The 71,669-nt window shown below is 43.7% G+C and overlaps 2 protein-coding genes and 1 pseudogene across 6 annotated transcripts in view; 2 read left to right on the forward strand and 1 right to left on the reverse strand.

Annotated features, from left to right (window-relative positions):
* Positions 1-11,804: 11,804 nt before the first annotated feature.
* On the reverse strand, positions 11,805-19,343 carry LOC105725901 (keratin, type I cytoskeletal 18-like; annotated as a pseudogene).
* Positions 12,797-54,634, forward strand: SLC25A30 (solute carrier family 25 member 30). Of its 4 annotated transcripts, none has more exons than XM_064373548.1 (10): positions 14,443-14,461; positions 36,807-36,925; positions 39,065-39,212; positions 42,264-42,358; positions 43,828-43,913; positions 45,903-45,998; positions 47,047-47,171; positions 49,225-49,363; positions 50,666-50,746; positions 51,986-54,634. In XM_064373548.1, exons 2-10 carry the CDS (start codon positions 36,862-36,864, stop codon positions 52,025-52,027), a joined length of 876 nt encoding a protein of 291 aa, XP_064229618.1. In that variant the 5' UTR covers positions 14,443-14,461; positions 36,807-36,861; the 3' UTR covers positions 52,028-54,634. The 4 variants fall into 4 exon arrangements, with proteins under 4 accessions (XP_064229619.1, XP_064229618.1, XP_012320605.2 ...); XM_012465182.2 differs by lacking the exon at positions 14,443-14,461 and adding an exon at positions 27,556-27,636; XM_012465183.2 differs by lacking the exon at positions 14,443-14,461 and adding an exon at positions 28,285-28,418.
* A 15,432-nt stretch (positions 54,635-70,066) lies between these two features.
* Positions 70,067-71,669, forward strand: part of COG3 (component of oligomeric golgi complex 3) — a 64,616-nt gene continuing 63,013 nt past the window's right edge. For both annotated transcript variants that reach the window (XM_012465180.2, XM_064373550.1), the window contains exon 1: positions 70,067-70,240. In XM_012465180.2, coding sequence (XP_012320603.2) covers positions 70,067-70,240 — 174 coding nt within the window. The remainder of the gene's footprint in view (positions 70,241-71,669) is intronic.

The following is a 71,669-nucleotide window of genomic DNA, read 5'->3' on the forward strand; positions in this document are numbered from 1 at the left end:
TGATGAAACTAGCTCCAGAAACTTTCTCAGACCAGTCTTACAAGAATCTGTTATATAAAAATTCAGAATACTACTTTCTTTATATTTAATGAATAATATAAAATAGATGGGAAACTTGTATTCGCTGCTTAGAGCATTCTTTCTCAATAAGCAAAGCTACACAGATCATTGAATCATCATCAGGGTGCTTGTTAAATCTATATCCTGAGCCTCAGTTTCCATGTCTGGATAGGGATAACGATTCCTACCTCCCGTGGTTTGTTACAAGGATAAAACAAAACAAAGTATTGTGAAAGGAAAGTAAACACTTGGTACCCCAATTCACTATGCCAAAAGAAAAAAATTAAGTGAAAAGCTGAGTCATGCAAGAAGCTACCTTTCAGGCCAGGCTAGATGGCTCATGCTTTAATCCAGCACTTTAGAAGGTTGAGGTGGGCAGATCACTAGAGCCAAGGAGTTCAAGACCAGCCTGGGCAACATGAGGAAAACTCATCTCTACTAAAAAAAATTACAAAACTTAGATGGACGTGGTGGTGCACACCTGTGAGCTGAAATCACGCCACTTTTTTTTTTTTTTTTTGAGACGGAGTTTTGCTCTTGTTACCCAGGCTGGAGTGCAATGGCGCGATCTCGGCTCACCGCAACCTCCGCCTCCTGGGTTCAGGCAATTCTCCTGCCTCAGCCTCCTGAGTAGCTGGGATTACAGGCACACGCCACCATGCCCAGCTAATTTTTTTGTATTTTTAGTAGAGACAGGGTTTCACCATGTTGACCAGGATGGTCTCGATCTCTTGACCTTGTGATCCACCCGCCTCAGCCTCCCAAAGTGCTGGGATTACAGGCATGAGCCACCGCGCCCAGCACTGCACTGTTGTATGTAAATTTTTGGTGCCGCAAAAGAAGTAGCACTTGAATATAAATTTTCTTGGCAAGGCAATTTACTTCTATAGAAGGGTGCATCTCATGGGCGGAGCAATGGCAAACACATACCTGGACAAGGGAGAGGAAGGAGTTCTTATTCCTGATGGAGGTTGCCAGTACTGCTGTGTCATTCCCCTGTTGGCTAGGGCTAGACCACAGTCTAAGCTAATTCCGATTAGCTATTTTAAAGAGAGCAGGGGTACAAGCTGGAGTGGTGGGGTGGGTAGTTTAGCAGGAAGGATGGTTATGGAACAGGTCAGGACAGGTGACCAGGGGTGACTCAGGTCAAAGCAGGTGACCAGGGGAACAGATGTGAACTACTGATTAGAACAGGTGGGAAAGTTGTTTACTGAAACTAGAGGCAAGGGGATGCAGAGAACCAAGAGGTTAAACTTTAAAATGAAGAATTAAAGAATAAGAGAGCTGAACGTACTGACATACTGATTCTTTGATGAGAAATGGAGTTTACTATATCTAACAGCACTCTAGCCTGGGCAACACAGTGAGACCCTGTCTCAAAAAAAAAAAAAAAGGTGGGGGATCCGGGCATGGTGGCTCACACCTGTAATCCCAGCACTTTGAGAGGCTGAGGCAGGTGGATCACCTGAGGTGGCGAGTTTGAGACAAGCCTGATCAACATGGTGAAACCCCATTTCTACTAAAAATACAAAATTAGCTGGGTGTGGTAGTGCATGCCTGCAATCCTAGCTACTTGGGAGGCTGAGGCAAGAGAATCACTTGAACCTGGGAGGTGGAGGTTGCAGTGAGCTGAGATTGTGCCATTGTACTCCAGCCTGGGCAGCAAGAGTGAAACTCCATCACTCCATCACCAGCCTGGGTGACAGAGTGAGACTTTGTCTCAAAAAAAAAAAAGGTTTAATTTTTAACAGAGTAGCTCTGAGCTCTCCAAAATAAGGTCATTTACTTTTATTGTCTGGTCAGAAAAGGTCTCTGTTATGCTGAAATCTGGCATGACATGTAGGATCAAGGTCAGGAACAAGCTTGGGGCATGTAATGAACAGCTGGGAGCTGAGTGGGAATGCTGCTGCTCTGAACCCAGCCCCTCTGCAGTATTGAGATCAATAACTATGGGACCTGCATCAGCGACACCACCTCCCAGACACCCTGGGTTTCAACAGAGGGAGTCAGTGGCTCTGCTGAGCTGGGATGGCTCTTCCTGTTACGACCAGGACACCAGGAGCTGCAGGGTGCTGTAGGGGTGGGAGACTCAGCCTAACCTACAAGCCTTGGAGGAGATTGATTTGAATGATAATCCATCTCCCACGTGGTGTGGTCCTCTAGGGGTGGGAGACCTGGTCCCACTGAACTGCCTTTGCAAAAACTGTAACTGAGGAAATCATGACAGTGAAAGAGATCTGACCAAACAGATTCCATCTTGCTTCTAACCTCCATGCTGTCCTTGTTCATTACTGGTCAAACTAACTTTGGGAGGAACTTAGTTTACACTTTAACTTTGAAGCAAAGATGATAATAGCCCTTTCTCAAAACAGACTCCCTTCTAGCCTAGGGACCAGTCAACTTTTGTAGGACTAACAAATTAGCTACAAGATTAGAAATTATGGTTTAGCTGGGCATGGTGGCTCATGCCTGTAATTCCAGCACTTTGGGAGGCTGAGGCGGGCGGATCACCTGAGGTTGGGAGTTCAAGACCAATCTGATCAACATGGAGAAACCCCGTCTCTACTAAAAAACACAACATTAGCTGGGCATGGTGGCGCATGCCTGTAATCCCAGTTATTCGAGAGTCTGAGGCAGGAGTGTCGCTGGAACCTGGGAGGCGGAGGTTGCAGTGAGCCGAGATCATGCCATTACACTCCAGCCTGGGCAGTAAGAGTGAAACTCCATCTCAAAAAGAAAAAAAAAAAAGAAATTGTGGTTTAGAGGCCAGGTATGATAGCTCACATCTATAATCCCAGCACTTTGGAAGGCCAAGGTGGGTAGATCATGAGGTCAGGAGTTTGAGACCAGCCCGACCAATATAGTGAAACCTCGTCTCTACTAAAAATACAAAAATTAGTTGGGTGTGGTCGTGGGCACCTGTAATCCCAGCTACTCTGGAGGCTTAGGCAGGAGAATTGCTTGAACCCAAAAGGTGGAGGTTTCAGTGAGCAGAGATCACGCCACTGAACTTTAGCCTGGGTGACAAGCAAGACTGTCTCAAAAAAAAAAAAAGAAAAGAAATTATGGTTTAGGAGTCATGCATCCTGATTCTGAACCTCCCCAAATTGCTTCTAGGAATAACATCAGTGTTGTAAAACCTAAGATCAGTGCTTGAGATATTTCGCAGACCCTTCATTCCGATCTACCAGCTGACACCACCCATATGTGTAATGGGGCTCATCTGGTCTTGTGGCCCCCACCCAGGAACTGACTCAGCATAAGAGGACAGCTTTGACTCCCTTCCTGTGAGTTCATCTCCCACCCGACCAATCAGGACTCCCCACTCCCTCTTCCCTTACCTGCCAAGTTATCCTTAAAAATCCCAACCCCAGAGTTTTCAGGGAGACTGAGTTGAATAATAATAAAACTCAGGTCTCCCATACACCCGGCTCTGAGTGAATTAAACTCTTTCTCCAGTGTAATTCCTCTGTCGTAATAAACCAGATCTGTCTAGGCAGTGGGTAAGGAGAACCTACTGGGCAGTTACAGCACGCACCCCTGCACCTGATAGGGTTCAGTTCTCTGGCGCTCAGTAGGGCTCCCCTTGGCTTTGAGAAGGCTGATGGAGAGAGGGTCAGTGAAACCACCTTTGCAAAAATTGTATCGGTGAGATTATTTATTTATTCTTTTTTTGTGACAGAGTTTCACTCTTGTTGCCCAGGCTGGAGTGCAATGGTGCTATCTTGGCTCACTGCAACCTCCACCTCCTGGGTTCAAGCAATTCTCCTGCCTTAGTCTCCTGAGTATCTGGGATTACAGGTGCCTGCCACCACACCCGGCTAATTTTTTGTATTTTTAGTAGAGACGAGGTTTCACCATATTGGCCAGGCTGGTCTCAAACTCCTGATCTCATGATCCACCTGCCTCAGCCTCCCAAAGTGCTGGGATTACAGGTGTGAGCCACCATGCCTGGCCCTGTCTCTTCCTATAAGGACACTAATCTCATCATAAGGACCCCATCCCCAGGATCTAATTACCTCCTATCTTTGTCCCTGCTGCTATAACAGAATACCACAAACTGGGTAATATATAAATGACAGAAATTTATTTCTCACAGCTTTGGAGACTGGGGAGTCTAAGATCAAGGCACTGGCAAGTTTTGTGTCTGGTGAGGGCTGCTCTCTGCTTCCAAGATGGCGCCTTTTTGCCTCATACTCCAGAGGGAACAAACACTGTGTCCTCACTTAGTAGAAAAGATGGAAGGGCAAAAGAATTAGGATACTCCTTTTAACTTCTTTTATAAGAGCACTAATCCCATTCATGAGGACAGAACACTGATGACTTAATAACGTTCCCAAAGACCCCACCTCATAATACTACTACATTGGATATTGGGTGCCTACCTAAGAATTTCAGAAGAATGCATACATTCAAACCATAGCACCTCCCAAAGGTCCTGCCTCCTATTGCCATTACATTAGGGATTAGGAATTCGACATATAAGTTTGGGGAGCTGAGGACACAAACATTCAGTCCATAGCAGTCCTTTCGGCTTGTGATATGTTGACCACTCTCTCCTGGGCTTTGGAGAACCTGCTCTCCCAGCTGTCTGGCTCATGCCCCCCATGTTGGCACCTCCTAATGCGGCTCCCTACCTAACGTTCATCTCACTGCGCCTGGGAGGCCTCAACCAGAGCCACAGACTTAGCTACTGCTGGTATAGCTTAGACGACTCTACATTTCTCTCTAGCTCATATGTATTTCCAGAGCTCAGATCCAGCACATAGCAAATTCACTCCTATACTCTTACACTAAAAGACTCTTGGACATCTTAGACCATCATATCTCAAACAAAACCATCACCTTGACTTCTAAATAGCCGCTCTTCCATTGGTCTCTGTTCTGTGAGATGTACCACCAGACACCTTTTGCCACAAGCCGGGAACCCAGATGTTTGCCTCAATACTTCTCCTCCACCTTCATAGCAGATCAGTCAAGTTCTGTGGATTTTACCTCCTTAATCTCTCTTAAATCTGTTCTCCCCATTCTCACCATTATAATTTAGCTTTTCCCACTGGGAAACCTACGTTAACGCTTCAAGACTTGGTCAACTCGAGTGTCAACTTGACCAAGCATGGTGGCTTACACCTGTAATGCCAGCACTTCGGGAAGCCGAGGTGGGAGGATTGCTTGGGTCCAGGAGTTTAAGACCACCCTGGCAAATATAGTGAGGCCCTGTCTCTATTTTCTTCTTTTTTTTTTTCTGAGACAGAGTCTCACTGTCACCCAGGCTGGAGTGCAGTGGTATGATATCGGTTCACTGCAACCTCTGCCTCCCAGGTTCAAGCAATTCTCATGCCTCAGCCTCCCGAGTAGCTGGGACTACAGGTGCCCACCACCACACCCAGCTATTTTTGTATTTTTAGTAGAGATGGGGTTTCCCTGTGTTTGCCAGGCTGGTCTCAAACACCTGACCTCAGGTGGTCTGTCTGCCTTGGCCTCCCAAAGTGCTGGGATTACGGGCGCGAGCCACCTCGCCCAGCCTTCTTTTCTTTTTAGTATAAATGGAAAGGGGACAATGAGCACCACATACAAACCGCTTTGTTAAATCGTACTTAGTTTTTGTTTTCCAGTGGACTTTGATGAAAGGAAACATATTTGGGGAAAGAGTCATTCTGTTTTTTTATGTGGACATTGCATTACATCTGGGAAATAGACCAACGTCAAAGTACAGAGGGCACTCTCTCGCCTAGATCTATAAGCCCCAGCCAAGGTCTAGTTATCCCTTTTTAGATAAGTAGGTGAAAGGGCGATGGTGGTAAGTTCTGTGGATTAAATTATATGATGGCCTGGACAGGTTCTTAGAAGTCTTCCTGGGAGAGATGACACTTTAGGGCTGGGCATGGTGACTCATACCTGTGAGTACTTGCATCTCTGGCTGTAGAATTTTTCCTAGGCTGTTGGAAAGTCTAAATTAAGGCTAAGAGTTCCTGATCATATAGAGACCTCTAGCCTTTGAAAACCCTTCTGGTTTTCATAGAGCAAGTTTGGCATTTGTCCACTCTAAGAGGAATGCATATCCTTGTAACTGGAGCCATCAACTGAGAACTGGCCTTGACCTGTGGGGAAGGACACAATGAGAGAAACCCAGCAGGACATTGTTATCAGCTCCAGCGTAAGCACGAGGTCGAAATGCACCTGCTTCTTGAGCTGCCCTTCTGCAGAGGAATTTGCTAGTTAACCCGCACTGGTTGAGTGTCTGTTCTATTTAGAGTTCCTGTTAAGCTAAGTATCAGCTCTTTAGGTCATAAATACATTGAGCATTTTGGGAAGACATTTAATATGTGTGTGTCCATGTATTTCTCTAACAACCATCCCCTAATTTTTTTTACATGATGCATGATGTCCATATTAGATTCTGAATAAGGTCCTTTTCTTTCTTTCTTTTTCTTTTTTTTTCGAGACCAGGGAGTACAGTGGTGTGATCTCAGCTCACTGTAACCTCAACCTCCTGGGCTCAAGGGCTCCTCCTACTTCAGTTTCCAGAGTAGCTGAGACCACAGGTGTGTGCCACCATGCTCAGCAAATTTTTGTTTTTGTTTTTGTTTTCTTTTTTGCAGAGACAGGGTTTCACCATGTTGCCCAGGCTGGTCTCGAACTTCTGGGCTCAAGTGATCCACCAGCCTTGGCCCCCCAAGGTGCTAGGATTACAGGTTTACACATATGAGCCACTGTGCCCAGCCTTTCTTTTCTTTTCATTTCTTTCTTTTCTTTAACTTACAATGCTTTAATTTTTTTTGACAGTTTTATTGAGGTATAACTGATATACAAAAAACTGCACATATTTAAATGTATACAAATTGATGACTTTGGTAATAATGCACATATACCTGTGATACCATTGCCACAATCAAGCATCATCTCCAAAAGTTTCATTGTGCCCCATTGTCTGCCTTTTTGTGTGTGCATATGGGAGGAAGAACACTTAACATGAAATCTACCCTTTTTTTTTGAGCTGGAGTCTCATTCTTGTTGCCCAGGCTGGAGTGCAATGGTGTGATCTCAGCTCACCGCAACCTCCGCCTCCCGAGTTCAAGCAATTCTCCTGCCTCAGCTTCCTGAGTAGCTGGGATTACAGGCAATGCATGAGCCACAAGGCCTAGCTAATTTTGTATTTTTAGCAGAGATGGAGTTTCTCCATGTTGATCAGGCTGGTCTGGAACCCCTGACCTCAGGTGATCCACCCACCCTAGCCTCCCAAAGTGCTGGGATTACAGGTGTGAGCCACCATGCCCAGTGTCCTCTTAACAATTTTTTAAGTGCACAGCATGGTATATTGTTACAATAGGCACTATGTTATACAGCGGATATCAAGATCTTAATCATCTTGTATAACTGTAGCTTCATACCCATCAAAAAGCTCCCCATTTCCTCCATCCTCTGGCAGCCTCCATTGTATTTTCTGCTTCTCTAAGTTTGATTATTTTAAAGGCCTGATGTAAGCGACATCATGCAGTATTTGTCCCTCTGTGACTTGACTCATTTCACCTAGCATAATGTCCTTTAGGTCCATCTGTATTGTCACAAATCATCCCCTAATGATTTTATGCAGGGATGCCTTGGTTCTACGGTAGCTCCCTTCCACATAAGCAATGATACAGTGTGCTTAAATGTGTGGGAATCGGGTTTTTAAAAATTTTTTTATTTTTTTCCAACTAAATCTCTTTGAAGGAATCAGATTTTTATACTCGTACTGCATGAAGCCATCCACAACAACCCACACGAATAGTGTCTGTGTAAGAGGAGGCACAGTCAAACAGAAAGCATTCTCTTTTCAGCATGTCTGCAGAGCTTGGGCACTGGCATATGCAGAGAGGCCCTCACAGGACTCTCCTTAAAACCTAAAGTGATTTTAAAACTTGTGGCCAGGTGTGGTGGCTCATGCCTGTAATCCCAGTACTTTGGGAGACTGAGTCAGGTGGATCACTGAGGTCAGGAGCTCGAGACCAGCCTGACCAACACGGCGAAACCCTGTCTCTACTAAAAATACAAAAATTAGCCAGATGTAATGTCGCATGCCTGTAATTCCAGCTACTTGGGAGTCTGAGGCAGGAGAATCATTTGAACCCGGGGGGCAGAGGTTGCAGTGAGCCAGATCACACCACTGCACTTCAGCCTGGGCAACAGAGACTCTGTCTCAAAAAAAATTAAATTTAATTTAAAAACCACCAAAATGCTCCCCTTGAGGTTGTACAATAAATAATCATAGTGACTGAATTCTGCTGTAAAATCAATAACATGTGACTTGCTTATAAGTTTGCTTAAATAAGTTATAAATCTATGATACATTTTTTTTCATGTTGCCCAGGCTGGAGTGCATTGGCGTGATCTTGGCTCACTGCAACCTCTGCCCCCCGGGTTCAAGTGATTCTCCTGCCTCAGTCTCCCAAGTAGCTGGGATTACAGGCACTCGACACCATGCCCAGCTAATTTTTGTATTTTTAGTAGAGAGAGGGTTTTGCCGTGATGGTAAGGCTGATCTTGAACTCCTGACCTCAGGTGATCCACCCACCTTGGCCTCTCAAAGTGGAAGGATTATAGGCATGAGCCACCACACCTGGCTTTTTTTTTTTTTACTTAAAAATATTGAGGTGATAGGCCAGGCGTGGTGGCTCATGCCTGTAATCTCAGCACTTTGGGAAGCCGAGGCCGGCACTTGGCCTGAGATCAGGAGTTCTAGACCAGCCTGGCCAACATTGTGAAACCCGTTTGTACTAAAAATACAAAAAATTAGCCAGTGTGGTGGCGCATGCCTGTAATCCCAGCTACTCAAGAGGTTGATGTAGGAGATCGCGCCACTGCACTCCAGTCTGGGTGACAGAGCAAGACTCTGTCTCAAAAAAAAAAGTGTATATATATATATATATATAGAGAGAGAGAGAGAGAGAGAGAGAGAGGGAGAGAGAGAGGTGAAATTTGCATAACATTTAACTGTTTTGTTTTGTTTTGTTAAGACAGGCTCTTGCTCTGTCACTCAGGCTGGAGTGCAGTGGTGCCATCATAGCTCACTGCAGCACTGACCGCCTAGGCTCAAGCGATCTTCCTACCTCAGCCTCTGGAGTAGCTGGGACTACAGGCATGTGCCACCATGCTTGGCTAATTTTTGTATTTTTTTTGTAGAGACGGGTTTTGCTATGTTGCCCAGGCTGGTCTCCAGTTCCTGAGCTCAAGCGATCTGCTCACCATGGCCTCCCAAAGTATTGGAATTACAGGCGTGAGCCACTGTGCCCAACCTATTTACCTGTTTTAAAGTGTACAACTTGGTGACATTACAGGGCTGAGCCACTATACCCAACCCATTTATGGGTTTTAAAGTGTACAACTTGGTGACATTTAGTGTGTTTACAATGTTATGCAACCATTACCTGGTTCCAAAGTTATGTTTTTGAACAAGTGTGCATGAGTATTGGGGATGATCTTGACTCCTGTATTGAAAGACTCTGTCAATGTTGCCGGTCAGACTGGCCCCAGGTGCTATAGGTTTATGGGCCTAAACGTCTTTTTTTTCTTGAGCCAGAATCTCTCTCTGTCACCCAGGCTGGAGTGCAGTGGCACCATCTTGGCTCACTGCAACCTCTGCCTCCCATGTTCAAGCGATTCTCCTGCCTCAGCCTCCTGAGTAGCTGGGACGCCTGGCTAGTTTTTGTCTTTTTAGTACAGACTGGAGTTTCACCATATTGGTCAGGCTGGTCTTGAACTCCTGACCTCGTGATTCACCCGCCTTGGCCTCCCAAAGTGCTGGGATTACAGGCATGAGCCACTGTGCCCAGCCTCTCAGTATGTTTTTTCAAACTAGTTTTCAATTAAGTGGGTTGTGAACAATATGAACAAAAGATAAAAAAGAATGGAATAAGAAGGAATATGGTGCATTGCAGATACAATAAGTATTCCTTCCAGAAATATTTGTCTCAGTAGTATGTTTGTGTGTGTGTGTTTACTGGGTTATGATGTAAAATGTGTTTCTTAATGTGAGTTATAGTTTAACAAGTTTGAACGCCATGGACATAAATGGCTGTGGCCCTGTCAAAATAGCTCAGATTTTTCTTCACCAGCCTGGGGCCTCAGCCAGCTTCCCTGACCCTTCCACTATTACCAGATGGAAATGTCATGATTGTGTCCTTGTGCTAAACTCATGTACGCTCTTTATCAGAGGCAAAAATGGAGCATGACAGTCTGTTCTTAGGGCAAGTTCCAAGAACTGAGAACACAGTCCCCACAGGGTCATACAACTTTCAATTTTCCAATTCCTAACCCAGTGTCAGTTCTGGCTTTGCTCTCCTCGGTTATTCTGTGAATGTACTCGATCGTTCTAGGAGTTTCTGCAGTCACAGGCCGGGGCACTGTCCTCGCTGACACTCTGAAGAGCCACACTGCAGAACATTCGGGCTAAAATTACCCCGGGAGCCACCTGTTTAGTTCCCTTTACACTTGAACCTCTCAGCAGGAAGTGCCCCAGATCACTTACTGTTTCCCAAACTCTTTTTCATGGAAACAGCCATTTATTCCATCTGTTGGAGGTCGAAATTTGCCCTTTAAATTTTGCCTGTGATAAACTTAAGTCTGACAGTTTGCTTTGGCAATATCTATGTGAAAGAAACTCAGAAAGTTAGGGAGTGAAATATTTAGCCAAATGATGGGCTAAAAAAATAATGCAGGCAATTCCAGTTAAGGTTCAGATTGAACTTTTTTTTTTTTTTTTTTTTTGAGACAGAGTGTCATTCTGTTGCCCAGGCTCGGGTACAGAGGCACAATACTACTCATTGCAGCCTCAACCTTCCTGGGCCCACGTGATCCTCCCACTTCAGCCCCTCGAATAGCTATGACTACAGGCGTGTGCCACCACACCTGGCCGTGATTTTTTTTTTAACATGCTGAATTGATTTTTTTTTTAAGTTTCCTATAGATATGCCTGGCCATAATAATTAATAAGTAGCAAAAAAAATTAATAAGTAGTCATTTAGGTTGCTATTAATATTGTATTTTTGAAATTGTATTGTTCAATACAAATTAATGGAAAGTACTGAGTATAAACCTCAGGACAAAACTACTTAGAAATAGTAAAGGTTTTAATTTTCTACTCAACTATTTAGTGATGTTGGTTTTGCCTACATGTGGCAGATCTTCTTTTTTTTTTTTTTGAGACGAAGTTTCGCTCTTGTTACCCAGGCTGGAGTGGTGCAATGGCGCAATCTCGGCTCACTGCAACCTCCGCCTCCTGGGTTCAGGCAATTCTCCTGCCTCAGCCTCCTGAGTAGCTGGGATTACAGGCACACGCCACCATGCCCAGCTAATTTTTGTATTTTTAGTAGTGATGGGGTTTCACCATGTTGACCAGGATGGTCTCGATCTCTTGACCTCGTGATCCACCTGCCTCGGCCTCCCAAAGTGCTGGGATTACAGGCATGAGCCACCTCGCCCGGCCGGATCTTCTTTATGCAACACGAAAGAGATGTGTGGAATGGTGATAATCCTGATGATGGTATCAGTAACAATAGTAATGTTTATTGTGCACAGGTCACTCTGTAAATTATTCCATTTATCCTTTAATTCTTCCCAAAAATCATCTGAAACATGTACATCTATTTATTTTACTTCTAAGGAAACAGAATTATAAAGAGAATAAGCAACTCTTTTTTTTTTTAATGACCTCTGAACTTTTTATTGGCGTCCTGCTCCCCAAAGGGTCCCCTGCTTCTGCTGGCCTAATGTCTCAGAACTTCGGTGTCGTTGGTCTCAGACACCACTTTGCCATCCACTATCCTGTGCGTGGTGGTCTTTTGGATGGTTTGCATGGAGTTGCTGCTGTCCAGGGCATCACCAAGACTGAAGTCCTCGCCATCTTCCAGCAGGCGGTGGTAGGTGGCAATCTCATCTCCAGCTTGACCTTGATGTTCAGCAGAGCCTCATACTCCTGGGCCTGGCGCTGTCCCTCTGCCTGGGTCTGTGCCAGCTCTGACTCCAGGTGCAGCAAGATCCCGTTGAGCTGCTCCATCTGCAGGGCGTAGCGGGCCTCCACCTCCCTCAGGCTGTTCTCCAAGCTGATCTTTGTGTTTCTTATGGAGTCCAGGTCGATCTCCAAGGACTGGACTGTACGTCTCAGCTCTGTGAGTGTCATCTCAGCAGCTGTAACCTTGGAGGACTGTGTGGTGACTACAGTGGTGCTCTCCCCAATCTGCTGAGACCAGTACTTGTCCAGCTCTTCTCGGTTCTTCCGAGCCAGCTCGTCATATTGAGCCTGCCTATCTGCCATGATCTTGGCGAGGTCTTGAGATTTGGGGGCATCTACCTCCACGGTCAACCCAGAGCTGGCAATCTGGGCTTGTAGGCCTTTTACTTCCTCTTTGTGGTTCTTCTTCATGAAAGCAGCCCCTCCTTGAGAGCCTCGATCTCTGTCTCCAGCTGCAGCTGAGTGACATTGGTGTCATCGATGACCTTGTAGAGCCTATGGATGTCGCTCTCCACAGACTGGAACATGGCCAGCTCTGTCTCATACTTGACTCTAAAGTCATCAGCAGCAAGACAGGCATTGTCAATCTGCAGAACGATGCAGGCATTGTCCACAGTGTTTGCGAATATCTGAGCTCTCAGGTCCTCGATGGTCTTGGAGTAATAGCTCCAGTCTCTGACCTGGGGTCCCTTCTTTTCCAGGTGCTCCCGGATTTTGCTCTCCAGCTTCCGGTTCTCGGACTCCAGGCTCCTCACTCTGTCCAGGTAGGAGGCCAGGCGGTCGTTCGGGCTTTGCATAGTCTCCTTCTCGTTCTGGATGCCTCCCATTCCTGCCAGACCCCTGGCCATCCCCGCGGCCAGGTCCCCGGCCCACATGCCACCCTGGAAGCTGGTGGAGCGGGACACAGAGATGTGGGAACCAGAGCCCCCAGCGCCTGCATAGACGCTGGCCGCGCTGCTGACCCACTGGGAGCCGTAGCTGGGCACCTGGATGGAGCCCATGGACCGGAAGTTGGTGGAGAAGGTGGAGCCGGTGGTGAAGCTAGTGCTGCCCAGGGAGGAAAGCGAGAGGACCGGACTCAGGCTTTGCTGACGACCTCTCTTTTTTTTTTTTTTGAGATGGAGTCGCGCTTTGTCGCCCAGGCAGTTACAGTGATGTGATCTCGGTTCACTGCACCTTCATCTCTCCCGTTCAAGCCATTCTCCTGGCTCAGCCTGTCAAGTAGCTGGGATTACAGGCACGTGTAACTATGCCAGGCTAGTTTTTGTATTTTTAGTAGAGATGGGGTTTCACCATGTTAGCCAGGCTGGTTTCCTACTCCTGAAATAATCCACCCACCTCGGCCTCCCAAAGTGCTGGGATTACAGGTATGAGCCACTGCGCCTGGCCCTGAGATGCATTTTAAAGGCAGAGACAGCAGGATATACAGGGTGGATATTGATGATGAGGGAGAAAACAAAAATTAAAGATGACCTCTTGGTTTTTGGTTTGAGCTCAAATAACTGATGGTGACATTTACTATGAGAAAGATGAGAAAAGGAACAGGCTTCGGGAACAAAAATAAGAGGCTCTATTAGGTGTACTTAAGTGTGAGTTGCCTAATTACATCTAACAGAAGGTGTCAAATAGGCCACTGGATATGTGAGTCTGGAGTAGCAAACAGAGCAGGGTAGACATAGAAGTGTGCAATTGTCAGGTGGCGTTTACAGCCCAGGACTAGATGAAACCATTGGGGATAGTGTGTGGTTTGAGAAACGAGAGGACTCAGGATAGAGCCCGGAGGCATCCTAATATTTAGACACCTATAGAGAGAATGAGAAGGGCTAGCTAGTGACAAGGAGAAACATTAGGAGCATATTTCTTTCATTAATAAAATTAAATTTTAAAAAAACCAAAGTTATACCCGTTCATAGTCTCACTGTGTCACCCAGGCTGAAGTGCAGTGGCATGATCTGGGCTCACTGTAACCTCTGCCTCCTGGGCTCAAGCGATCCTACCACCTCAGCCTCCCGGTGGCTGAGACTGCAGGCGCACCACCATGTCTGGCTAATTTTTGTATTTTTTTGCCCAGGCCGATTACCTGCCTCAGCCTCTTAGAGTGCTGGGATGCTCAGCCCATATTCTTAAGAGTAAAATTGTTCTACAGGGTTTGCAATGAAAAGAATGGTTATCTGCTTCATTCTACTCCATTACTCAACCCCGATGCCCAGAGGCAACCACTTTAAACTCTTTACATTGTTTTTCCTGGTGTTTTTATTTGTTCTTCTATTTTATTTTATTTTATTTTTTTTTAGATGGAGTCTCCCTCTATCAGGCTGGAGTGCAGTGGTGTGATCTCAGCTCACTGCAACCTCTGCCTCCTGGGTTCAAGTGATTATCCTGCCTCAGCCTCTGGAGTAATTGGGACTGCAGGTGAGTGCCACTACGTCCAGCTAATTTTTGTATTTTTTAGTAGAGATGGGTTTCACCATGTTGGCCAGGATGGTCTTGATCTCCTGACCTCGTGATCCGCCTGCCTCGGCTTCCCAAAGTGCTGGGATTACAGGTGTGAGCCACTGTGCCAGGCCTTGTTCTTCTATTTTATTTGTTATTTCTTTTCTTTTTTGCTATCTCTATAGAGATATCATGTCTCTATAGAGACATCCTTCTACTGACGACAAAGACTTACTCTTTATTCCTATCACTCACCCTCACACATACTTGCATGCATTTACACTGACACACAGAGTTCCTCACTATCTTTTCATTATAATTACATCACAATTTTTGGTTAAATCAACAAACGGTATTAATTACTCTGACTTTGTAAATGTTATTCATAGCTGAGCCATGTAGTATATTATGATTATATTTCCTTTTAAAAATATAACCCCTGTTTTTTCCTGGAATTGATAATTGCTTTCATTAAAAACAAATTTAGCTTCATTTTCTGGGTAGCTATTTCTAATTTACCTCAAAATTCTTTATTAGAAGTATAAAGTCTCTATCAGTATTTTCACCGATATCAGGTGATGTATCAGTTTCATTTTTTTTTCTTGGCAATATATTTCCAGGGTCTCTTCGTACTCCTGCTCCAATCTAGCTTGGTTGCTGTTGTCCTGGTATTTCTGTCTTTCTGTTTTGTTTTTGAGACAGGGTCTTGCTCTGTTGCCTAGGCTGGAGTGTAGTGGGGGCAATTATAGCTCACTGTAGCCTCAACTTCCTGGGCTCAAGTGATCTTCCTACCTCAGCCTCCTGAGTAGCTGGGGCTACAGGCACTTCCCACCATGCCCAGCTAATTATGATTTTTTTTTTTTTTTTTTTTTTTTGTAGACCCAGGGTCTTTCTATGTTGCCCAGGCTGGTTTTGAACTCTGGGCTCAAATGCAATCCTCCCAAGTACTGGGATTACAGGCATGAGCCACTGTACCCACCTGTACTGAGATTTCTTTTCAGTGTCATCTTGAGAATTCCTTTCCCCATCGTCCTTTGCTGGTCTCTTATTTCCTGAACCCCATTTCTCAATTTCTTCCTTAAATTAGGGGAAGAATATCCTCCATTAGCTTTCTTGGGGACACAGGCATGAGAGGTCAATTCTTTGAGAGCTTGCACCTGTTGGGTGCGGTGGCTCATTCCTGTAATTCCAGCACTTTGGGAGGTCAAAGCGGGCGTGTAACCTGAGGTCAGCAGTTTGAGACCAGTCTGGACAACATGGTGAAAACCCATCTCTACTAAAAATACAAAAATTAGCCAAGTGTGGTGATGCACACCAGTAGTCACAACTCCTTGGGAGGTTAAGGTCTGAGAATTGCTTGAACCCAGGAGGTGGAGGTTGCAGTGAACTGAGATTGTGCCATTGCACTCCAGTCTGGGTGACAGAGCAAGACTCCATCTCAAAAACAAAAACAAAAACAAAAACAAAACGAAGAGCTTGCACATAAGTAACTCTTCAGTTCTCCCATTGCTGGTTTGGTTAGGTAGATATTATAGTTTGGCAATAATTTCCCCTTAAATTTAAGGCATTGCTCCATTGTTTTCTAGTTTCCAGCATTGCTATTGAGAAGTTTTAAGTTATCATTATTCTTAATCCTTTAACTGTGATTTGTTTCTCTTTTATTGTCTTCCTCTCTCTCTCCACCCAAATTAAACTTTAAAAGTTAAAAAGAACACAAACAAATTGAAGAAGGATATAACTGGAAGGAAAATGCCCAGGAATGAAGGTAGAAAAACTCAATTACAACTGAAAAGCTTACCCTCCCCAAGGTCCCTGCTGATGGATCAGACACAACTTCTCCATAAAAATGGGACATATAATAATTGTAGGGGGCCAGACATGGTGGCTCATTCCTGTAATCCCAGCACTTTGGGAAGCTGAGGTGGATGGATCACCTGCGGTCAGGAGTTCAAGACCAGCCTGGCCAACATGGTGAAACCCCATCTCTACTAAAAATACAAAAATTAGTGAGGCGTGGTGGCATGTACCTGTAGTCCCAGCTACTCGAGAGGCTGTGGCAGGAGAATTACTTCAGCCTGTGAGGCGGAGGTTGTAGTAAGCTGAGATGGTGCTACTGCACTCCAGCCTGGGCGACAGAATGAGATCTGTCTCAAGAAAAAAAAAATTGTAGGGGGCCAAGGGAAAATTTCCCTTTTGCCCTCTGAAGCTTCACTGAAAATAAATTTACAAACGGCAGATTAATAGGAGAAATGCTGCCGGGCGCGGTGGCGCAGGCCTGTACTTTGGGAGGCCGAGGTGGGTGGATCACAAGGTCAAGAGATCGAGACCATCCTGGACAACATAGTGTGACCCCCGTCTCTACTAAAAATACAAAAATTAGGTGGCGCATGCCTGTAGTCCTGGCTACTTGGAAAGCTGAGGTAGGAGAATTACTCGAACCCAGGAGGCAGAGGTTGTAGTGAGCTATCACGCCACTGCACTCCAGCCTGGTGACAGAGTGAGACTCTGTCTTTAAAAAAAAAAAAAAAAAAAGGGAGAAATGTTGTATAAATTTATTAATGTGCATGGGGGAAAATCAAAGAGCAATTCCTCCACCACAATGGGGTACAGATATATCCTCTTCTGAGAGAAAGGGAGATGGGGTAACGTGAATGATTTAGGCAGGTAATAAAGGATTTTCAGGGAACGTCAATGGAATTGAAATATACAATGACCTGGGACAAACTGTTGGGCCCAATGAGCAAACAGTGGTTTGTGACAAAAGTCTATCCAGGTGTGTGGAAAAAGTTCAGTCATTCTTAGTTCAGTTAATGAAAGCTCAAGGAAGGGATCAGAGGTAATTGTTTTCTTTTTTTGGTGGGTCCAGACTTTAGGCAGACAGGGGACCTTCAGAGAACAACTTCATCCTGTGCTTTGGGAGAGACAGAGGATTGAGAGACAGGAAGATGGGAAAAAAGTCAGAGAGATGTAGCCTTTTCTTCAGTTCAGCATGTCAAAGCACCATGTTTTATTTATTTATTTATTTATTTTTCTTTTTTCTTTTTTCTTTTTTTTTTTTTTGAGACAGAGTTTCGCTCTTGTTACCCAGGCTGGAGTGCAATGGTGCGATCTCGGCTCACCGCAACCTCCGCCTCCTGGGTTCAGGCAATTCTCCTGCCTCAGCCTCCTGAGTAGCTGGGATTACAGGCACGCACCACCGTGCCCAGCTAATTTTTTTTTTTGTATTAGTAGAGACGGGGTTTCACCATGTTGACCAGGATGGTCTCGATCTCTTGACCTCGTGATCCACCCGCCTCGGCCTCCCAAAGTGCTGGGATTACAGGCTTGAGCCACCGCGCCCGGCCTTCTTTTTTTTTTAAATAGAGACGGGGTTTCACCATGTTGGCCAGGCTGGTCTTGAACTCCTGACCTCAGGTGATCCACCCGCCTCTGCCTCCCAAAGTCCTGGGATTACAGGTGTGAGCCACCACACCCGGCCAAGCACTGTGTTTTGGGGTATCAGTTTTGGGACCCAGCCCAGTATAGCTCCTGAGTCCTGGGTCCTAGTTTCAGATCTCTTCAAGATAAATAATCTCATTAATGTCCTGATCTTTTTTCATTATCTAAATTACCCAGATCATCTGAGTTGGTAAATCTGTTGTTATATGATCATGTAACTCTGGAAGGTTTAGAGTTAAATATAGAAACGACGAGCTAAATCAAACCCATAGTACTAATATTTTTAGTACTAACCGTTAAGTGTAAGACTATCTGCATATGTCTGCTGTTCATGTGAAGTGTCATAGTAAAGAAATAAATGATTCTCGTAGGGAATCTTACAGATTATCTTCCGATTTCAGTTTAAAATGTGCAATTGATTTTATACTTGTGATTTTAAACTGAAGGTGTAAGAGAATTTGGTAAAGTGTGTCAATTGTGCTGATTGTATTAAGAGAATCTTGTTACAAGAGTGTCCGGTAAGGCTGTCAGGAGGTCTTCCTGAAGGTCTCATGACTGTTGCTTCTACTAGGAACGGCTGTTACAGGCTGTGCTTTTTCCCCCTTTACCAAATGAACCCCAACAGGCTCAGGAAAAAATAGCCAAGGAACAGCTGAGACCAGACTGAAATATTTAAATGCAAATTTTGCCAAAGGCTCATGTAGGGGTCAGCAAACATTTTTTGTAAAGAACCAGATTGTGAAGATTTCACTCTTCAGGGCCCAGGAGGCAACATTGAGATTATGTAGATACTTACATAACCACTTAAGATGTAGCCACTTACAAAATGTAAAAACTATTCTTAATTCCGGGACCATACCAAGATAGGCAACTGGATAAATTGGTCCATGGACCATAATTTACTAACCCTTGGGCATAAAAATTCAAAAGATATCAAAATAAATAAATGCAGAGAGTAACATAAAATTAAATAAACCAGATTTCCAAGTACAGCTTACCAGACTTCACATGGGTTTCCCTGCACTGTTGTTCTTCCCATTGTGTCTACTGGAGCACATCTAAGGAAGCCGAAGTACTTTTGAGCAGGGCTTACAACTGTGGGAATATCAATGGGAAGGGACAGACAATTTGAAAAAGCCTCCATCCTGACCTCTGTCTTCCTGCCAACTCTCAAATTATAGAGACTCTCCAAATGTGCTTATATTTACTGGGGGCCCACAGTGCCAGGTGCTATGCTGAGCACTAATGAGCAAGATGGGGTCCCTACCCCAAGGAGCTTACCATCCCATGGGAAGACTGCCAAGAAAACTACCCATTCTATTGAAGTGCTGTAACTGTTCTCATAGCAGCATGGATGCACAAAGCGGGCAGACACCCACTTCACCCAGTTTTTAGGGATTAGGAGAGACTTCCTGGAGGACATGGTGTCCAAACTGAGGCCTGATGGCTGAGAAGGACTTAGCAAGAGAAAAAACTCAGCAGGTGCAATGTAGTGTGTGCCAAGTTGTGGAGGTAAAAGGGGTATCACTGTTTGGGGAGCTGTGAGTATTTTATACAACCATTCAGTGACTTACACAAAAGATGCATTCTCTTTTTATTTTATTTTATTTTGTTTTCTTTTTGTTGTTTGTGTTTGGTGAAAATAAAAAAGATGCATTCTCAACACAGCACCTGTAACCAGGAAAACATATGCCCAAAGCGACATTCCTGTAAAACAGGATTTCTCAAACTTCAGTACTACTGCCACTTTCCTGGGCACGGTAGAAGGTTTAGCAGCATCCCAGGTCCTTACTGACCTGCCAGTAGCAAGCATCTACTTGAGGCAACCAAAAAAGCTTGAGACATTGTGAATGCCTCCAGGAGGGCAAAATCTGATTGATTGAGAGTTAGAACTGCTGCAATAAGATATAATTATAAAGAATTTCTTTCTTTCTTTTCTTTTCTTTTTATTTTTTGAGACAGAGTCTTGCTCTGTCATCCAGGCTGGAGTGCCATGGCATGATCTCAGCTCACTGCAACCTCCATCTCCCAGGTTCAAGACATTCTCCTGCCTCAGCCTCCCAGGTAGCTGGGACTACAGGCATGCACCACCATGCCTGGCTAATTTTTTTTTTTTATTTTTTTATTTTAGTAGAGATGGGGTTTCACCATGCTGGCCAGGCTGGTCTCGAACTCCCGACCTCAAGTAATCCGCCCGCTTTGGCCTACCAAAGTGCTGAGATTACAGATGTGAGTCACCATGTCCAGCCAGTGATAAAGAATTTCACGGGTTCATTCCCAGTACACCAGCTGGGAACACTAGCCTATCCAGGTGTTCTTGTTAAGAGCAGCAATGGCTCATTGCTGCTCCATTTTGCCATGAAGTGGAGGTGACCAGATGTCTCAGATACAACCTCCTCCCTCCACCAATCACCAAAGGCTACCCCTAAAAGGTCTGACTAAGGCCTTTCATTCTGCAAGCACCAACCATCCAGAAAAACCTGCTAGACTCATTCTTGACAAGATGCAGGGCCATATTATCTGCATCATTGCTGTAGTTTAATGTAGTTAAACACACATTCGTCAAATTGTAGTTGATTCCAAAGCATTTGTAATTTGTTGTCACTATATAGTGCACATATAATTGCCAAGATGATGAAAACCATGATGTGGGTGAAAAATGGTTCCTGCTACCCAGCTCCTCATAGAGATTGGCATCATCCACCTAAGGAAGTGTAATGAGGGCTTTTGGCTGCGTGGATATTACTGTTTTAAACACAGTTTGCTAATAAAAGGCCTAAATGGCAAAAGACTAAAAGTCCAGCTACTTGCAAAGTGCCTATATGGCAGGACTTTAGAATGCAGGATTGAGAGGCAAGTGCATGGGTGAAGAGGATGGGGAACTGGATTCTTATGGCAAGTGCACAGGTGAGGAGGACGGGGAACTGGATTCTTATGGCAAGTGCACGGGTGAGGAGGACAGCGAACTGGATTCTTATGGCAAGTGCGCGGTGAGGAGGATGGGGAACTGGATTCTTATGGCAAGTGCACGGGTGAGGAGGACGGGGAACTGGATTCTTATGGCAAGTGCACGGGTGAGGAGGACAGGGAACTGGATTCTTATGGCAAGTGCGCGGTGAGGAGGATGGGGGACTGGATTCTTATGGCAAGTGCACGGGTGAGGAGGACGGGGAACTGGATTCTTATGGCAAGTGCACGGGTGAGGAGGATGGGGAACCACGTGGTCAGAGGCCTTGTGTGCCAGCCTGAAGGCTACTCCTTTTTTTTTTTGAGATGAAGTCTTGCTTTGTCTCCCAGGCTGGAGTGCAGCAGCACGATCTCGGCTAACTGCAGCCTCCGTCTCCCGGGTTCAAGTGATTCTCCTGTCTCAGCCTCCTGAGCAACTGGACTACAGGTGCGTGCTAACACGCCCAGCTAATTTTTGTATTTTTAGTAGAGATTAAGTTTTACCACGTTGGCCAGGATGGTCTCAATCCCTTGACCTTGTGATCTGCCCGCCTCAGCCTCCCAAAGTGCTGGGATTACAGGCGTGAATCACAGTACCCGGCCCTGAGGGCTTACTCTTAATCCCGAGGACACCGGGGAGCCAGTGAAGAATTTTAAGCCGGTGAGTGCCATAGCCAGATGAATTCAAAGATATTTCTACAGCACTTACATTTTACAAAGTATATTTTTGCACATACTGCCTCATGTAACATTCTGTAGGGAGGATACTGTTTCCATTTTGCAACTGAGGACTTTAATTAACTCAAGGTCAGAGAACTAATAAAGTTGTGGCCAGGACTGAGTAGAACCTAGGTCTTCATTTCCATATTGCTACCTGGGTGTGTTAACTATAGTCAGATAAAAAACATGCACAAAGAGCCAAATGGGGGGAAAGCTGAAGGCAAAGAACAGACGAAAAATAAGTTGCCTCCAGCAGGGACAAGAACTGAATAGTTCATAGATATGTTTCTTGATTTACTATTTTTTTGTTATTCTTTTTTTTTTTTTTTTGAAATGGAGTCTCATTCTGTTGCTCAGGCTGGAGTGCAGTGGTGTGATCTCAGCTCACTGCAACCTCCACCTCCTAGGTTCCAGCAATTCTCCTGCCTCAGCCTCCCAAGTAGCTGGGACTACAGGCGTGTGCCACCATGCCCGGCTAATTTTTGTATTTTTAGTAGAGATGGGGTTTTGCCATGTTGGCCAGGATGGTCTCGTACTCCTGACCTCAGGGAATCCACCTGCCTCAGCCTCCCAAAGTGCTGGGATTACAGGCGTGAGCTACCATGCCTGGCCTTTTTTTGTTATTCTTGTTTCTAAACTGGTTATGCTGCTGCAACCAAGTTAATACTCCCTAGAGAAATTGTTTCCAATCCATGGACCAAGACCTTGAGGGGGACCCAAGGTTACTGCAGGGGGTCCATAAATTTAATATGCATTTTCATAATGGACACTGAAAATACTATCATTTATTTTACAGGGACCTGAGTTTTTAAAAAAATTATATTTTCTTTCAAAGGGCTCTTTAGCCACGCATGGTGACTCATGCCTGTACTCCCAGCACTTTGGGATGCTGAGGCAGGAGGATTGCTTGAGTACAGGAGTTTGAGGCTGCAGTGAGCTGTGACTGGGCCACTGCACTCCAGCCTGGGTGACAGAGTGAGACCCTGTCTTGAAAAACAGAACAAAAGCACAACAAAACCCAGAAAGGAATCTTCATACTTGAAGGTTGGAGATTCCTGTGTATTTCCAAGTATTATGTGTTTATTAGCACAGGCTGGTGGGGCTTAGGGTAATGGTAGAGTTTGGGTGTGTAAAGGCTCTACAGGAAAGGGAGGAATCCAGTATGGTTGTAACAGTGCCACACAGTCATGAGTCTGGAAAGGACTTGGTGAGGTGAGAGAGAGATAGCAAGGATCAGGTACTTACTTCCCTGCCCTAGAAAGGCAAGCCTTCCAAAGACTTTCCCCCATCCTCTGGAGATTGTATTTATGGTCAGAATTCAGAGTATACTTCAAATGGGTCCAAAAACTATTGATTTCAAAACAGTGTGTGGACAAAAATCTAGATACTTACCTAGAGTCCAAGTTGGAGGACAGAAAAGGGATTGGTTAAGGTCAACCTGGGCCTGAGCTGGAGACACAGGAGAATGAAATAAGAGAGACATGGCCCTGGTCCCTGGTTCTGGCACTGGCCAGTTAGCTCATGAAACCTCTGTTCTATCATCCATACAATGGAAATAACATTTCTTTGGCTTGAATGAACCAAAGAATGTAAAGATTCCTGGAGTGGCTGGGCGCGTGGCTCACGCCTGTAATCCAAGCACTTTGGAGGCCAAGGTGGGCGGATCACCTGAGGTCGGGAGTTCAAGACCAGCCTGACCAACATGGTGAAACCCTGTCTTTAAAAAAAAAAAAAAAAAGATTCCTGGAGTGGCACTTTGCATCAATAGATGCAAGTTTTATACATATGCTTTTATTCTTTTTTCTTTTCTTTTCTTTTGAAATGAAGTCTCACTCTGTTGTCCAGGCTGGAGTGCAGTGGTGTGATCTCGGCTCACTGCAACCTCTACCTCCCAGTTTCAAGTGATTCTCCTGCCTCAGCCTCCCGACTAGCTGGGATTATAGGTGCCCATCACCACGTCTGGCTAATTTTTGTATTTTTGTTGTTGTTGTTTGAGACAGAGTTTTGCTCTTGTTGCCCAGGCCTTAGTGTGGTGGCGTGATCTCGGCTCCCTGCAACCTCCTCCTCCCAGGTTCAAGCAATTTTCCTGCCTCAGCCTCCCCAGTAGCTGGGATTACAGGCATGAGCCACCACACCCGGGTAATTTTTTCTGTATTTAGTAGAGACAGGGTTTCACCATGTTAATCAGGCTGGTCTCAAACTCCTGACCTCAAGTGATCCACCTGCCTCAGCCTCCCAAAGTGCTGGGATTATAGGCTTGAGCCACTGTGCCCAGCCTTAATTTTTGTATTTTTAGTAGAGATGGGTTTTCACCATGTTGGCCAGGCTGGTCTCAAACTCCTGACCTCAAGTGATCCACCTGCCTCGACTTCCCAGGTGTGTTGGGAGGTGAATAATGAAGACCGGGCATGGTGTTCACTCCCTTACAGGTGTGAACCACCATGCCCGGCCTTCATTTATTCTTTGACCCAGCAAATCGCACTTCTAGGAATTTACCCTGAAGCTAGACCTCTGCCAATAAAAAACAATGTTGAACAAAAGCTGATTCATTATATCATTATTTGTCATAGCAAAATATTGCAAAGTATCTAGGACATATATATATTAGTTTTCAATTGCTGCATGATACATTACCATAAATTTAGCAGCTTAAAATGACAACCACTTACTAGCTCACTGTTCTGTAGATCAGAAGTCTGGTGTGGCATGGCTGGGTTCTGTGCTCAGGGTACCCAAGATGGAAATCAAGGTGTTGGCTGCGCTTAGTTCTCATCTAGAGAACTAAGGAGGATGGATCTGTTTTCAAGGTCCTCCTTATAGCTGGCAGTATTTAGTTTCTTGTGGTGGTAGGATTGACATTGCCATTTCCTTGCTGGGTGTCAACTGGGGGCCACTTTCAGCTCCTAGAGACCACATGCATTTCTTTTGCCACAAGACTCTTCTGTCTTCAAGCAAGAGCAGCTGAAATCCAGCTCATGATTTGAATCTCTTACTTCCCCTTCTTTGGTGAGCAAGAGAAAACTCTGCCTTTAAAGAGCTCATGTAATTTTTAGCTGGGCACGATGAGTGAGCATCTGTGGTCTCAGTTACTTACTTCATAGGTTCACGTGAGAGAATCACCTGAACCCGGGAGGCAGGGGTTGCAATGAGCCAAGATTTCACTACTGCACTCCAGCTGGGAGACAGTATGAGATCCTGTCTCAAACAAAAAAAAACTCATCTAATTTGGTAAGGCCCACCTGATAATTTCCCCATAGGGTCAACTGATTTGGAACCTTACTTATGTACGCAAAATCCTTTCACAGCAGTACACAGATTAAGTGTTTGATTGAATAAATGGGAGAAAGTGTGTGTAACACCAGGGACTGAGAATCTTGGGGGTCATCTTAGACTTCTGCCTATCAAATAACAGGAAACTCACAGAATAGACTGGGGGGTCCATCCAACTATGCTGCAGTAATAAAGGATGAGGAAGACCTCTGGGAACTCTGGAGTGATTTCCAAGATACATTATATATTGCTAAGTGAAAAAGGCAAGGTGGATTCAAGTGTGCTACCCTACAAGTAGGGAAAGGAGAAGTGAGAAAAAATATATAGTGGTAGGCAGCCTCTAAGATGGCACCCAAGGATCCCTGCCTCCTGATGTTGGTGCTGTTATGCGGTTCCTTGCCCTTGAATGTGGGGTGGACTTATTGACTGGCTTATAGCAAATGAAATACAGCAGAAGTAGTGGGGTGTCACTACTAGATTAGGTTACAAAAAGACTGTGGCTTCTGTCTTGGAAGCTCTTTCTCTCTCTAGGGTGAAGCAAGCTACTATGTTGTGGTTGTTTTATGGAAGGGCTCATGTTGCAAGAAACTGATGTCTTCAGCTGTTGTGGCTTGATCTGTGTCTCCCCAAAAGATGTGTTGAAGTCTTAATGTACCTGGTACCTGCGAATGTGACCTTATCTGAAAATAGGGTCTTTGCAGAAGTAAGTTAAATAAAATCATACTGGATCAGGGCACACTCTAATCCAATGACTGGTGTCCTTATAAGAAGGAAATGTGGGCACAGAGACGCATGTATGCAAGGATGTCCTGTGAAGGCAGGGGTGAAGAATGGGGTGATGCGGCTGCAAGCCAAGGAAGGGCGAGGATGGCCAGCAACTGTCAGAAGTTGGGAGAGAGGCAAGGAAGGGGTCTTGCCTAGAGCCTTCAGAGAAAGCATGGCCCACCTGACATCTGGATTTTAGGCCTCTAGCTTCCAGACCTATGAGAGAATAAATTCCCGTTGTTTTAAGCATCCAGTTTGTGGTAATTTGTTATGGTGGCCTCAGGAAAGTAATACATCAGCCAGAAGTTGGGGAGGACCTTAAGCCTGCCAACAGTCATGTGAGTAAGCCAGAAAGAGAATCTTCTGAGGCCTGCCAACAGCCAGGTTGAGTGAGCTTTGAAGTGATTCTCCCTAGTCAAGCCTCGAGGTGACTTCAGCCCCAGGTGACACCCTGATTGTAGCCTGTGAGAAGCCTGGAGTCAGAGGTACTTACCTCAGCCACTCCTGAATTTCTAACCCACAGAAACTGTGAGGTTATAAAAGTTTGCTGTTTTAAGATGCTAACTTTTGAAATAATTTGTTATAAAGCAATAGATAACTAACACACACACACAGTCTTAATTTGGAGGAGGAATGGAAGAAACCAATGATGGTTAGTTACTAATAGGAGGTGGTTACTGGTCATGGATGGTTACTGATGAGGGGTGCCTGGGAATGGAGTGCAGGAATAGGAATGGAGGTGAGACTTATCTGATTATAACTTTTATAAGATTTGATTTTGAACCATATAAATGTTTTACATGTTCAAAAATAAAATTAAATAAAAAGATAAAAAATAAAACTAAAATTGATGCAAATAAAAATGACAAATCTAACACTGTATCAAACGGATAACCTGATACATTAAAAAGTAAATTAATTCAACAAACTTGGGAACACAGTACTCTTACTGTACACCATTTAGAAGGATATTGATAAAGACAATAAGAACTGCAATAAGATCTTGAATCTAGAAGGTATCTTGCTAGCGGTGATACTGGTGTGTAAGTCTCAACTATTTTGTGTAAACTGTAGGACAGAATAAACGAGCAAGTACATCGATGCTGATGGGAACCAGGTTTGTCATTGCGGGAGAAGGAAGATCCATGGAAAGGGGAAAGCTACAATGAACCCTACGGTGTTGGATTTTGAATTGGCGGTATCAGCATGAACTTATGATTTTTTTTTTTTCTTTTGACACGGAGTATCACTCTGCCGCCCAGACTCGAGTGCAGAGGCGCGATCTTGGCTCCCTGCAACCTCTGCCTCCCGGGTTCAAGCGATTCTCCTGTCTCAGCCTCCCGAGTAGCTGGGACTACAGGCGCCCGCCACCAGGCCAGGCTAATTTTGTATTTTTATTAGAGACGGAGTTTCACCATGTTAACCAGGCTAGTCTTAAACACCTGACCTCAGGTGATCCGCCCGGCTCGGCCTCCCAGAAGTGCTGGGATTACAGGCGTGAGCCACCAGCCTCTGTTTGTACATTCTCAAGTTAAAAGCTGGAGTATAAAAAAAATAAGTGGCAAGTTTACTTCCTTCCTACAGTGAAGGTTCACGCGGGCGCAGAGAACCGCACCCTGAGAAGGCTGCTTTTCCACGGTTCTCGATGCATTCCCCAAATTTCTCTTCCACCTCCCAGTCGAGATCGGAGGCCACAGCAGGTGTCACCGAGTCCCGGGCAGCTCCCTCCGCAGGCAGCGGCAGCTGAAGATCCCGAAAGGGACTTGGGACTGGCCCCGCCCCTCCATGTCCTAGTCTGGGGCGTCCAGGGGCGTGTCCTGGGCGTGGCTAGTACTGGCAGAAACCAATGGGAGCTGAGGAGGTCGGCATGTTTGCGCGGGCGGGGCGGGGCTGGGCTGCGCGCAGGCTCCTGGGCCGGTCCCGCCCGCGGCAGCGTTTTCTCCTTCTGAGCTGCCTCTGGTTCTTGCTGCAACCGTGTCGGGGTTGGTGGAGGTGCGGGCCGCCGCCGCTGCCAGGTAAGTCCTGGCCCGCGCCTCCTCCCGCCCGCCCCCCTTTCTCTGCGGGCCCGGAACCCGGGACTAGGGTAGGATTGGGCCGCGGTTTCCGGGGAGCCTCTTTGCCACCGGGCGTGCTCGGGGCTGCCTGTGTTCTCCGGTTCGCGGGTCGGGTCGGGCCGGGCTTGGCGGAGCGCGAGGTTCCGGGGACTGGGGACCGGGCTCCGCTTCTCGGGCTGCTGCCACCTAGGGGGTCGGGCCAGTGCTGCGGGGCCCCCGTCGCTGTTGGCCTGGGGTGATTCCTGTTGCAGGGACATTGAGATCCTAGTGGGAAGCCCGTCCTGGCATCTCCGCGTCTGCACGCGACCCCGGGCTTGCAACCCTGCCTGTGCGTCCCTCCCACTCGTGGGGTCATTCAAACGGCAGCCTGAGCGCCCGCGAGCTTCGCACTCTGGGAGAGGGCACACCGCATTCGGAATCGCTCGTGGCACATGCCAGGCTGGAAGGAAATTGCCTGGAAAGTTAATGAAGCTCTGGGTTTTAAAGTCTTTCTTGGTGCAGTTTCATGTAAAGCAGTTGAAGTGATTAGCATTTTTGTTCTGCGCAAGAGTAGCAAAACAAAGTCGGCACTGCCTGCGGATTCGGCAAGCCGTCCTACTTGGGATTGTGAGAAAGTGGGAAGGCATGAATTTTGCTTTTGGCTTTGCCGTGGCGAAGCTTTATGATCCCTGGCCTCAGTTAATTAACGTGAAACGAGATGATTTCGAAGGTTTCTTTTAAACTCCGCTTTTTGTAAGTCTGTGGTGAGTTCATTTTTCGTTCTGCACCTTTAAAAAGAATAGGAAATAGGGAAAACTCATGAAAGGGCATTATTGAAAGGGCAGTCAGTCCAGCAAGGAACAAAAATGTATGAGAGCTCGGAACCTTAAAGGCTGTGCGATTACAGTTTAAGACTTCAGACTGAAAAGGGTACAGCAAGTAAAATGGAAAGATCTTATCAAGAATGAAATAGGAGAAACTTGAAAAGCTTTCAGAAGTACCAACAGTTAGTATTATAGTTAATTACCTACGTTTACAGTGTACACATGAGGTCAGGTGGGTGAAAATAAATACTAAGCCACCATATAAAAGAAAATGTAGTAGACAGGATGTGTAACTTAGCATATGTTTCAAAGGGAGAATCCTTTGAAATTCTTAATTTGTATAGACATTTTCATTCAGAAAACTTCTTTTTTAACCTTTATTTATTATTTGGGACCGGGTCTTGCTCTGTCACCCAGGCTGCTCTAGTGCAGTGTCGTGATCATAGCTCTCTGCAGTCTTGAAGTCCTGGGCTTAAGTGATCCTTCTGCCTCAGCCTGCCAAGTAGCTGGAACTACAGGCACGCACCACCATGCCTGCATGGCTAGGTAATTTTTTGGATTTTTTTTTTTTTTTTTTTTTGAGTCTCACTCTGTTGCCCAGGCTGGAGTGCAATGGCACCATCTCGGCTCACTGCAACCTCTGCCTGCCAGGTTCAAGTGATTCTCCTGCCTCAGCCTCCCGTGTAGCAGGGACTACAGGCGCGCCACCATTCTCAGCTAATTTTTGTATTTTAGTAGGGACGGGGTATCGTCATCTTGGCCAGAATAGTCTCGAACTCCTGACCTCGTGATCCACCCGCCTCGGCTTCCCAAAGTGCTGGGATTACAGGCATGAGCCACTGTGCCTCGCTTTGAATTTTTTTTTAGTAGAGACGCGTGTCTCATTCTGTTACTCAGGCTGTCTTGAACCCCTGGCCTCAAGCTGTTCTCTGGCCTCAGCCTCCCAGGTAGCTGGGATTACAGGTATGTGTGACTAGCTCAGCTAACATTTTTGTTGTTGTTTTTTTAATTTTTATTCTTCACTTTTTGTTTCTGTTTTGTTTGTATCTATCTATCAGTTTTTTTTTTTTTTTTTTGAGATGGAGTTTTGCTTTTGTTGCCCAGACTGGAGTGCAGTGGCACAGTCTCAGCTTACTGAAAACTCCGCTTCCCAGGTTCAAGCAATTCTCCTGTCTCAGCCTCCCATGTAGCTGGAATTACGGGTGCCCACCACCATGCCTGGCTAATTTTTTAGTAGAGACGGGGTTTCACTGTGTCGGCCAGGCTAGTCTCAAACTCCTGACCTCAGGTGATCGACCCGCCTCAGCCTCCCAGAGTGTTGTGATTACAGGCGTGAGCCATTGTACCTGGCCTGTTTTGTTTTTAACTTAAAAAAAAATTTATTCAGCCAGTCACCAACAGCTCACATTTTTAAAAATAAAATTTTTTATTTCCTCTGCAGGAAAATCCTACATTTATTCTAAATGTATAGAATTCCCTGCCCTGACATCTACCAATTTTTTTTTTTGAGAGAGTTTTGTTCTTGTTGCCCAGGCTGGAGTGCAATGACTAGATCTTGGCTTACTGCAACCTCAGCCTCCCGGGTTCAAGTGATTCTCTTGCCTCAGCCTCCCAAACAGCTGGAATTACAGGCACATACCACCACACCTGGCTAATTTTTTGTATTTTTAGTAGAGACGGGGTTTCACCATGTTGGCTAGGCTGGTTGCAAACTCCTGACCTCGGCCTCCCAAAGTGCTAGGATTATAGGCATGAGCCACCACGCCAATGTTTTTCAACAGCCTTTGGAAGATAGTGTTTGGCTGCAAAGGCTTATCTAGAGGAAAGGTCATGTGATCCTTCAGAGAGCCCTTGAATATTCCGGATCCTTCAGAGAGTTTGAATATTTGATAGCTTTGACTAGGGGAAGTTGCTTTTCTTCTCTGAGGCTGTTTGCTCAGTTGTGTGATGTGGATAATGATACCTCTTTCATAGGATTTTGTGAGGAAAATGTATAGCCATGCCTGACAGCAGGTATTCAGTGATGACAGCTTGTGTTAGTATTATGTTCATAATGCAGCAAGGAGAAGTAAGAGGAGTTACTGGGCTTTAGTGTGGCTTAGAGAACATGGCTGTAAGAGGGTGTAAAATGAGAAGTGATCTACAACCACTGCCTGACACTGGAATTGCTGCAAAGTTGTAATTCCTTCCGTGAGATCCTGCACAGACACTATTGACTGCTAAGGACACATTAATCTCTCTAACTGTCTTGGCTGTCAACCTTGGCACTTCTGTAGGTCAAGTTGGGATTTTTCCAAACAACTGTGTTTGGAATTTAAGGAAGTATTTCAGGAGACCCCCTTCAGAGAGAGCTCAAAAACGAAGAAATGGGTTAGTTTACTGAACAGAGATTTCAGCCTAAGATAACTATAGCCCTGTCACAGCTTGCTGTGACCAGTACAGCTTAGTGGACATCTACTTACTTATTCCAGTCCTAACTAGAATCTTTTCCTTATTTTATTTTTTATTTTTCTTTTTTTTGAGATGGAGTCCGACTCTGTCACCAGGCTGGAGTGCAGTGGTGCGATCGTAGCTCACTGCAACCTCTGCCTCCCGAGTTCAGGTGAATTCTCCTGCCTCAGCCTCCTGAATAACCAGAATTACAGGTGCCTGCCAACACGCCTGGCTTATTTTTGTATTTTTAGTAGAGTTGGGGTTTTGCCATGTTGGCCAGGTGGTCTCGAACTCCCAACCTCAGGTGATCCACCTGCCTTGGCCTCCCAAAGTGCCAGGATTACAGGCCTGAGCCACCATGTCCACCTCCTTTTCCTTATTTGGATGTTTGTCCAACTACTGTGGCTCTCTGGTTCTTATTTAAGCCAAATTATTTATTCTTTTACTCAGCAAACATTAACTTGATAAGTCCCAGTAATATTAACTGCTTAGGGATCTAGTCCTAGCTTTTGGAAAGGAAAAGAGAAAAGCCAAAAAGTTGTTTTTACCCTCCAACTAGCTAATTTTTAAAAATTGTAATTGAATAGCAGTAATTGCTTATAGGCTGCTGATCCAGGAGTGGACACTGATTTGTAGAAAAGTTTTATTGGTGGTACTTCTGAATGAATGGGCATGTGATTCATCCCATGTGATTCAAAACTCTGAAGAAGCAATTCCATCACAATTTTGAGCTCTGGTTGAGTATTTGCATATTAGTATTAACCCAGAGCCTCTGGATTTTAACCAACTAAAAACTTAATATCAAAACTGATAGAGGAAAAGGTAGCCAAATCTCATTAAAACTTAACTAGCTGGGTAGGCATGGTGGCTTATGCCTGTAATCCCAGCATTTCGGGAGGCCAAGATGGGTGGATCACCTGAGGTCAGGCATTCAAGACCAGCCTGGCCAACGTGGCAAAACCCCGTCTGTAATAAAATATAAAATTAGCTGGGTATGGTGACACATGCCTGTGATCTCAGCTACTTGGGAGGCTGAGGCAGGGGAATTGCTTGAACCTGGGAGGCAGAGGTTGCAGTGAGCCAGACTGTGCCATTGCATTCCAGCCTGGGGCAAGAAGAGTGAAACTCCATCTCAAAAAAAACAAAAACAAAAACAAACAAAAACTAGCAAAACAGGCTGAGCACGGTGGCTTATGCCTGTAATCCCAGCACTTTGGGATGCTGAGGCGGGCAGATCACTTGAGGTCAGGAATTCGAGACCAGCCTGACCAACATGGTGAAACCCCATCTAGTAAAAATATGAAAATTAGCTGGGCATGGTGGCAGGTGCCTGTAATCTCAGCTACTTAGGAGGCTGGGGCAGGAGAATAGCTTGAACTTGGGAGGCTGGGGCAGGAGAATAGCTTGAACCTGGGAGGCAGAGGTTGCAGTGAGCCTAGATCGTGCCTCTGCACTCCAGCCTGGGTGACAGAGTGAGATGCTATTAGAAAAACAAAAAACTTAACTAGCAAAACAAATTATAAGTAGCACTAGGAAACTGGAAAGTTAATTAGTGAGCTGGAGTGAGGTCATATGCAATATAGTTAATTATTTTTTAAATTAAAGATTAAATAATCCCATTTCCCAAACATTTTTGCTGACATTTTCGTGGATATTGTGTGTGTGTGTGTGTGTGTGTCTTCACATATATATATTCATTGTAGAAAAAAATTACTACTAAATAAGATGAATAAAAAGAAGAATCAACTGTAATGACATCATTGAGAGTTAACTGCTAAAAACAGGAATTTAAGTCCTCTCAGTGTCCCATGGCATGAATTGGCTGTGATTTATTTAACTCACTGATTTTTAGTAACAGCACAGATGCTGAGGCTGGTCCCTGAAATCTTCCTTCAGTTGCTCGGGCCCTGGTATCTGAACTTTTTGGAAGCTCTGCAGCCAGGTTAAGAGCTGCTAATAAGGCATCCCGCGTTACACAAAGGTGCTTGACATATGTATGGTATCATACCCCATAAAATAAGAATCCTTACGAGGGATAGGGAGAGTGAGGAATGGGAGCAGCTGCTTCCTGGTTTCATTTTAGGGTGACAAGAATGTTTTGGAACTAGAGTGGTGGTTGCACTACATTGTGAATGTAGTATGTGCTACTAAATTTTCACTTTAAAATAGTTTGTGTTATATGAATTTCACCTCAATAAACTGCTCCCCCCAAATCATTGAACACTGTCTTTGTATACTGTTTGTTGGAAAAGTAAATTATTGTTGTTTAGATTGACTACCTTCTGAATATTATATTTTCTCTTGAGTTTTTTCTCTCAAATTAAGCACAGTTTTTCTTGTTTATAAAATATATTCTGCCAGGCACGGGGCCTATAATCCCAATGACTCTGGAGGCTGAGGTGGGAGGATCACTTTAGACTAGCATTTGAGACCAGCCTGGGCCTGTTAACATAGTAAGACCCCATCTCTATAAAATATAAATGTATTAGCCAGGTGTGGTGGCATGGACCTGTAGTTCCAGCTATTTGGGAGGCTGAGGTGGGAGCCCAGGAGTTCAAGGCTGCAGTGAACTATGATCATGCCTGTGAATAGCCACAGTGCTCTAGCCTGGATGGCAGAGGGAGATTTTATCCCTTAAGAAAAAAGAAAGAGAGTGATGCAGGTTCTCAGCAGTACCTGTTTGATTCTGCTTAGTAATATTTTCGCCTTAATTAAAATTAATAGATTATCTTAAATCATCACAACCTCCTTGTGGATTCTTTATTTTTAAAATGATCTCACTCCTTCATGATAGTGTTCACCTTCAGGTTGTAGGAGAAAGAATGCCTGGGGTCAGAATGCTTTGGGCTGGAGGCCCAGTTCTGCCCCCATCAGATGCGGCCTTAGGCAAGGCACCTGGTGAGACTGGGTTTCATACTCTGTCTGTAGGAATGGTAATATTTGTCCTCCTATCCAAAACTTTTTGAGAGGATCCACTGAAATCCCTTAGATAGATCATTTTGTTAGTTACAATAATTTAATGTGACCCTGTTATGTAGTTATTTGTATTAGTTTGTTCTCATGCTGCTAATAAAGACATACCTGAGACTGGGTAATTTATGAAGGAAAGGTTTAATGGACTCACAGTTCCACATGGCTGGGGAGACCTCACAATCATGGCAGAAGGTGATGGAGGAGCAAAGACATGTTTTACATGGCAGCAGGCAAGAGAGTGTGTGCAGGGGTCTGCCCTTTATAAAACCGTTAGTTCTTGTGAGACTTAATCACTATCAGAATACTAGCATGGGAAAACCCTGCCCCCATGATTCAATTACCTCCTGCTGGGTCCCTCCCATGACACGTGGGGATTCTGGGAGCTATAATTCAAGATGAGATTTGGGTGGGGACACAGCCAAACCATATCACTATTCTTTTGCCTTTTTTTTTTTTTTTTTTTTTTGAGATGGGGGTTTCACTCTGTTGGCCAGGCTGGTCTTGAACTCCTGGGCTCAAGCCATCCTTTCAGGGACTACAGATGCATGCCACTACACCCAGCTTTGTTTTGCTTTTTAATCTGCAATCAGATAAGTCTAAGAATGGGTTGAGGAAGTTAGTACTGGATGGTAAATGAATTATTGGATTTATTATTAATATGTTCTTACAGTCTCTAACTTACAATGTTAATTATGAGTTATGAATTTAATAAGGCTAAGAATTACTTAAGTGCAGTTATTAAATATTTTCAAGGATAATAGGGAGATGAGAGGAGTCTTTCGGGAGAGGGCTTGCTCTTTCGTACTGAAATACATAAAAACATACAGTGGTTTTCATGTTTCATTCTTAGAGAACCTTCTATTTTACTCATTCGTAACTGCTATGAATTTGGTTGATATCCATAATAGATTTATTCAAGGTGCCCTATAGGGTCCTAGTGTTGGAAACTGACATTCTGGGCAGTGGTGACTCATGGTAGCCCTCTCCTGGGAAAAGGAGACTTTGAAAATTCCCAAATACAGGCAAGGTAAAAATGTTGGGCGTATTGCTTGCCAATAATGACTGAAAAGTTAGACATTTTATTTTAAACCAACAGTGGCGATAGTTGATAGTATATATACAAAAGTGTATTAGTCATATGAGTCTCCTGTTAACGGGCATAAGGCCAGATTTACCAGCTCTAATTGCATACACCTGCAGAACATGTCATGGACGTGAGGGCCCTGAGCTGTGGCATGTGAGTATATGTCACAGTGAGCAAGGTCTTATTAAGGAAAAGGAAGATCAACATTTGTGTCTTTATTTTTATTTTATTTTATTTTATTTTTTTAAAATAAAGACGGGGTTTCACCATGTTGGTCAGGCTGGTCTTGACCTCCCGACCTCAGGTGATCCACCCACCTTGGCCTCCAAAGTGCTTGGATTACAGGCGTGAGCCACCACGCCCGGCCATGAGAACACACGGGCACAGGAGGGGAACGTCACACACTGGGGTCTGTTGGGGGGTGGGGGGCTAGGGAAGGGACAGCAGAGGGCGGGGAGGTTGGGGAGGGATAACACTGGGAGAAATACCTGATGTAGGTGACGGGGGGATGGAGACAGCAAACCACCATGGTATGTGTGTATCTATGCAACAGTCCTGCAAGATCTGCTCATGTACCCCAGTACTTAAAGTATATTTAAAAATATAATATTAAAAATATGTGTATATATATATGTGTGTGTGTGTGTATATATATATATATATATATATATACAGTTTAATCCCCACAATAGGCCTACAGCTTAGCATTTATTTAGCTTAGTGAATAAAAGTATGGCTGTACCCCTAATTGGCTGTGTTGCCTGCTGCAGTGATGATGGTGTTGACAAAGAAAAATCGAGACTTGGGTTAGCAGGAACTTCTCTAGGAAGGGTGTGGAGTGGCTCTGACCCCAAAGTCAGCATCTTTCCTCATGCCAAGCTGCCTCACAGCTGGTAACATAATAAGGCTAAGAGAAGTGAGCTGATGTTTATAGAATGTAGACTACAAGTAGCCTGTGGTGGCTGGGCGTGGTGGCTCTCACCTCCATTCCCAGCACTTTGGGAGGCTAGGGCTAGAACATTACTTGAGCCCAGAGTTTGAGAGCAGTCTATAAAAAATAAAAGAATTAGGCAGGCATGGTGGTATGTGCCCGTGGTCCTAGCTACTTGGGAGGCTGAGGTGGGAGGATCATGTGAGCCCAGGAGGTGGAGGTCGCTGTGAGCCATGTTTGTGCCACTATACTCCAGTCTTTGTTATGGAGTGAGACCCTGTCTTAAAAAAAAACACAAAAAAGAAGTAGCTTATAATTTTAAGTAATTGCCATTTTACCTTATGAAACAAGTTTGCAACATTTTTCTGCTGCAGTGCACTTGAGGGATGTGATGCCCCCCATAAGGACCCACTAAGACACTGGTGAACCAATAGCAAATACTGTTTGTTTTTGTTTTGACACAGGGTCTTACTATGTTGCCTAGGCTGGTTTTGAACTCCTGGGCTGAAACAATTCTCCTACCTTGGCCTCCCAAAATGCTGGGATTACAGGCATGAGCCATCATGCTCACTGCAAATACTTATTGTGGTGAAGTATTTAGAACAGATTTAAGATAAAATAGATTTCCCAGAAAACAGCTTCCACTGCACTCCACTGAATACATACACGCATACCAAGGTATCAGCGTAGCTGATTACTTCTTGAGGTCAGAGTCAGACCACTGATAAAGTGAGATTCAAAATTGCTGATTTGGGGTTTAGGAAATAGGGGTGCTTTGCTTTATTAAGGGGGGTTTTGGTGATAGCACTTGATAGCACTCTCCAAATAAAATCCAGGGGAAGAGTCTGGAGAAGAAACTGCCTATGTGAGAAGTTACAGCTTTATAACATCTTACTGTTGTGTCCAGGAAAAACTGCGTTGGAGGTGATGTTCCTATAAATCAAAGAAGAGACAGCGTGAGAATGTCGGCCCTCAACTGGAAGCCGTTTGTGTACGGGGGGCTGGCCTCCATCACAGCCGAGTGCGGTAAGGACCTGAGGGTGGAGGGTCACGTAGCCTGCTGTGGTTGATGATGTTTGATATGAATGTCGTTCAGGTGTAGAATGTGAGATGATAACATGTTTATCTCAGAATTCAAAATGCCTTTTAGCTGGGCGTGGTGGCTCACGCTTATAACCTCAGCACTTTAGAAGGCTGAGGCAGAGGGATCCCTTGAGTCTAGGAGTTCGAGACCGGCCTGAGCAACATAGTGAGACCTCATCTTTATTAAAAAAATAAATAAATAAAATTAACCAGGTGTGGTGGCACAGGCCTGTAGTCCCTACTACTTGGGAGGCAGAGGTGGGAGAATTTGCTTGAGCCCAGGAGGTCGAGGCTGCAGTGAGCCACGTGTACAACACTGCATTCCAGCCTGGGTAACGGTGAGACTCAGTTCTCTCCCCACAAAAAAATTTATTTTGGTAATGTTTAAGACAAAATAGTCATTTTGACTACTTTAGCAGTTTAGTGTTCAAAGTTTAGTGGAAAGAAAGTTGATCCTGTTGACCAAAACCAAGTTTTAAAAAATTTTTTGTTTTGAGACAGGGTCTTGCTCTGTTGATGAGGCTGGAGTGCAGTTGTCTGATCTTGGCTCACTGCAGCCTCCGCCTCCCATGCTCAGGCAGTCCTCCCACTGGAGTCTCCTGCGTAGGTAGGACTACAGATGTGTACTACCACACCTGACTAATTCTTGTATATTTAGTAGAGATGGAGTTTTGCCATGTTGCCCAGGCTGGTCTCAACTCCCAAGTTCAAGAGATCCACCCGCCTTGGCCTCCCAAAGTGAGGGATTACAGGTGTGAGCCACCATGCCCAGACCCAAACATAAGTTTTAGGAATCATTTTTGGATTGTCTGTCTCTGTTTTTCTTGTCCTTTCCCCAGTTTTGTCACTGTTAACCTGTTTGGCTGTAAAGAGGTTTGAGAAGTTCACGGGTGTTCCCTGAGCCAGATGAGATGGACTGTAGTTATCTAGTCACTTTCTGATGATGCACATTATCCAGTTCCCATTTGTGACTTCATTGGTTGGGTTCCACATCAGGTCCTGTTTGTTTATTCTCTGGAATCATTGATTCAACAAACACTGATTGAGCAGCCGTAGAATGCCCAGTGCTGGGTTGGACACATCATTGCTTCCAGGGCTCAGTCACTGCTGTCCAAGGACAGAATACTGCCCTTGTGGGGCTGGTGAGAATTGAAGCCAAGAGGTGAGCTGGACGAGCCGTGGTAACCACCAACTCACCAACTTAGGTTCTCTGTGCTGGTGGGCTTTCCCGTTGACACAGTGAATCAAGATTACTGTCTGAGGATGGATTTTATATATTTGGGTGGACTATCTGTTAGGTACAATAATTTACATATCTGTCTGCATTATCAGATTTATTTTATTTTATTTTGGAGATAGAGTCTTACTATGTCACCCAGTCTGGAGTGCAGTGGCGCCATCTTAGCTCACTGCAACCTCTGCCTCCTGGGTTCAGGTGATTTTCCTGCCTCAGCCTCCCAAGTAGCTGGGGTTACAGGTGCATTCCACCACACCCAGCTAATTTTTGTATTTTTAGTAGAGATGGGGTTTCACCATGTTGGCCAGGCTGGTGTTAAACTCCTGACCTGGGTGATCCACCTGCCTCAGCATCCCAAAGTGATGGGATTACAGGTATGAGCTACTGAGGCTAGCACAGATTAATTTTAGAGTATAAAACACTCTCCCAGGTGGAAAAACCCCCTTTAGAAAATGAACTTTTTTACCTCTTTGTTCACATTCAACCCAATTTTAACCTTCACTTATATACAGGATAGTAACTTATGTTTTTAAATGAATTTCCTGTTTAGGTAAATCATTCTGTGTATCTGCTTTCTACAAGGCAGCCTACCCAGATCCTGTGTAGACTAAGATGAGGTATAAATAAAAAGATAAAGGAAAATATATCTATGCATTTTTGGGGGTTTTATTAATCTTTTGATTCCTGAATTTTAAAAAATAGAAACAAGATTGCAAAGTGCCATTTCTTAATCGCTTTCTTAGTTCACATTATAGTCTAAATGTTTCCTCAGTAATATATCACTATGTATCCTTTATTTAGTGGAATTTCTTTTTATTTAGTGAATTTTTTTTTTTTATTTTAAGGTACATTTCCAATTGATTTAACCAAGACACGGCTCCAGATTCAAGGCCAGACGAATGATGCAAACTTTAAAGAAATTAGATATCGAGGAATGTTGCACGCATTAGTGAGGATAGGCAGAGAAGAAGGGCTGAAGGCACTCTACTCGGGGTGAGTAGGCCTTCGTGCATTTCTGTGTCACTGTTCACTGTTTCAGATGGGTCACCTTCAGACCAAGACTTCACAGATCAAAAGTGAAAAGTTTGAGGTGTGTTTGAACAGAGCAAATGACATGATACGTGATTTTTCACTTTTAATTTCAACTCTGAGTTTTAAGTATGTATGTTACGTAGCAAATGTTTTGGCGAAACTGTTTTATTATATTCGAGTGCGGACAGATGACAATAAAAAAAATTCTGTTTGTTTAAAAAAACATTCTGTTCAGTTTTCCACTCTTTGAAAATAGCTCTTTTTCTTAGATATTCTGAATTAGGGAGGTTTTTGCCATGATGAAAATTATGTATTGATAAGATGCAGTGAACTACTTTCCATCCTTTTAGCATTTAATGAACAGTATTCTGTAGGCACCGGACAGGAAAGTGAGTAAGACCTATATCAGAATACCTGCAGGAACAAAGCATGGACAGCCGCGGGCCATGCTCATCATCTTGATTTTATCCAGTATACCACAGTTCCCAAAGTGGTGACCCACAGCCCCGCCATGGATCCACCAATCCCAAAATGTTTTTGTTTTTTAATTGAGCGAATATTTAAAAAATGAGAAATCGCCCATAAAAACCTGGGATTCCATCTTCTCTAGAGAAATCAACATCAGGCCCACATTCGTTCACTTATGACAATAGTAGCTGGGGTTAAGGATACTGTCTCTGGTTTACTAAACCTCTGTCACTCACATAGTGTATGTGTGTGCAGTTCGACCCAGCCTGCATCATTCACTCATGGCATCTGCTTTGTTGGTGCCTGTCAGCATTTGTTTGCTATGTCTGTGGCAGACAGAAGCCACTGAAAGAGTTTAAGTAGGAGGATGGACCTGGTCAGCTTACATTGTAAACATCGTCTGCCTGCCTTGGAGAGAAAGAATTAAGAGACAGGGAGCACTAGAAGCAGGGCTGTCATGTAGGAAGCCTGGATGAGGATCTGAATTGGTTTTGGGGGATGGGTAGAGAGAAGACAGGCTAGAAAACTATCTAGGGTATAGGATTGATAGCACCGTGTGACCTAATGTATAAGGTTCCCATACATGAAGCGGGCAGTAGGGAAGGAGGAGCCAAGGCTAATGTCTCAATTGCTGGTTTTTGCCAGTGTGTAGCTGGAGATTCCATGCCCTGGTCTAGGAAACAGAAGAGGAGGGAAGATTGTTTGGAGAAGAAGAGAAGTAGTTGTGTGAGACCCTATCTGAAGGTATACACAGGACATCTAAACTGAGAATCTAGGCATATTAGAAATGTGTTTTTGGATCTGTGTTGGAAGCATGGATTTGGAGTCATCAGTCTTTATTATTTATTTATTTATTTATTTTGATACAGGGTCTTGCTTTGTCACCCAGGCTGGAGTGTAGTGGCATGAAATGGCTTACAGCAGCCTCTCCCTCCCAGGCTCAAGCGATCCTCTCACTGTAGCCCCCTTCATAGCTGGAACTGTAGGCACAAGCCACCACACCTAGCTATATATATAATATATATTTTCATAATATTACATATTATATATATTTTAATATTATACACACACACACACATATATATTTTATTTATTTATTTATTTATTTATTTATTTTTGAGATAGTCTCCCTTTGTTACCAGGCTGGTGCAGTGGCGCGATCTCTACTCACTGCAACCTCTGCCTCCCAGATTCAAGCGATTCTCCTGCCTCAGCCTCCTGAGTAGCTGGGATTACAGGCGCCACATCTGGCCAATTTTTTATATTTTTAGTAGAGATGGGGTTTTACCATGTTGGCTAGGCTGGTCTTGAACTCCTGACCTCAAGTGATCTGCCTGCCTCGGCCTCCCAAAGTGCTGGGATTATAGGCGTGAGCTACTGTGCCTGGTGCTACTTTTATATTTTTTACAGAGTTAGGGTTTTGCCATGTTGCCCAGCTGGTCTCAAACTCTTGAGCTGAAGTGATCTGCCTGCCCTGGCTTCCCAGAGTGCTGGGATTATAGGCTTGAGCCACCGTGCCCAGCCAGTCTCTAGATCATACTTGAAGCCTTGGGAGTAGATGAGCTCACACAGGGAACATGTACAGTAAGGAGGGACGAAGCACGGGATAGAATTCTGGACAACCCCAGCAGGCACAGGTAGGATGCTGTGAAGGAAAAAGAAGTAGGAGAGGGTAATGCTACCGCAGAACAGGGAGGAGACAGCTACAAGTAGGACAGAGGGTAAACTGGCACACACTGCAAAGAGCTTATACAAGACCCTACTTGAAAAGCCTCATTTAACTTAGCAACAAAGATGTTAGGTGGTCACTTTGATGAGGGGAGTTTGAGGGTGAGGGCAGGAGAAACTTGTGATTGCATTTCGAGAAGGAAGCGGGGAAAAGCAGAAAGAGAGCTGGGGAGTGTCAATGCCACAGCGTGGTTGTGGTTTGGAGAGGATAATGGGCAGGTATATCGGATGGAGGAAAGAAGTCTTGCTTGTCCTGATTCTGTCTTGAACTTGTTCACTTACATTTTCATTGAGAATAAATATGAGAGGCCAGGCTTTCACTTAGTGAGCTAATAATTTTCACAGATTTATCTGGACCCACCTGTGTTTTTGTTGGATTTTGAATTTTGAGAAATCGTTTTTGAGGCCGGGCACAGTGGCTCACGCTTGTAATTCCACCACTTTGAGAGGCCAAGGCTGGCAGATCACCTGAGGTCAGAAGTTCGAGACCAGCCTAGCCAACATGATGAAACCCTGTCTCTACTAAAAATACAAAAATTAGCTGGGTGTGGTGGCGGGTGCCTGTAATCCCAGCTACTTGGGAGGCTGAGGCAAAAGAATCACTTGAACCCGGGAGGCGGAGGTTGCAGTGAGATGAGAGTTCGCCACTGCACCCTAGCCTGGGTGACAGAACGAAACTCCACCTCAAAATAAAAAAAAAAGAAATCATTTTAGAGAACATAGTTTGATTATGGATGGCACTCTGCATGTGGGTTGCCTAGCCAATGTTAACTGATTTTTAGATTGCTTTTGTCCCTTTGTACGTTGGTTTAACAGGATTGCCCCTGCGATGTTACGCCAGGCGTCCTATGGCACCATCAAGATAGGCACTTACCAGAGCTTGAAGCGACTGTTCGTTGAACGCCCAGAAGGTGAGTGGAGAATCTGTTTTCCACTGTGGACAGGAGGTGGGTTGTTTGTCTTTTCATTCAAGTGGTTCTGGAGCAGATTTTCTTCAGCTTATTTGTGACTTTCCTACTGCTGCAGAGAACTATGGGTGTAAAGTCTTAGTTAATTGTGTTGAAAGCAAGTTGGTTATCAGCTGAATTGGGGGGAGAAACAATGAAAAAGATCATCTCTGCAAACATTTTAATTAGTTGTCCTCATCTCCAGAATGCCTAGACCAGGGGATGTGTTGTTACCTTTCTATCTAACTTAAAATTTTCTAAAATCATACAAATTGTCATCTATTTTTCAAGAAAACAGTGAAGACATTTCTTAGTATTAACAACACTGAATGCTAATACTCTGTGGCTGGTTGGTTCTGTGGCTTTGTTTTAATCCATAGAACTGTCTGTCTACATCTCTTTTCACAATGGGATGAGTACCAGACACTGTTATATGAGACTGGCGAACAAGATGCTTTGGGAATACTTCAGGATATTTCAAACTAGATACATATGATGTGCTTTAAAAACTTGCTGTGCCAAATAAGTCTTCATGTTATCTTTTAGGAATTATTGTCCTAACAGACATTGCTCATCTTAATTATGATGGTCTGAATTTATACATAAATGTGAATTGGGGCCAGGTGCGGTGGCTTCTGCCTGTAATCCCAGTGCTTTGGGAGGCTGAGGCAGCCGGTCACTTGAGCCCAGGGGCTCCAGACTAGCCTGGGCAACATGGTAAACACCATCTCTACAAAAAATGAAAAGTATTAGCCACGCATGAAGGTGCACGCCTTTAGTTCCAGCTACTTGGGAGGCTGAGATGGGAGGATCACCTGAGTCCAGGAGGTCGAGGCTGCAGTGAGCTGTGATTGTGCCACTGCACTCCACCCTAGATAACAGAGTGAGACCCTATCTCAAAAGAAAAAAAATGAAATCACATTTACATATCAAGAAATTTTTCAAAGCAAAATTCGTTTGTTAGTGAAATTTCTAGTCCTTTTAAAATTACTTGATTTATGAAGCATACTTTTTTTTTTTTGAGACTGCTTGTTGCTCTGTTGCCCAGGCTGGAGTGCAGTGGTGTGGTCTCGGCTCACTGCAGCCTCTGCCTCTTGGGTTAAAGTGTTTCTCCAGCCTCAGCCTCGGAGTAGATGGGATTACAGGTGCACACCACCACACCCAGGTAATTTTTGCATTTTAGTGGAGACAGGGTTTTGCCATGTTGGCCAGGCTGGTCTTAAACTCCTGACTTCAAGCGATCTACTGGCCTTGGCCTCTGCCTGCCATAGTGCTGGGATTACAGATGTGAGCTACCATGCCTGGCCTGAGGCATAAAGTTTTTAATCTTAAGGCAAACATGTAATGTGTAAATAAGTTAGACCTGTAGTTGAGTTTCTCACAGGTAGAACTCTGTAAATAAGTAGAGTCAAATAATGTGTCATTGTTTACAGATGAAACTTTACCGATAAATGTGATATGTGGAATTCTCTCTGGAGTCATATCTTCAACCATTGCTAATCCAACCGATGTTTTGAAAGTAAGCTGTGCTATCTATATCTTATAAGCACATTCCACATTTTCTTAATGAGAACAACATTCAGGTAATGGAATCTGTGAATGTAACATCTGTGTATGTGTGAATATGTTTATAATTTAAGTGCTGCGAAGACTCTTAACTTTTAAATGTCCACGAGGTGAGTTTCCCACTGATACAGATGAGCTCAAAAGTAGAGTATCTCATCTGTATCTCATTTTGGAGACAAAGATTTTGGTGATTGAGCAGAAAAAAAATATTTAGGCTTGGATTGCATTTCATTTTTGTTTTCATTGAAAATCTTCCTTGTTTTATTGGTTCATTAAATATAGATGGGCTGTAAATTTTGCACAAATCTAGGCTGCTCATTAATGATTGTTTTTTAATGCATCTTCTTTGTTAAATTTTATTTCAGGAAATGAAAAAATTACTATAATTAGATTACATAACATGTTAGGTGACCTTATTGAAAATACTAGGGATATAGCCTCCTTACTTCCTTTTTGGAATAAAACAAGGAAGCAACTAATTAAATAAACTAAAAATTTGGCATGACTTACTTCTTGAACCCTCTCAGAGTATTCCTTTCCTACCTTCCCTCTTTGCATTTTCTGCCCCACTGTTTAACTAGTATTCTATGCTTCTGTCTTGTACCAGTTGGTATATGCCATGGTTAGAATCCAAAAATGAGTAAGACAAGGACCCTGCCCTCAGAGAGCCTTAAATCTAATAGGGGATTCTGACAAGCACTACAACCATCTGTAGTCTGCTGGGTACACTACAGTTACACATGCACAGTAGTGAAGGGACCGCATGGGTAAGGAAGAAAATACAAGGCACCTTTGCCATAAGTTTACCAATGTTGGGGTAAGAGAGCTAGAGAAAAATATTCACACTCTTACTGATTTCTTTCTTTTTTTTTTTTTTTTGAGACGGAGTTTCGCTCTTGTTACCCAGGCTGGAGTGCAGTGGTGCGATCTCAGCTCACCGCAACCTCCGCCTCCTGGGTTCAGGCAATTCTCCTGCCTCAGCCTCCTGAGTAGCTGGGATTACAGGCACGCGCCACCATGCCCAGCTAATTTTTTGTATTTTTAGTAGAGACGGGGTTTCACCATGTTGACCAGGATGGTCTCGATCTCTTGACCTCGTGATTCACCCGCCTCGGCCTCCCAAAGTGCTGAGATTACAGGCGTGAGCCACCGCGCCCGGCTCTTACTGATTTCTTAATCATGTCTTAGGTCTTATGGGAAGGCACTTCCTGTACCTTGGTTTATTTTCCCATGTTAATGTGGTAATAACAGTTCCTTTAGAAGTTGGTGGTAATGTATTTGCTCCCTAAACAAAAATAAGCTTTACATTTTTTAGTAAAAAATCTTTTTTCATTCTTAAAAATGCAAAGAGCTACATCAAACATTATGTTTATGTTGGAATCTTGGTCATGTGGATTCCACTAAAGTGTAACAGAGTGTAAGAGGCATCGTGTGGCTGTCACGTGGCCAGCTGGCCTGCATACTTTCTGGTTCAGCTGGTTGGAGACGGTAGTGGCTTGGAGCAGCTAATTTAAGAACTGTGCTTGCCTTGCCTATGCTTAGTGCTGCCAAGTACACTGGATAACTCATTAATTATATTAAACCTTTGGAATTTAATATTATTTTTTCTCTCACCTACATAGTAACCTGTAGGGAAATACAGTTTCCTATCCTTCTAGAAAGACTTTTTTCACAAAATCAATTTCTTTTTTGACACTTAATGAACTGCTGTGTGTAGGACTCTGGACTCTCCTAGATACTTTCTTGGAGATTTCAGAGTTCCTAAGAATAAATTTTTATATGTTTTAGTCATTTTAAAGTAGCATCATAGCAGTATTTATATGACAGTTTTTTCCCTGCTAATGGTTATTAAGCAACAGACTGACTGACTGTCAGGTATACATTGGTTGGGGTAGGATTGTGGTAGTTTCCTTCTGATGTTGGTCTTTAAAATAATCTCTAGATTCGGATGCAAGCGCAAAGCAGCACCTTTCAAGGAGGAATGATAGGCAACTTCATGAACATTTACCAGCAAGAGGGGACAAGAGGACTGTGGAAGGTAAGCTTGAAGGATGCGTCCAACTGACTTCTTTAGTTATTTTTCGTTTTTTGAATTTATTTGTTCTATTTCTGTCAATTTTAATCCAAGTGTCATAATGGAGTAAGGGAAGGAGAGTGGCATCTTCTCCCCATGAAAATGTATTCCTTTATTTCCTATCTATAAAATGGGACTATAAGAAACATGTCATTTTTTTTTTTTTTTTTTTTTGTGACGGAGTCTCACTGTGTCACCCAGGCTGGAGTACAGTGACGCAATCTCGGCTCACTGCAACCTCTGCCTCCTGGATTCAAGTGATTCTCCTGCCTCAGCCTCCTGAGTAGCTGGGATTACAGGTACATGCCACCGTGCCTGGCTAATTTTTATATTTTTAGTAGAGACAAGATTTCACCATTTTGGTCAGGTTGGTCTCAGACTCCTGACCTCAGATGATCTGCCTGCCTCAGCCTCCCAAAGTGCTGGGATTACAGGCGTGAGCTACTGCGCCCAGCCTATGTCATGATTTTTAAAGTTTGTCTTGAATAATTTATGTATAAGATGTCGTGTGAAGGGTAAGCACTTTTTTTTTGGTTTGGTTGTTTGCTTTTTTTTTTTTTTTTAATATTGAGAAGGATTTTAGGTTACAGTTCCATTGGGTGTTTAGATCCATACAATTTCATGACTCGTTAGTGAAATCGTAGCATGCACGTGGTGCAGAGTGTTAATTTCCTAGTATTCGAATGACTTGTCAGTTCATAGAATAGCCCCTAAAGATCATCCACCGTGATCTCTCAGTTCATACAAGGAAACTGGAGGCTCTGAGAGGTGACTTGTCCTGACCAACGTCTGGCCCAAGGCCATATACTTAATGCCAGCAACAGAATTAGACTTCAGAGTTTTTGAGTTCTTGACCTGTGATCTTTTCCTCTCTGTCACTCTACATTTCTGCCTCCCCAGAGGAAAACATAAAAATTGATCATAGTTCATGGAGTAGAACCTTTGCACGTTTGCAAGGCTTGTTCTACAGAGGCATATCCGAATCATTTTTATTGTTAATATTTTTACCCAGGGTGTGTCCCTTACTGCGCAGAGGGCTGCTATTGTTGTTGGTGTGGAGCTGCCAGTCTATGACATCACTAAGAAGCATCTTATTCTCTCGGGCCTGATGGGAGACACCGTGTATACCCACTTCCTGTATGTTTATGGGTTTTTAAAAAATTAATCTTTTAGGTATGCATGAATTTAGGGTGGAAACTTGGCACACATTTATAGAAATTCTAAAAGTTTATTATAAAAGTATTATATTCTCATATGCACATGTATGTTCATTGCGGCACTGTTTACAATAGCAAAGACCTGGAACCAACCCAAATGCCCATCAATGATAGACTGGACAGGGAAAATGTGGCACATATACTTCATGGAATACTGTGCAGCCATAAAAAACGATGAGTTTGTATCCTTTGTAGGGACATGGATGAATCTGGAAACTATCATTCTCAGCAAACTGACACAAGAACAAAAAACCAGGAGGATCACTTGAACCTAGACCAGCTTGGGCAACAAAATGAGGATCCATTTCTACAAAAAATTTAAAAATTAGCTGGGCATGGTGATGCATGCCTGTGGTCCCAGCAACCTGGGAGACTGAGGCAGGAGGATCACTTGACCCCAGGAAGTTGAGGCTACCGTGAGCCTTGATTGGGCCACTGAACTCTAGCCTGGGCAACAGAGAAAGACCCTGTCTCTAAAATAAAATACAATACAACAACATATTTCAGATATCTTTGAGTGCTTACAGACTTCATGTCAGTGCTTATAGACTTTATTTATTTATTCATTTGAGATGGGGTCTCACTTTGTTACCCAGGCTGGAGTGCAGTGGTGCGATCTTGGCTCACTGCAACCTCTACCTCCTGGGCTCAAGTGATCCTCCTCCCTCAGCCTTCCAAATAGCTGGGACTGCAGGCACATGCCACCACCCCTGGCTAATTTTTGTATTTTTTATAGAGCTGAGGTTTCGCCATGTTGCCCAGGCTGGTCTTGAACTCCTAGATTTAAGTGATCCACCCGCCTCAGCCACCCAAAGTGCTGGGATTACAGGTGTCAGCCATTGCAGGCCTGGCCTTCATTTATTTTCAATAGCTGCAGATTATCACGTTGTATGGATGTATATGGATGTGATACATCCATATGATATATACTGCTGACATCTAGTGAGGAGAGGCCAGGGATATAGCTGGTGCTGAGGCTGAGAAAACTTGTTCTGAGTTAATTGATGTAAAGTATGGTCTGTAGTAGTCTTGTGGGCTGAAAATATAGCAGAACCTAAGACCTTTGTGGGGCATGATAGTAAGGAGATCTTTTTCTTTGACCCCTAGGAAACGATATGATTATGATATGGCTAGACTTACTCTGATGCCCACTTAGAGGTAAATAGATGGAAAAGATCATCCTTGGAGGATTTCTTCTATGTTTTATGATCTTTTGACGTTCAAGAATCTCAGGTATTCTTAGCTGTGGCTGTGATTGATCAATTAGTATAATTCGTGCTAATATTTAAGCAGTTTATCAAGCTGTCTAGACATGGCCCTTCTTGACATGTGTCATGTTGTTACATTTTACTTTAACATAGTTTTGGGGCTGGGTATGGTGGCCCATGCCTGTTATCCCAGCACTTTGGGAGGCTGAGCTGGGCAGATCAGTTGAGGTCAGGTGGTCGAGATCAGCCTGGCCAACATGGTGAAACCCCATCTCTACTAAATATACAAAAAACAATTAGCCGGACGTGGTGGAGTGTGCCTGCAATCCCAGCTACTTGGGAGGCTGAGACAGGAGAATTGCTTGAAACTGCGAGGTAGAGGTTGCAGTGAGCCGAGATAACACCATTGCATTCCAGCCTGGGCAACAGAGCAAGACTTCGTCTCAAAAAAAAAAAAAAAAAAAAAAATGCTGGGCCTGGTGGCTCGTGCCTGTAATCCCAGCTACTTGGGAGGCTGAGGTAGGAGAATTGCTTGAACTGGGACCCTGGAGGCAGAGGTTGCAGTGAGCTGAGATTGCGTCACTGTACTCCAGCCTGGGCTACAGAGCGAGACTCCATCTCAAAAAAAAAAAAAAAAGAAAAAAAACCCCACACAAACAAGAAAACCCCACAGTTTTGGGGTAGAAGCTGTTTCCTGCCTTTAATGGTGGTTGTAGCTCAGTGGTGGTTAACTTTTTGTTTTTTTTTCTGATGATGTCCTCAAAGCTCAAGCTTCACCTGTGGTCTGGCAGGGGCCCTGGCCTCAAACCCAGTTGATGTTGTGAGGACACGTATGATGAATCAGAGAGTCCTTCGAGATGGCAGATGTTCTGGCTACACAGGAACCCTGGATTGCTTGTTACAGGTAAGAGCCAGTGTCTGTCTATGCAGGGTTGTGAATTATCTATTTTTTTGATCTAAAAAGTAACTAAATTGTGAGAGCTACTAAAACTCAGATGAATAATGCTTTAAAGCCCTGACATGTACATATGGGATACCGTTTTTGCCACACTGTGGTTAACTTGTATAAATACAATGTTGTTTTCTTTATGCCTCTACTCTGCTGTGAAAGGTGAGAAGATAGTAATATTTACTGTGATTATAGAGGAACTGGATCTCCATCCAAAATATACCTTCCTCCTGTTGAGTCAAACTGGTATGAATATCCCTCATTCAGGTATCTCTCTTAAAGGAACACATCAATCTTACTTTAATTCTCAGTTTAATTAATTGGGCCTACTGTTTATGAGTAGGTGAGGGTTTTCAACTGTCTTCTCCACTAGATTGCCAGTAGTCACAGATTAGGGGCCATTTTTTTTTTAAGGTGATAGGTATTTTATTTATTTTCAAGTTTTAATGTATTTTAGATTCAGGTAGTTGCAGAGGGTACGTGAGCACATGTGTAGTGGTGGAGACTGGGCCTCTAATGTACCTATTACCCAAATAGTGATCATTACACCTGATAGATAAATTTTCAACTCTAGCCTCTCCCATTTAGGAGTCCCCAGTGTCTGTTATTTCCATCTTTATGTCTGTGTGCACTCATTGTTTAGTTCCAACTTAAAAGCGAGAACATGTGGGTTTCGATTTTCTGTTTCTGCATTAGTTTGCTCAGGATAATGGCCTCCATCTCCATCCATGTTGCTGCAAAGAACATGATTTCTTTCTTATGGCTACAGGGGCCACTTTTGTGGTTCCTGTTTTCTGGCATGACTCTAGCACATTTTACCCTTCAGGTGTTGCCTTAATGATGCACAGACACTTAACGTATTCATCCACTGAACAACTTAGGAAATAGTGGTGCTCTGAATGATATCTGTACTTCTATTGCTTCTTTATTTCTCACCTGTTCAGGAGCCCACATGGCATGGAAGCAAAATACCCTAATTGGAATTAAATCTGATTTCTTTCTCATTCAACACTGTTTACCTGCTTTGTGTGGAGTTCATTCAGTCTTTTGTGCGGGGTTGTTGGGCATGGAGCCTTAGTCTTCTGCCCACATGGAAGCCTCTGAGGAACAAAGAGAGACAAAGAGAGAAAGATTTCTTAGGTGGGCCTTATAAACAGGATTTTTATTTTTAAGAAAATAAATCAGTCTGACTGCTAATTAGTAATGCATTTGGCATAATTAAGAAGTTGGAAGTTAACTTTTTTTTTCTTTTAACAGACATGGAAGAATGAAGGGTTTTTTGCTCTCTATAAAGGCTTTTGGCCAAATTGGTTGAGACTTGGTCCTTGGAATATCATTGTATCCTCTCTGTGGGACGGGTTGTTCCCTCCCACTGGTGTTGGTCCAAACTTCTGCCCAGGTCTGGTGATAACTTAAGGCACCAGGCGGGAGCCGACGCTCAGATTTGCATCGATAACCCACGGACCCCTCAGTCTGGTGGGGCTCTCGTGGACCGTGGGTTGCAGGAGGGATGAGATAAGCACAGGATCGGAATCAGAGCACCGAGGGGGTGAAGTCCCCGACCCTCCGAGCCGACTGCACGTTCCAGGTGGGGACGTGCCCCACCCTGTCTCGGTTCGCCCTCCCTGGGTGGCTCTTGCCCTGCTTCGGCTCCTTCCCTGGGCTATTTTCAGAGTCCTACCAGTCCCACTGAAATGAACCGGCACCTCACTTGGAATCGTGAAGTCCTCTAGTCCTCTGCATCTCGTTCACTGGGAGCTGCATTCCGGTGTTGCCTCCTCTCGGCCATCTTGGTGCACCTCCAACTTACTTGTTTTTGAGACTGAGTCTTTGTTGCCCAGGCTGGAGTGCAGTGGTGTGATCTCAGGTCACTGCCACCTCCACCTCCTGGGTTCTAGCAATTCTCCTGCCTCAACCTCCCAAGTGGCTGGGATTACAGGCATGTGCGACCATGCCTGGCTAATTTTTGTATTTTTAGTAGAGACGGCATTTCACCATGTTGGCCAGGCTGGTTTTGAACTCCTGACCTCAAGTGATCCGCCTCTTGGCCTCTCAAAATGCTGGGATTACTGGCGTGAGCCACTATGTCCATGAGGCAGTTGATTAGGCATGGAAGGGCAGAATGATGAAGCAGGAATGCTGGCTTTCACCGTCTTCTAGTTGCTCTTTATCGGCTCCTGTCTCCCAAGGAGGCTACGTAGTGGAAGCCTTTGAGGAGAGCTTCCCAGGGCTTGCTCACTGTGCCCCCACCCCCCAGAAGCGTACTGTGCTGGAAAGTCTTCTCCACCACAGCAAAGCCACAAAAGCTGATCAGTGTGGATGCCATCTCAGAAGAGGCTGATGCCAGGGCATTTACATATCTCAGCTGTGATCTTTCTGTTCCAAGCTGACCTTGGAAGGCTTATGGACAGATAGTTTTGAGGTGGTTAAGGATGGAACCCCTTTTATGTAATCGTGTCCATAGCGTGGGTCTGCCTGTACCTATTTGTTAGTAAGTGTGCCATTTGTAAATCTGTTGTTATGCACTGGAGTTGTGAAGATGGCATTTTCTGTGTCAACCTTAACCCATAACTACAGTTCTTTGTGACATATGAGCAGTTGAAGAAATTGGATTCATGACAATTCAAGGCTGCACGAGACACCTTTCTGAAAATGCTAACTTCTGAAACAGCAAAGCTTCCTGCTTTTCACTCTGCTTCTCACTGCTTGGCTCATCACAGATTCTGGGATGTGAGCAACAGATGAAGACTGAGATGGTTGAGATTGCTGTGAAGGCATTGGATGCTCTTCATCAAACGTTTAGTGGCATAAACTAACATCTAAACACTAGTCTTTACCACTGAAGCGCCCTTCAACATCACCTATAATATATGAAATGCATGTTTCTTGCTAAAGAAAACTTGCAAGAAAATCGGGAGCTGTGTATTATTTTATTCAGGGAGGGTAGCTCCTGATGCATCTCAGCTCATAACTGAGAACATCAGACTGCTCTAGAGAAGCTCATTGGAACCATGGGATGGAGGCTCCAAGAAGGTATTATGATTTCTGAATTTCTGGGAGCTTTTGCTTCTTGTCAACTGAAGAAATTTCATGTATGGAGACCTGGACTGTTCAACCCCAGGTATAAACAGCGCAGGAAATGGAGCCTAGGAATATCTCACTACTCAATTTCCTTTTTTTGGCAGGATCTTCCACTTATAATAAGTGATTTTAAGCCTTTGAAGACTTGACATTTGTGAGAAATTGTTACAAAGTAATAATCTCTAGATTTGTGGTGGTATGTGTTGGCTTTGAAGGTTGCAGGGTCTGTATTGGTGGGAGGTGTTTTCAAGCAGCTTGGGTTCTGTCTTAGGTCATGTTAGTAATTCGCTTTGATTTTTAGCAAAGTGTATGTATTTTCCAATGTGTAAAAGGGGGATAATACATCTATTGATGTAGAGGGTCAAATGAAGAACAAATAGTAGCTGCTGCTACTTGACTTCAAAGGTAAGTGTGTTTATGTCATGCTGTAGAACAGCTATAAACAGTCTATGTAGAAGGGGTCACGCTGTCATGGGCTTCTCATGGTAATTGTGAGTGAAGCCCTTTGTTAAGCCTTGTTAAAGAACACTGCGTAAGTTCAGGCTTTAATACATTTTCCTTAGCAAAATGTTGGTAGTGAATCAGAGTTGATTTTTCCAGCTTTCCAATTTTTACCTTAGTTTGTGTTAGACCTGTCTTGGACTTCCTAGTTAGTTTGGATGGAAAATACCTGCTTGAAATTTTTAAAATGATTCTTTAGTGCATCTAACTTTAGCTAGTTTCTGATAGGTGGTAGTCATATTTTCCCTTTTTCTTTCCTTCTATAGACACAATAAATCATTCTCCCTCTTTTTTTTCTTTTCTGTTTTCTTCTTCTTTTCTTTAACCTGCTTCAGAGAAAGCCCTATTCTTTTCTTCATCTTATTCTTTTCAAAATAAAAGGTGACTGTGAGAGGCCAAAGTACTTCTACTTCTGGGAGGCAGCCGCAGGACAGGGAACATATTTACATATTTACTCGGTTCCTGCTTTGAGAACATTACGAAAATGCTAGCTGCCACTCCAGGGCATTCTCCTTCCACAGCAGTGCAGGCAAATTCCCAGTTTGGCTAGTCGCTTCGTTGAGACAGAATAGAAGGAATGCAGGGTTTTTTGGGAGATCAGATAATTTTTCCTCCCAGGCATTTTCCCCTTGCCTGCCTTATGGATGAATGGTCCCTTTGAATATTATTTCCAAAAGTGAGAGCTAAGACAGAGTCATCTAAAAGAGAGGATAAAAGAAGGGTGGTAGGGTGACCTGTTAATTGCGTAGACTCAGCTGACTAAGTCCAGCTCTCCCTGGGCAACCCTAGAGGGCAGCAGAGGACCCCAGAGCTCATTCAGGCCTTCTTCCTGGTTCTAAACTACACCTTAGAGATTTTTTTCTTCTTTCCAAAACATTCCGTTGATTTGATAAAGACTTTCTATAGAGAGGCTTTCACTTTTAAGTTATTTGAGTTTAAAGGATTGCTTTTCTTGAACCACTTTTTTTTAATGTAGAAAAATTTTATTTTTTCAAATGTGCACACAATTTTTAAAATAGTAGAAGCAGTCATTTTGAAGACCATGTAAAGAGTGAATGTCAGACAGTATTCATTGTTACCGATTTATTCAAATTACATACATGTTCATACCAAGATGGAAAGAAATTCAAACCTCATGGTAAAACTTAAGCACGATTTAGGATAAAAGCATAGTATTTCTTCAGTGTAGATTTATTAAGTGCCTTATTGAACAGGATCTTAATCTGCTTTTTCTGTTTTTGAAAGAGTTAATGCAATTGTTGAAGGTTCTAACCAAGAAACAACTTAAGGAATTGGGACACTTGGTCCCCTTGTTTTCAGAGGTCTGGCCATAAGTCCCTTCCCACCTTGGGGTATTCTTAAATATGCCAAAAGGAGTTCTAGTTTTTATAACCAATGGGCTTTTTTTGTTTGCTTATGGATTTGTGTAATGATTGATGCTTAATGTTGTAGATTCGTAATATAAAAAATGGCTCCTGTCCTTTATATTTATTCATATGCTAGAAGTAGTATGCGTTATATAAAGAGTGTGACTTTTCATAAGCCTTTATATTTCAAGCTCTTTATTTAAACATTGTTAAAATTATATGGCATAAGGCTTGTTTCATTTATTTAATAAACTGGAGTAATATATAATAATTAAAATGATTTCTGGTTATTTCAGATACATAGAAACATTCAAACAAAGGCAAACTTCATAGAGTCTAGAAGGCTGGAGTAGAAAGAGTGTTTGTAAAAGCAGCTGCAGACGTTTCTCTCTGCATGGAGAAGTTGTTGGGATCATCTTACTCATTGCCTGGCACCTGTGTGACCTCCCACATTGTATAAAATACCTGGCAGGTCAGTTGAGGCCAGTGAACTTGATTTGAGGGCTGGCTTGGCATTTGAAATACCAGTGGGATGACATCAGTGTCGTGAACTGTCAGGCTTCCTCAGCCCTTCTTACCATGTTGGGTGTTGCTAGAGGCAGATGCAGGGATCCTTGGTCAACTGTGGACCAGGCAGGGACACCTGGTTGGCAGAAAACAACCAGCAAACTCAATGTGAAGTAGATTCATTAATCTTTTTACTTGAAAGTATTCTGTAGGTGCCCATTGTAGCACTTGAATTAAACGTTGTAGTTTATTTAAAAACTGACATTGGGGGCAGGGGGTGATGGCTTATGCCTGTAGTCCCAGCGCTTTGGGAGGCCAGAGAGGGTGGATCACTTGAGTTCAGGAGTTCGAGACGAGCCTGGCCAACATGGTAAAACCCCATCTCTACTAAAAATACAAAAATTAGCTGGGTATGGTCGCATGCGCCTATAATCCCAGCTTCTCAGGAGGCTGAAGCAAGAGAATCTCTTAAACCCGGGAGGTGGAGGTTGTGTTGAGCTGAGATCACTGCAATCCAGCCTGGGAGACAGAGTGAGACCCCATTTCACAAAACATAAATAAATGCTAAAGCTGGGGAAAGAAGGGAGCTATTTGTTTTTGTTTTTTATTTTATTTTTTGGAGTGGTTATAGCAAAATTAATGGAAGGTACAGAGATTCCCATATACCCCTGTCTCTTCCATCATCAATGTTCTGCACCAGAGCAGTGCATTTATTACAACTGATGAAACTATTTGATGCATCATTGTTACCCAGAGTCCATAGTTTACAGTAGGGTTCACTCTTGGTGTTGTACATTCTGTAGATTTGGATGAATGTATAGTGATGCATATCCACCATTATAATATCAGATAGAACAGTTTCACTGCCCTAAAACTGGGGAGATCTGGCCTCAGTTTTCCTACCTAAGAGACTGAATGACATACCCATATACGGTTGCCTCCATGTGAAGGACAGTGAGAACAGCTGGCTGCTGGTGTGTCTCAAACGCCTGTGAACAGTGAAATCCTCACTTGGATGGTGGTACTGACAGACACGATTGACTTTAAATCCAGGATATTTATTTTTAAACCTGCAGCTGGGGAAATGTGACAGGGTAAATTTTTGGTAAATTACAAGTAGATTCATTCTGTGGCAAAGCAGGGGAATATAAGACAAAGGCAATGTATAAATCTGTTTCTCAAAAGGTTAAATAGTGGAACTGTGAGTACCAAGAGCAAAACACAGGAAATAACTTATATGTCTGTAAGTATCCCCTGCTTACCAGACTATGGTCCCTCTGTATAATGGCTTGCTATGTTATTTTTTTTATTTTTATTTTTTTTTTGATATGAAGTCTCGCTCTGTCACCCAGGCTGGAGTGCAGAGTGCAGTGGCATGATCGTGGCTCACTGCAACCTCTGCTTCCCAGGTTCAAGCGATTCTCCTGCCTCAGCCTCCTGAGTAACTGGGACTACAGGCACCAGCCACCATGCCCGGCTAATTTTTGTATTTTTAGTAGGGACAGGGTTTCCCCATATTGGCCAGGCTGGTCTTGAACTCCTGACCTTGTGATCTGCCCACCTTGGCCTCCCAAAATGCTGGGATTACAGGTGTGAGCCACCGTGCCCAGCCTGGCTTGCTACATTCTTCATGAGAAGAATGAGTTCCATCTTAGCCTGCCGAGACTACTTTTTTTTTTTTTTGGGGGGCGGGTTCTTGCTTTGTTGCCCAGGCTGGAGTGCAATGGTGTATGATAATGGCTTGAGCCTGGCAGATTTTTGTATTATTACTAGAAACAGGGTTTCATCATGTTGCTCAGGCTGATCTCAAACACCTGGACTCAAGTGATTCACCTACTTTGACCTTCCAAAGTGTTGGGATTACAGGCATGAGCCACCACGCTTGGCTGAGACTCCTTTATGGGCAAAGAAATCAAAACTTCTGTCAGCTTGTGTTCAGTTCAGGCTGAGATGAATTTTTTTTAATTGTGAAATATACATAACATAAACATTTACCATCCTAACCATTTTTAAGCGTACAGTTCAGTGACATTAAGCACATTTGCATGTTGTTGTGCAACCATCACCCCCATCCATCTCCAGAACTTTTTAGAAATAAATGGTTTTGAATAGATTTTGGTTTTTAATTGATTTAGCATTGTGTGTCTTTGTGGTCCTGGTACAGGCCCAAGTTGGAAGGTAAGAGCCCCAACTTCCATCTGAATACTTGGATTTTTCATACTTGAGAGGTTCCCACAGTTCCCTGAACTGATATGGAAATACCAATTATCGTGTCAAGCAAATAATTTTCATTCAACCAGCCTACTCCCTGGGCTTCGAATCCTTTCATATGAGGAACAAAGCCAAATACCAGCAGTTGGTGATTGCTGTTTAGGTTGCTCTACAGTGCTGTTCCTCAGCATTACTGTATCTATATACACAGGCACAGCTTCACCGAACACAATACAGAGCGGCCCAGTGCACAGTTGCTTTTGAGTTGTGTAATAACTGGTGGTGCCTGTAAAAGTCCCAGCACTTTGAGAGGCCAAGGCAGGAGGTTTGCTTGAGCCCAGGTGTTCAATTTTTTTTTGAGACAAGCTCTCTGTCACCTAGATTATAGTGCAGTGGTGTGATCTCAGCTTACTGAAACCTCCACGTCCTGGTTCACATAATCCTCCCCACTCAGCCTCCTGAGTAGCTGGGACTACAGGTACATGCCACCACACCCCACTAATTTTTAAATGTTTTGTAGAAATGGGAGTCTCCCTATATCGCCTAGGCAGGTCTTGAACTCCTGGGCTCAAGAGATCGTCCTGCTTTGGCTTCCCAAAGTGCTGAGATTACAGGCAGGAGCTGCTGTTCTCTGCCTCAAAAATTTTTTTAAAAAATTAACTAGGTGTGTTGGTATGTGCCTGTAGTCCTAGCTTCTTGGGAAGCTGAGGTGGCAAGATCTCTTGATCCCAGGAGTTTGAGGCTACAGTGAGCCATGATTATGCCACTGCATTCCAGCCTGGGGGACAGAGCAAGATGCTGTCTCTAAAAAAACAGGCAAACAAACATATGAAAACAAACAAATAAAAAACTGGTGTGGCCAAGTAACTCAGAAGTTTGCCCACCATGCCTTAGCCGTGACCGTATGCTGAGGCGTGGGGCAGCTGGAGGTTACAGCAGATCCCACAACTGGGATAGGAACAGTTGCGTGCTGGAACTGGTCCAGCAGTGTGCGAGAGCAGATTGTCACATTTTCAGGAATTCTGTGAGCCAGTTGTTACAGACATTATTAACAATTAAGTTATATAAACACAGTTAAATAGATTATATAAGACAAAGGCGATAAATAAACTTCACCCCTTCCTAATTATTCGCTAGTGTCTGCGCTCTTGAGGTTCTTTCTGTCTATTGTATCTGCCTGGTAGAAATACTATAAAACGTGCTATTGCACATCTTCGCAGCTGCACGTTGACGTTGTTGATAGCTTCACATTGGCCATGATGGGAGTGCTTGTACTGCAGATACTGACAGATGCTACAAGTCAGGCCTTTGTTTTGTTTTTGCCCTCAAGAGCTGGTTGTTAAACATTTGCCAGCATTCTGCTCGCCACTGGGTAGGAGGGTGAACAGAGCCAGGTAGAATGTTCTATGAAGTTAGCCACCTGCCCCTGGTGGGAACATGCTCATGCAGACATTGTTATTTTGCATCATATGTGGACCTTCACATCAAGATTATACAAAATACGTCCCTTGACTGTGTCCTTCAAGAGGGCCCAGAGGACACTCCCTTTAATGAGGTATCAGGAAATGTGCAGGCTGGATGTGGTGGCTCACGCCTGTAATCCCAGCACTTTGGGAGGCCAAGACGAGAGTATCACTTGAGCCTAAGAGTTTGAGTCCAGCCTGGGCAATGTAGGGAGACCCTGTCTCTATAAAAAATTAAAAACTTAGCTAGGCATGGTGGTGTATGTCTGTAGTCCCAGCTACTCGGGAAGTTGAAGTGGGAAGATCGCTTGAGCCCAGGAGATCAAGGCCACAGTGAACTGTGATTGCACCAGTGCACTCCAGCCTGGGTGACAGAGTGAGACCTTGTCTTAAAAAAAAAAAGAAGTATGGATGGAACAAAACTTAAGAAAAGTAGAAAAAAAAGACAAAAAAAAGACACACAAAAAAATGAATGGAAGAGAGCTCCATTTTCCTTTAGAAGCTTTGCAGTGGGTGTCCTCTGCCTGCTGGGGGTGATGATAAGAAATGCTGCTCTTTAAGAGGGCTTCCTAATTTTAGAGACCAAGTGACAGTGTTTAACACCAGAGACACACTGGGCACTGTTACTTTCATGGACAGCAGGGCCACAGTGGTAAAATGAATGTTTTCAACTTGGGAGGATCTTTGGCAATATCTCTAGGAATAAAATAGGGTCTACTAAAATACAAGTTGATCTACATAATTGGAAATTATCGGGTAAGTAGAGTTCTAATTTGGATCACCATAATAGTCATGGCCCCTCCCCCAGTTCTAGGATCTGAACAGTTTTGCAGACTGGAGCCCACTGACATTGCTGCAATATATATATACTAAAAATCATGGCAATGGCCTAAGAGACCCATGGCCATTGCCATGGGAGAGGAAAATACTTGGGACTGTTTCAGGATTGCTAAACACCGACTCTGAACTGATGCTAATCTCTGAGACTGTATGTGTTGGGTCAGGCCATTTTAGGCTTTGGTAACATTTTCAAAAATCCCAGTAGCAAACAACAAAAGTGTCGCTCTGTCACCCAGGCTGGGGTGCAGTGGCATGATCTCGGCTCACTGCAACCTCCGCCTCCCGAGTTCAAGCGATTCTCCAGCCTCGGCCTCCTGAGTAGCTGGGATTACAGGTACCCACCACCACACCTGGCTAATTTTTGTATTTTTGGTAGAGATAGTGTTTCACCATGTGGGCCAGGCCAGTTTTGAATTCCTGACCTCAAGTGATCCTCCTGCCTTGGCCTCCCAAAATATTGGGATTACAGGCGTGAGCCATCATGCCTGCCAATAAAAGTTAATTTCTTAGTCTTGCTAGGTGTCCACTGCAGCTTGACTGAAGCTCTTTTCCATGTTTTCTTTACTCCAAATCCAGGCTCTGTATCAGCCTCTGTTTGGAACGTTGCTAGTCTTGTGAAGAGGGAAAATACATCATAACAAAGCACACGTCAGCTCTTAGATCTTCTGTCTTAAGGTGACGCATGTCACATCTGTTCACATTTCAGTTGCAAGTCACATGGACAAGACTGGAGTTAGGGAAGTATGATTCCTCAGTAGTAAAGGAGCCAGAATATTTGGCAAACAGTGATATATTCTACCACAGAGGCAATTTCCTGTTATCTCTCCATTGCTTATTATCAATATTTAATTGATTGCTGCTGCTGTTTTAAATGTGTTATTCTTACTAGAGCAACTCAAAATGGCTCTTGGCATCTGGGCTGCAGCTATTGATGTAAAATATACTTTTTTGTTTGTCTGTTTTTTCCTGCTCTGTTGGTTACAGGCACTTTTGGAAGGTGTTTGCTTTCACATGGCAGGGACAGCAGTACATCTTCATGATTTGAGTGATTTGAGCTCAGGTCTGTGGTGACTCTCCCATTCTGTCATACGCAAGGCTTCAGGGATCTTGATAATCACAACATCCCATAGAATGCAGAACTAGTCCATTATATGGATAATATGCTGAGCATGTGACCTTTCTAGGAGTTTAGTGGCCTGAGGCCTGTTGGTTGTTTCCTTTAAATGAGAACCAATTGCTGCATCATGTACTCCTATGGTAGGAAAGTGTTAAAAAACAAAACACTTGATGGGTCTGTTAGGAGGTAATATATAGCACATTTGACCAAGGTGCCCTGGCCCATTTATGAAGGAATTTGTAAGTTTGCCAGTTTTGAGTGGGGCCCAGAGCAAGAGAAGGGTTGCAGTGGTTGTCCTGTCATATATGGCACATATGCCTAACGTTTCCAAGGCAGACAGAGACACTGTAGGGAGCCTTCAGCCAGCCCTGATAGGAGAATCACAGTGTAGACCTCTGGGGATTTGCAACAAAGCCATATTATCTTTTGCAAATAACTTTTTTCTCTTTGAAAAATAGCTCTTGTTACTGGGTCTTTGTTAAAAACTGAACATTTGATTTGGGGACCTGATCATGAACTGGGTGTGCACAACAGCACTCTGTCAGCAAATGGAGGTGGTATGGTACATACAGTGTCCAGCTCGAACAGCTCCTGAAGGCATGAGTCGAGGCTCAGACATCTACTGCTGCCTTTCCCTCAGACCACAGCTGTAGCATCGTAGGGATTTCCCTATGGCCAGTCAACAGAGAAAGAAAAAACTGAGACCTCATTTATTGATGATTCTGAAATATATACGCGTGTGTGTGTGTGTGTGTGTGTGTGTATGCATATATATAGGCACTTATATATCTATAGGCACCAGATAGAAATGAATTGCTACACTATGAGAGCCCCAGTCATGAGTGTCACTGAAAAATAGTTGAATGGAAAGAAAATCTTCCAAGTGTTTAGAATTCCAAACAGTACATATATACCTCCAGGACTGGAAACCTTGAATCCATGATTAAGGACAAGATGATTAATCTCCATTTGCCCTGAGAACTATGACTTCTGTGCCCTGCACAAGCTCTCTCTTTGCCTGCTGCCATCCATGTAAGATGTGACTTGTTCCTCTTTGCCTTCTGTCATGACTGTGAGGCCTCCCCAGCCATGTGGAGCTATAAGTTTAATAAATCTCTTTCTTTTGTAAATTGTCCAGTCTCGGGTATGTCCTTTTTTTTTTTTTTTTTTTTGAGACAGGGTCTCACTCTGTCACCCAGACAGGCGTGCAGTGGCGCGATCTTGGCTTACTGCAACCTCCTCATCCCAGGCTCAAGTGATTCTCCTGCTTCAGCCTCCCAAGTAGCTGAGATTACAGGTGCATGTCACTACTGCCTGGCTAATTTTTTTATTTTTAGTGGAGGTGGGGTTTCACCATCTTGGCCAGGCTGGTCTTGAACTCCTGAACTCATATGATCCACCTACCTTGGCCTCCCAAGTGCTGGGATTATAGGTGTGAGCACCGTGCCTGGCTCTTGAGTATGTCTTTATCAGCAGTATGAAAATGGACTAATACACAACCAACACACAATAAATATTTGATAAGTGGATGAGCAAATTAATGAATGGTTAATCTGTAATGTTATGAGATCTCTAACGCTGTACAACAAGCACGCACACACATGCACACACACAACAAACATGTAGGCATAATTATTTTATATCTATATATCATTATAAATAATACATACTCATTAAACATTTTTTTTTTCTGAGACAAGAGTCTTGCCCTGTCACCCAGGTTGGAGTGCAATGGCGCCATCTCAGCTCACTGCAACCTCCGCCTCCTGGGTTCAAGCAATTCTCCTGCCTCAGCTGGGATTACAGGTGCGTGCCACCATGCCAGGCTAATTTTTTGTATCTGTAGTGGAGATGGAGTTTCACCATGCTGGCCAGGCTGGTCTCGAACTCCTGACTTCGTGATTTGCCCACCTCGGCCTCCCAAAGTGCTGGGATTACAGGTGCGAGCCACCGCATCTGGCCCATTAAAACATTTAAAAAACAAAAGACAAGTAAAATTTTATGAAAATTTAAATGTAATTGAAATGATGATAAGCCATCAAGCAAATTTACTGTAATTCTATACTTAAATTATTTCTACATGTTTGTTAATATCCTGCTATGAACATCTTTGTAGATTAAGCTTTTTTACAAAAAATTTAAGGGATTGTCAATTTATGAAAAAGCTCTAGAAGGGGAAGTTAAAAAAAAGTGAGCATTTCAAGGCTAGTGATAGATACTTCCAAAAATGTTTTTACTCACATTGACTCTCGTTTGCAGTATGTCACTTTCTTGCATGTGTTTTAATTTTATTATTAGCAAAAAGGCAATTCATAGCTTTTTGAGGTTGAAATCTTGGAAGGTAATTATGCCTTTCTTCAAAATATGCCCTGATTCTAAATATTGATTCTGAATTCTAAGCTGAGGTACAATTTGTCTAATTTTTCTGTTATTATGAAATAAAGTCTTAGCTACTATTTAAATAAATTGTCAAGGTTTACAGTGATTTATACAGTCACTGCTGTGTGAATGGGAAATTGATAAAATGAGGAAGAAAGGAAATAATTTGAAAAGGAAAACAGACCTTCAGACCCTTGATGAAGCGATAAAAACCTATAGCAAGGGAAGTAGTTCTTCTGATAACAGGCTAGAGGACTGTACACAGAGAAATCCATCAATTCCACATGAACATGCTCTGAAAATTCACGAGGTAGTTGTACACAGGCACGTGTATAAGAACGATTTCTTTTTAATTATTCCATTTTGTAACTTTGCTGTTTTATAGGCAATGAAGCAAAATGGAAAATGATCCGAGAAGTCTGTGTGTTCTAACGTTCCTCCTCTTTTATGCCATGATTTAGTGTTTTGGCACTAGTACAACCTTGAAGTAGCATAGAACGCTGGGAGGCAGTTCTGCAAGCCTGTGATGCTCATCCTTAGAACTCATTCTTGCTAAATACCTGTGACAGAACAAGTACTAATGGGTTCCAATGTATGTCTTCACGTTGCTCACTTTCATTTGTGTTAGCATAGAGGGAAAGGAGAAGGTCCTGCCCAGTGTCCTGGTTCCAATGACAGGTCTGCCCTTTACTGTCGAGCAGCTCCCAAACCTCCCTGAAGTTTACTTTTCTCATTTATTAAATAGGGCAAAAAATAATATCTACCAACTACCTACCTGAGTGAAAGTGAGGAGCAGATGAGAGGTGCTTTGGAAACCATCCCATGAGTTATTCTTGCAATGCCACGTTATTAGTAGGGGTCCTTTGCAGTGTCCAGGTTTGAGTCATTGAGGCAGGCTGACCACGGCGAGGCCATGAAGCACCCATTATACGGAGGTCTTTGGATCCTTACCGCCATCTCCTTCCCTATCTCTCCCCTTCTCTGACCTAGAGCACCTCTGTCCCTTGTCCCTTAGGCATTTTTCCATCTCCTGACCTCATGACCCACCCGCCTCAGCCTCCCAAAGTGTTGGGATTACAGGTGAGAGTCACTGTGCCTGGCCTTTTTCAATAATCTTAAGGAAGACCTTGTCCTACTCTCTTTACCTGCTCTGCCAATCCAACCCCTAGAGGCAAACTACAAATAACAATTTGCTATGTGTTTTTTCAGACTTTTTTTACTCTGTGTGTTTGTGTTTTTGAACCAAAAATGGAATTGTGGCAGGCCAGTTCTCCCTGACAATCACACAGACAGGCCTGCACGACAGTGACACAGACAGGCCTGCATAGCACCCCAGCTACTCAGACAGATTTCCACAGCACTGCCTTAACACTGAGCGAGTAGTTAAACTGAGGGAAATCTGTGCCCAGACATCAAAGCTAGAAATGAAACATACAGTCAGTAGGAACCTTGGACAGGCTTCTCCCTAACCTGGAGCAAGCCAAAATAATAGAGACAGTCTCGAATTCCTAGTGCCAGGACTCATCTGAGGTCAAGGGAATCTGAGACAAGTCAAGATAACTGAGGCAGCTGTTTGAATAGGTTCATTGGAGATTCTAAGGCAGCTCTTTGGACCAAACTGTAAAAGAGATAAGATAGAATCACTCCAGTACTAATTTTTTTTTCTATTTTTAGTAGAGATGGGGTTTCACCATGTACCACAGTAAACAGGCCTTGAAGGTACTGGCCCTTTGAAATTAGACTTAGCAAGCATTTTTGCCTCTGACCTTCAAGTTGAAACAAAATTAATTACCAGTAGACTTAGGCAAATGCTATACTGCATGTAGGAACATAATCCCAACCTACATAAGCACTAAGAAAATTGTAACACTTTGAGTTGGTCTGGTGGAATTATCTCTGGCTTTCTCCCTGTGTCCAGTTATAGCAATAAATTCCCTTCTTTCCTAGTTTGTCTGCTTCTCATTATTGGGCCTCAAGAAAATGCAGGACTCGACTTGGTTTCGGGAACAGAATTACATTCATACTGTAATTGACGTAACTTGCTTTCTAAATTCAATAATATATGGTGAACTGTCTTCCATGTCAGTACTTACAGATGTACTCACTTCTCCCCTCCCTTTCAGTTCTATTAAGGTATAACTAAGTACATTGCATATGCATGTGTATACTACACATATTTAAAATGTACAATTTGATCAGTTTTGGGATATGTGTACAGTTGTGAGACCATCACTATGCTAAAATAACATTTTAATCACCTTTGAAAATTTTCTCATGACTTTAGGTAATCCACAGATTACATAGAACAAGAATCCATAAAATTCTTCCTTTTAATGGTTGTAAAGTATCAGGTTTGTGGTAGATTTAAAATGTTACACGTTCTTTGCTGCTGCTCTCATTGAGAGGTGGAGTCAATTTCCCTTCTCTTTAATCTGGGCGGTCCATGGAGGTGTGCTGGTGTTTCTCTCTCTCTCTCTCTTTCAGTACAAGTGACCTTCTATGAAGGTTAAAAGAAGACTCTGGGAACAGCCTCTTCAAACCTTGGGCCATATAAGAAGTCCAAATACCCTGAGGTCTTTAAGCTTGAGAGACTGGCTGGAGAGAGCAGACCCAGAGGCTTTGAGCCTATGTGACGATGTAGAGATCCATAGTCAATTTCTAGCTGTCCAGCCTGTGGCTATGTGAGTCATGGCAGCTGTGACTCCAGACACTGTAAGCAGAGAGAGATCTTTCCCAATGTGCCCTTTGCAAATTCCTGACCCACAAAATCATGAGATAATAATAAAATGGTGATTGTTTAGCATACAATTTTTGGATTAGTTTTTTACTTTTTTTTTTTTTTTTTTGAGATGGAGTTTCGCTCTTTTTACCCAGGCTGGAGTGCAGTGGCGTGATCTTGGCTCACCGCAACCTCCACCTCCTGGGTTCAAGCAATTCTCCTGCCTCAGCCTCCCGAGTAGCTGGGACTACAGGCGTGTGCCACCATGCCCAGCTAATTTTTTTGTATTTTTAGTAGAGACAGGGTTTCACCATGTTGACCAGGATGGTCTCGATGTCTTGACCTCGTGATCCACCCACAATTAACTTTTTAAACATCAATTGGCAACAGGAAAAAAAAAACTGCTCCTATTGATGAATATTTAGGTTGTGTCCAATTTTTCTCCATTAAAAACTATCCTGTAAATGTACTTTTTTGCATACATAAGAATTTCTCTAGAATAATTTCCCAGAGATAGAACAATAGACCTGCTGGATGCAAGGACTATCTTCTCTCTCTCTCTTTCTCTCTCTCTCTGTCTCACTCTCCATTTCTCTGCCTCTGTTTTAATAGGTGTTGGCAAATCTCCCTCTAAAAAGAGCATATCAACCCCCACCCCGAAAAAAGTGGCATTTTTCCTTCACTCCCTGAAAAGTCTTTGACAACTCACTTCATCTCCTTGTGTTTTGTTTGCTTATCTTTAAGTGGAAAATAATAACCCTATCCTGCTTACGCACAGGTTGTGATGAAGACATCAAAACATATCTGTTTTTAAAATTTCTTTTATTTTTGTTTTTTTCCTTTATGCAAAGACATGCAATTTTGGCAAACAAAACTGAAATCTGAATACGATTTTACAAACAAGGTGTCATCTACTATGATACAGGGACCTTAATCATTTGGGGATAAGACTCTTCTGACTTTGTCTTTGTCCTTTTCCTGAGATATTTTGGGCAATTCTGGCTCTTATTTTCTTGCTCTTTCTAACTCTCTCTCTCTCTCTCAAACACAGTATGTATATTTAAACCTTCCATGTATAGATGTACTCCATGTTTAAGTGTTTATTCTATCAATTTGAATCATTTTATGGGAACAATTACCAATACTTAAATAAACACATTTTAAGAACTGCAATTGTATTCATCCTGGTGTCTAGTCCTTCTGGCAGTAAGCTAAACATCACCTAGAAACAGGAAGAAATTTGACTTGTAATACAGAGCATAACAGTGAATCCATTATAGGGAGTTTGTACTTTTGGGTGGTGGTGGAGGACTAGACAATATTTCTTCATACAGAAAAGAAGCCCAGAATGAAGTAGAAGGTTCAGCATTTGTAAACCACACTTTCCACTAGATTTTGAGCAACACTGTATTGCTTAAATGTATATACTTCTATGCTAGTGTTCTACACAATTAGAATAACCCATAAAAACTGCTGTTAGTCTATTTCATTGGTTCCTCTCCTGTCCTCCACAAGCCAGATGGTGACTGCTAGATCCTCTAGGCATGGCTGACTTCCTTGGCTCCCTCAATTCCTCATTCAAGAATAGATCAGGCATCATTGTGTCTTCCTTCCACTCCCCTCATTTGACCTGATTAAACCTTCAGCCTTGGCCCAGATCTTTTCCACTGGTATCATGACCTACTTTTCATCCCTTTAGCACCATGAATCACCAGTTGGTAAAAATATTTTGGCAGGGCAAGGTGGCTCATGCCTACCTTCCCAGCACTTTCGGAGGCTGAGCCAGGTGGATCACTTGAGCCCAGGAGTTCAAGACTCGCCTGGGCACCATGGTGAAACCCTGTTTCGACGAAAAATTCAAATAATCAGCTAGGTGTGGTGGCCCATGCCTGTAGTTCCACCTACTCGAGAGGCTGAGGCAGGAGGATCCCTTGAGCTGGTGAGGTCAAAGCTGCAGTGAGCCATGATCATGCCACTGCACTCTAGTCTGGGTGACAGAGTGAGACCCTGTCTCAAAAAAGGAACTGAAAGCAATGCTTAGAAGAAAGTGAGTGATCAAGGATTTAGGAAAATCCGCAGTAGCAACACATTTGGGAGACCAGTTGCTTACATTTGGCCCTTGAAGGATAATGTTTGATAAAGAGATGCCATCACAAAATTCAACAGGATTAAAATTATTTTTGAGAATTGTGGAACTAGAGATCACTCTGTCTTGAAGAAGAGAAATTATATTTTAGGCACTTAGGCAAATAGAATCACATGTCTGTACATATCTATAAGATGTCTTTCTTTAGAAAATAGTGGTGGATTGTTGATGGGGAAACAGTGCTCCGAAGCTGAGTTGAATAATTTAAAAAAACCTCTTATTGTACTTATTCTAGAATGCAAAACTCATTACAAAAAAAAAAAAAAAGAAAGAAAGAAAAGAAAAGAAAAAAGAAAAAAAGAAAAGGAAGAAAGGAAGGAAGAAAGAAAAGAAAAGAAAATTACCAGTAATCCCAACCATCCGTCAATGTTTTGGAAATGTTCCTTTAGGCCAACAGGATCATATACTGTTTCATTTGCCTTAATTATATCAGAGCCATTTTCTCCAAACAAATACATGTTTTCTATAACATGAGATTTTAAACTCTATTTTGAGATAACTTTAGACTTAAGAAAACTTAAGAGTAGTTCAAATATGTTCTTCACTCAGCTTCTCCTAATGTTATTATCTTACCCAGACAAAACCAGGAAATGAACATTGGTACAAAACTATTACCCTATCCCCTAGCTACATACCTTGTGTGAATTTCTATATTTTATTCTATAATTTTCTCCAGAAATGCCCTTTTCCTGTCCCAAGATTCACTTCAGGATCTCACATTGCCTTGAGATGTCTTGTCTTCTTAGCCTCCTCCAAAATGCAATGGTTCCTTAGTCTTTCCTTTGCCTTTTATGACACATTGACACTTTTGAAGAATACTGGTCAGTTGTTTTGTAGGATGCTCTTCACTTTGAGTTTGTTTGATCTTTTTTCATGATTAAGATGAGATTTTGCATTTTTGACAAGTATACCACAGAAGTTGTATCCTGTCTTCAACCCATATTTTCAGGAGTTTCATGATAATTGACTTTGATCACTGGGTTAAGGTGGTGTCTGTCAAGTTTCTCCTCTGTGAAGTTGCTATTTCCTCTTGTTATTAATAGATATCTCAGGGAGATTCTTTGGGATTATGCAAATTTGTTTCTCCTTCAACTTTCACCCTATCATTTTAGCATTCATCCTTAGATCTTACCCGCTACAATTATTGCTGTGGTGTCCTAATGATGATTTTTAATTTCTCTCTCTCTTTCTACATTTATTAATTGCAATTCTTCTGTAAGGTAGAAGATTGTCTCTTCTCCACTATTTATTTATTCAATTGTTTATTTATAGCAGTATGGACTCATGGGTATTTATTTTATTCTGTAAATTATGATCCAATACTATCATGATTTATTTTGTTGCTTAAATCTACAATATGCTTTAAATGCTGGAATAGAATTATATGTTTGTACCACAAATTATTATTATTATATATTTTGAGACAGAGTCTCACTCTGACATCCAGGCTGGAGTGCAGTGGCGATCACTATAACCTCCACTTCTCGGGTTCAGGAGATTCTCTTACCTCAGTCTTTCAAGCATCTGGGATTACAGGCATGTGCCACTATGCCCGACTAATTTTTGTGCTTTTAGTAACGACGGGGTTTAACCACATTGGCCAGGCTGGTCCCGAACGCCTGACCTCAGATGATCCGCCCTTCTCGAACTCCCAAAGTGCTGGGATTACAAGTCTGAGCCACCGCTCCCGTCCTGTACCACAAATTATTGATCCAGTCCTTCAATGTTAGACATTTACGTTGCCTCCAGTTATTTGATACCGTTAATGACGTCTGAGATACACACCTTTGCATTTTTTATGTTTCCATAAATTAGTCTCTAGCAGGGGAATTACTGGATGTTGGAAGAGTTTATGCTTTATGTTTTGATCCAAGAGGCGGAAATTATCAACATGCCAACATGGAAATTACACACTCCAGACACTCCACCCAGCCTACCCAGCTGTGAGCAGAGAGGTGTAGATCCAAGTCCCCTGCTGGCAGGGTGATATAACGCAATTGTCAATAATCTGTACAACACGTAACAATAAAGTTATTGATGTTGAGGAAGAGACTTCCGGTAGGGGCATTTCTATTTCCGTTGGTTCCCGTCTTCTCCGCCTTCTCTTACGTTTCGACCGGAAATAGTCGTATCCATTTAAAGCCACGTCTGTACTGGTCTCGCTCCTGCCCCACCACACTGCGGAACCACTTCCGGGGTCAGGGCATTCCGGCCCGCCCCGCCGCCGGTGCAGTGCTGGAAGCTACGGTTCTCCCGGAAGTGGCCCGGGTCTCTCTGTGGGGGTCCCCTCCACCCCCCTGCTGCTGAAGGCCGCGGGGGCGGCGGCGATGGCGGAGGCGGCGCTGCTGCTGCTGCCCGAGGCGGTGGCGGAGCGGGACGCTCGGGAAAAGCTGGCTCTCTGGGATCGGAGACCGGACACGACGGCGCCGCTGACCGACCGGCAGACGGACTCGGTGCTGGAGCTGAAGGCGGCGGCAGAGAACCTGCCGGTGCCAGCCGAGGTGAGGTGATGGGCGGGAACCGAGCTGTGGCGACGGGGCTTGGATGCTCCTCGGGCGCCCCTGCAGGACCCCGGCCTCACGAACCTCTGCCCAGGATCTCTTTCCATTCCTCCCTGGCCATGGTGGCGGATCCGGTGGGAGGGGCCTCTACCTCCTAGGCTGTCAGGCTTAGCGCTGCCTGCGACCCCTACTCTAATCCTGCCCGGGGACTGCTGTGGGGGCGTCCTGCGGCTGGTGCCCACCGGCACCCAGTCCTCCCCCAGCAGCGTGGGATGGTTGCCCGAGAGCCTTGCCCTGTGCGTCTTGCCCCAGAGGTCCCTCCTGTCAATCGAGGCGTAATCTTGCTGCCCACTCTCTCCCAGAAGGAGAGGCAGTGAACCCGAGATGCTTTGCTGCAGGACAGTCTCCAGTGCGTGGTCCTTTACCGCCTTAATGAATCACCTAGCTTGCTTTGTCCATGGGGATCTTGGGGAGACCAAAACTTGATCCTGAATGACAGTTTCATTTATCGCACCTGTCAAGTGCAGGTTATGGGAGATCAGATTTATTTCACCTATTGCAAAGCAATAAAAATGAATTTTATTTGAAAGCTGGGTCAGTATATTATTAAGCAGTGCTGGTTTTCGGTTTTAGTGTCAACATGTTTAATCTACTTAACATTAGGTTATTAGGCACTACTGTACTTGTGATTCAATTCAAATAGTTATGATAGCAGGAAGTAACATGAATTGTCAGATGTTTGGCAAACTTTTTCCAGTTTTGAGGGCCAGGTTTAGGAGGATTATTTTGTAAGTAGTGGTGATTGTTACTTTTGATGTTGGAAGCATTCTTTTTTCTCGCTCTGTCTGCCAGGCTGGAGTGCAGTGGCCCAGCCTCGGCTCACTGCAACCTCCACCTCCCGAGTTCAAGCGATTCTCCTGCCTCAGCCTCCCGAGTAGCTGGCAGCACAGGTGCCTGCCACCACGTCCGGCTAAATTTTTGTGTTTTTAGTGGAGATGGGGTTTCGCCCTGTTGTCTAGGCTGTTCTTGAACTCCTGACCTCAAGTGATCTGACCGCCTCGGCTTTCCAAAGTGCTGGGATTACAGGCGTGAGCCATTGTGTCCGGCCCGAAGCATTCTCTTTATACGATTTGGAATTGTGTCTAAACCGACATTGAGTTTAGAGTCTTCAGCTTTTTCTGTCCTCCTACTTTAGAGGTTTGATTTAATCATTCTCTTCACATTCACTATTGTATGCTCTGCCATCAAATAGGCATTCCTTCTTGGGTTTCTGTTTCTGCCTCTAGGATATGGTGCCGGAAATGGATCTGAAATAAATGAGGGAGCAGGTGGAAATTTTTTTGGCTCATCCATGAAACTCTTTTATACGCTGGATAATAAAAGTTGTTTGCTCTATAAATTTTCCATTCTGTTTATAATTGATTTGGCA

This window comes from Aotus nancymaae, unplaced genomic scaffold (assembly GCF_030222135.1).
Source record: "Aotus nancymaae isolate 86718 unplaced genomic scaffold, 86718_ANA_hifiasm-v0.15.2.pri h1tg000009l, whole genome shotgun sequence".
Taxonomy (NCBI): Eukaryota; Metazoa; Chordata; class Mammalia; order Primates; family Aotidae; genus Aotus; species Aotus nancymaae.

What these genes read in the sequence shown, in the direction of transcription:
- SLC25A30 (XM_064373548.1), top strand. Translation starts at nt 36,862, where the DNA reads ATGTCGGCCCTCAACTGGAAGCCGTTTGTGTACGGGGGGCTGGCCTCC. An exon ending in CTCCATCACAGCCGAGTGCG is followed by an intron (nt 36,926 to 39,064) that starts GTAAGGACCTGA and finishes TTTTATTTTAAG; the next exon opens with GTACATTTCCAATTGATTTA. An exon ending in ATCCAACCGATGTTTTGAAA is followed by an intron (nt 43,914 to 45,902) that starts GTAAGCTGTGCT and finishes AATAATCTCTAG; the next exon opens with ATTCGGATGCAAGCGCAAAG.